The sequence below is a fragment of the Lissotriton helveticus genome, chromosome 4_1, assembly GCF_964261635.1.
Source record: "Lissotriton helveticus chromosome 4_1, aLisHel1.1, whole genome shotgun sequence".
Classification (NCBI taxonomy): domain Eukaryota; kingdom Metazoa; phylum Chordata; class Amphibia; order Caudata; family Salamandridae; genus Lissotriton; species Lissotriton helveticus.
Genome location: NC_136063.1, coordinates 1,628,639,169 through 1,628,711,257, shown reverse-complemented (window position 1 = coordinate 1,628,711,257; position 72,089 = coordinate 1,628,639,169).

The window sequence follows — 72,089 nt, the reverse complement described above, 5'->3', positions numbered from 1 at the left end:
GCGGTGGTCCACAGTCAGCCGGGTCTGGTGGCTCAGTGGACTAAAGCAGCCACTTCAGTGACCTGTGTTCGACCTCATGGTCACAGGTTCAAATCCCGGCGGGTCCACTCAACCTTTCATCAATCTGAGGTCGATAAAATGAGTAACATTGAGTTGGGTAACAATAGACATCTGTTATTCAGCGCCAGGACACCTACGGGTAATCGTGCACTTTACAAATACACATGTTATGTTGCTAAAAATTAACAATCTACATTCAATTTTAAGTCAGATCTTCTGCTGGGCAAGATCCAAATATGGAGGTGTAAAGGGAGTGCTGCAGGGAAGTGATAATAAGACCCTCAGAAACTTGTGTTCCACCATATCAAGACTATTTGCATTAGAGGAGCCCCATATTTCAGCACCGTGCAAAGCCGACCAATTAGACTTGATATTGTAAATCTCAAGGGCCGGGGCAACCCTTAACCACTTGGATGCTAAGCAGCACCTGGACATTTAATGCAATTTCAATGGAAATGAATGGCAACTCCATGACGAGCTGAGCTCGTCATGAGCGTCGAAGGAGTTAAGGAGGCGGTCTTACAATGGACCTTTGTTATGTTTGCAGTCAGCACCAAATGAACAATTCCATCTGGGGAGCCCAGCTCAGGTTGTTGGTCATTATGATACCTAGATAGTAAAATGCAGACTCCCGATCAATGCATGTTTTGCCCATCAGCATCTAACTATTACAACGGATTGCCCTGTTTTTGGAGACAACAAAGATTTGGCCTTACCACTATTAAGCTCTAGGTTCTGCTCAACACAAAAGGAAGAATAAAGATCTAACAGCAGTTGCAGCCCCTGGGGAGACTTTGAAATCATTAGGGCATCATTGGTGAAGAGGAGGACTAGGACCCTCCTTTCCCCAATTTGGCTGCATCACACCCGTCGTTGCTGAGGTGATCAATCACCCCATTTATAGACAGGGAGAACAGGGTGAGGGCTAAAACACAACCCTCTCTGACTCCATGAACTGCCCTCAGTGGTTCAGTCAGCTGCTGATGTGCTCCACATCTGACTTGATCCAAATTTCTCACATGGATCCTCACCGAGATATTCAAAAGAGAAGGGGGATACCCATGTTGTCCAGTACTTTGCACAATTTCCCTTGCAGAACCAGATCAGCGCTGGGCGTAAGTCCACGGAAGCAGCACACAGCTTTTCCCCATTAAATAGTACCTCACACCAGTATATACAAGCAAACGGAAGACCTGGTCTAGTGTACTAACGTTTGCTCTAAAACCTGCCTATAAATCAGATAGGAGACTCTCCTCAGTAATCCAGTCCTCCAGGTTGATCGACACTTGTTTGCAAACATTTTTTTTTTAATGGAGTCGATTAGAGTAATGGGGTGATAGTTATATGGGTTGGCCCAATCCCCCTTCATGTAAATAGGCAGGATCTCCGCTAACTTCCACCAGGAGGGGTTCTCAATTACAGACAAAATAGAATTAGATAAGGCGCTGATATATGGCCACCATGCCTCTGGATTCACTTTATTATTCACACTTATTTTTGTAGTCCCTGACTTATTTTTCAGCTCAGACTTTGAGTCAGAGTGAGTAAGGCTGAAAAGGGAGAAAGAAGGAGGAAGAGATAGATAGGAAAGGAGTAACTAACGGAGAAAGCAGGGATGAAAAATAAATTGTGATAGTAAGAAAGACAGGAGTTTTAGGGTGATGGAAAAAAGAAGCATGAGATGGAATCAGTGGATGAAGTGCAGAAAAAAAAGTATGGGAACTGATGCTGTGCGCAATGGGGGCAAGTTGAGTGAGCATGGGGCGGGGTCAAAGGCACGGCTAAAAAAATAAAATAGTCTGTAGCTTTTTTCAGCCTTTCACCTTCAGATAACTACATATGACTCACAGCTGAAAATTTAAATAAATACAAGTTAGGTTAATCCGTGGGAAATGCACTAGGGTACATTATGAAACCTCTATTAGTTAATGCACTGCAGAGAACTGTGTGTAACCAGAGAGTCACAGCATTGAATTCTGTTTGGTGCAGTGGAGAATAGTGACGAGTATTTTTAATTCTACGAGGTGCCAATCTGTTACATAAATCACTGTGACTATGTAAGTGATTAGTTTAAACTTGCTTTACACACAGAATGATATAGATTGCTAAAAATGTTCTAAAAGATTAAGAATGAAAACGTGCTTCCAAGTCCTGTTTAGATGTCCGCAACTTCCTCAGTTTCACAGGAGTCTCCCTGCCTTATATTTCAGCTCAATATTTTCAGTTGTAGGAATCAACTGTCTCTGGACTAGTCTTTTTTCACCCAAAGTGCGGGACCTGTTTTTCTTAAATAAAAAAAAAAGCATGGGCACGTCGAGCCCCTCAGATAATGCCCACTTTGACCACTTGATGAAATCAAAATTAGACAAAACTTTTCTTCCCATGCTCGTTATTCAACTGCACCAGTGGAGGACTCTGACGAAAAACAGCTCCTATTTTTTTTTAAATTACAAATCAATGCCTGATCAATCAATGGAGTGTTTTAGATTTTCACAGTATCCTGTAATGTAGATGAGCCCTCACACATGTGTATGTGCTCAAATTATCTTATTTTAAGCATTTCCAACTCGGAGTTGATTGTTAGTTTCACAGCATATCAAGATAAAACATATGGGATGGGGAAGGGGGGGGGGGGAGGTGATTCTTTAACCTCGGCTCACCTGGCTTCAAACCTTCGGCCTGATTAGGATGGCAATCCTGGTTGGAAACGAGACTTCCCCGACAAGCTCTCAGTGGTACCGCAGCCTGAATCACAATGCGAGTGTGTTCATGATGGCTGCAGAGTGTATATTTTGTATTGCGGTGGGTGCTGCGGGCTATAGCACACGCTGCAGTATAAAATATGCACTCCATGCATATCCCTGCACCATGTGTCAGGTACCATGCGGTGCCTGACACATGGTGCAGGGATATGTTGGGGCAGAATAGCTGCCCCCCAGAGGCCATGTAGAAGGGCCAGGGAGAAAAGGGGGCCCACTACAGGCCCCAAATGTACCTTTCCACCTGCCTTTTCATGGTGGGTAAACCGCCATGAAATTACCAGCCACTGTTGTAGGTATGCAGGACCCTCTGATGGACTAATGGCGGTCGGTCTGTCTTTGCGCCAACCATCCGCCCGTCATCCTAATGTGGCAGGCAGTACTCAGTATTACGAAGGCTGTGGGACCGCCACCGACGGGCTGTCGGTAGCGGTCCCACTGTCATCGTAATCAGGCCCCTAGTGCCTAACCCTCAAGAAAAGATCTTCCTGTTTCTGTTTAAAAAGGACAGGGTTCACTACTAGACTCATCCAGAAGCTGGGGACCTCAACATGAGTATGGGAAACATGTCCACAGATTAAAATTGAATGCACTTATGCACTTATTGAGACTTATAGCAAACTGTTGGCTTATTCCTCCCTAACATTAAAAAGAAATCAGTAGCAAAACGTACACAGGGAAGAAAACAAAAATGCATATTAATGTAAGAGTGTGAGGGAGAAAACATTAAAAGAGTGCAAGATGGAAAGATGGCCAAAAAGAGAGAGGCAACTATGAGAAGACAGAAAAAGAAAGCAGGGAGGCAAAGAAGAAGAGAGCATCCCAAAAATTAAAAGAGTAGCAGATAGTAGGTGAAACCAGAAAACATGTTAAGTAAAAACAGATAAAGAAAATAAATCAAAAGAGACGTGGTTAGAAAGTGTGGAACTGGAGGAGAGAAATGGAGACAAAGTAAGAGCTTAGTAGAGACAGATTAAAAATAACGAATGCGAAACAGTAGTTAGAGGGAACTGAAATAGAGGAAATAGCTGAAGTGCGAATGAAAGCAGACATCTGGTGATCTTTGAGAGAGGTAGGGTGTAAATGACCACCTTGAACTGCAATGAAAAGGAAGGGCAAGCCCCCCTAATATTTCCCAAAGGTATGCTTGTAAGAACAGTATTTTTAAAAATGGAACAAATAGTGCGTTTTGGAGGACAATTTTCACACAAGGTTACTAAAAAACTTTCTTTTATTGAGGGAAACTCATTAAATATTTTCTTTGTTTTATGGTATATAAGGTACTAGCAGCCGGTCCCGACATTGTCCGGGTATGAAATAGAATGTGTGTAATGTGAGTATTTGGCAAGGGCAATTTATTTTAAAATCTCGGCGGTAGACAACATTTTTTGTTTCATTAGAATAGGGACTGAGAAGGGCCAGCTGCAGCCCTGATTGATGTTAGCAGGCGCGTGTAATTGGTGTAGTGATCCGCCACCTGAGCCCGGCTACAGCCCTGGTTGATGTTAGCAGGCGCGTGTAATGTCGTTGAATGAGAGAGTTATCAGCCGCGGGTAAATCGTTTAATGAGAGAGTTCAGTGACAGCGAGTGGGAGAGGCTGCAGTAATTGTCCCCGCAGACACGCTCATTTGCGTGTTCCCCCACTTGAGGCCCAGATGCAGGCCTGTTTGATGTTAGCAGGCGCGTGTTCCCCCGCTTGAGGCCCAGCTGCAGTCCTGGTTGATGTTATCAGGCGCGTGTAATTAGTGTACTGATCCGTCGCCTGAGCCCGGCTAGAGCCCTGGTTAATGGCAGCAGGCGCGTCTAATTTCGTTGAATGAGAGAGTTCAGTAACAGCGCGCAGGAGAGGCTGCAGTAATGTTACTTACCAGGCCTCCAGCTGAACGCGTTTGTCATGCCCCCAGCACACGGCCACAGCAGACGATCTTCTGATTAATATACAACCCACATGGCATGAAGGGCGGAACGTAGCACACGCCCCCAGGATTTCTCCCGCCCCCAGCGTGCCCCTTGATGCGGCGCAATTGCGTTCACATGGCATGAAGGCCGGACACACGCCCCCATCGTGTCACGCCCCCAGCGTGCCCCTTGATGCTGCGCAGCAATGTAGTTGGCGATTGTATGTACGACTCACATGGCATGAAGGGCGGACACACGCCCCAAGGGTTTGTCACGCCCCCAGCGTTTGTCACACCCCCAGCACACGCCCACAGCCCAGGATGTGATGGCCGTACAACACGCCCCTAGCGTGAGTCAGGCCCCCAGTCCACGCCCACAGCACAACGCATATACGCCCACAAGGGACTACTTTGCTGGCACCTTTCTTTTACCTTTTAAATGTATATGGTGTCCTACGGTACAATTGTATGTCTTGCACTGTATGATTGTGATGAACACCACTCTTTCTTGAAAAGTTAATAAAAACAATTAAAAAAAAAAAGAATGTATATGGTGGTCGTCTGCATAGCCTATGTCCATCTGCTTCAACTGTCCTTTCCAACGCTGTATTGGGTGTTGTGATTGGTGCTGCGGTTACTGAGATTACCCACCTCAAAGGTTTGGGCTCTCTCTTTATAATATTAGTATGAATGTCTGATCCTTCCCAAGAAAATCTCTCAAAGGTGTGCATTTTCCCACACATATTCCCTTAAAAAGCGGTGGGGACGTATCCCAAGCCCTGCAGCTCTGTTGTGCAGGTGGGCCCCAATCCTTCAGGGACACCCGTTCAGCCCAATGGCCAATGACTATCTCTGGGAAACTTAGTGGCCTCTCATACTATTTTGTAGAGGAGGGGGTGGCATCAGTTTGCTTGATGCCACTGGCCAGAGGTGGTACAGACAGTTCAGAAAATGCAACCTTAGCAATCTATAGTTTTTCAGAGCATAACACTCTTATCTCAAAGCTTTCAGATCATGGGACAGTGACGGCTCCTCCGCAAAGGCAGAACATGGTCAACCCACTGCTCAAAACAAAAAATTCAATGATAATAACAGATGGTTATTATCATTTTACTTTTCCTATTGAAATCAGTGGCTATCGGCGGGGCTGGCCAGAGCAGGTGGAGGAGTGGTGTGCACTCCCTAAGTGAGCATTAACAGTTTGTCTGGACCTTTTTTGTTTGGCTTGTATGGGGGTGCACAGAAAAAGAAGTCCAAAAAAACTGTCAATTTGGACCATCCACGCCGTGACTCTGATGCGGATGAGAAAATTTTGTTAGGTTCACTACTTTTTGAACCAAAACTCGACCATGTGAGAAGGAACTGATACAGCTTCCCTCACCATGACTCTAAGCACCGGAGCGTGATACGTCACTACTAGAAGATCTAATACAAGTCTACTGTTCTACTGAGGTCCACGAATAATTTAAGGTGGAATCAAGGCACTCGCACACAGTACCACCGAACCGACAGGACAACTAGAAACCCAAATTGTTGAGACAAACTCTCTTCATGACTCTTGAGGATCTGGGCTCGCGCTACCGGTCTAAATATTATTCGCCCTGAAGAAACTCCGTGGTATGGAGTGAAACGCGTTGGCTGATTTTGTTGCAAATCGAACTGTGACTGTTTTTTAAAATGAACAATACAGAATAAAGGAACTTTTTCATATATTCAAAATTGACAGTTTTTTTGGACTTCTTTTTCTGTGCGCCCCCATACAAGCCAAACAAATTACCTGTGATCTGGTTAGCACAGCGACGCCAATTAGCAGCTGACGTCGAGGGTGGCTGCACATAAAATTCTTAAACTTTCGGGAACTGGGTTTTAGGTGCGGCATTGGAAGGTCCGCTTGGGCCAGACAATTGGTTAATGTATGCTTTGCATGTTCTCTCACCAGGCTGTATTACATAGCCTAGTGAGGAACATGCACAGAATCCCAGTTCCCGTCTGAGTGCCGAATCACGGCGCTCAGACCAATTACAGCTCACTGGAGCCTGTGTGCCCAGGTGCTTCCTGATGCCGGCCCAGAAAGGAAGAAGGAAGAGGACGAGGATGAAGGACAGGAGGTGGCAGGCTGATTCAAGTATGGTAAATCTCTTTTTTTCTTTTTCTTTCATTCCTCTTCCCCCACCACCTACCTCCCCCGTCCGGAAGCAGCCGCTACTCCCATTAGAACAGTTTTTAGCATGGTCTACCTGATCAGGCAGGTGCTAGAGTAGTCCTCTGTCTCGAAAGGACTGATCAATTCACTCTGCCTTTAGTTCAACTTCACTTGCGTCAAGAAGCAGGGGTAGCAGGCCCAGCTCTGGCACTCCTCAGGTCATTTTTGCTTGATCGTGAAAAATTTGATGAAGTAGGAGGTTTTAAATGAAAATGTTTCAGGCTCCCATATGGGGTGCCTCATGGCTCATCCTTGAGCCCCACCCTTTTCAACATTTATGTCGCTCCTCTGGCACGTATGATTAAAACTCATGGTTTTGAATTGGTATCATACGCAGACGACACTGATATTATCATATTGATCTCGAGCAAAAATCATGATACAGCCCATAATTTTAAGGAGTGAATGAGATGTGTCAGTGAATGGATGGCAGAGAACTGCCTTAAGTTGAACTCAAATAAAACAAAGGTTCTACTTTTTTGGTAGAGATACATCATTCTGGTCCACAGAATGGTGTCCATCAGAATTGGGGACGGCTCCCACCCCAGTTACCAAGGCCACAAATCTTGGAGTCGTAATAGATACCACCCTATCTTTTACCCATCATGTAAACATGCTTACTGCATCTCTACTACACTCTGAAAATCCTGGGGAAAATTCTTCCATTTATACCGGCAAATCTGCAGAAAACAGTGGTGGCAGCTTTAGTGTTAAGGAAACTCGATTATTGCAATGGGCTACTGGTTGGAGCAAACAAAACAGTAGTGGCAAAACTGCAGGTCTCCTGAATTCTGCAGCTAGATTGCTTTCTGGACTAGCTAAATATTCATCAGCTAAACATGCTCTCAACACCCTGCATTGGCTACCTATGGAGAAGCGCATCAGGTTCAAGGCACTATGAATTGCCTTTAAGGCATTTTTAGAATTCAGGCCCTATCTACCTGATAAAGCACTTTCAATGGGGGAGAGGAGTTGGCCTAACGGCTAGGGCGCTCGACCTCCGACCTGGGGATCTGGGTTCGAGTCTCGGTAACGACGCCAAAACCTCATGTGATTCTGGGCAAATCACTTAATCTCCCCGTTCCTAAAACGAATGTATATCCGTTCACATGTAACGTAACTGGTGCTATGTAAAGCGCTCTGATACCTGATTCGGTTCGGGTCTAGTTCGCGCTATATAAAACTCTGCCAAAAAAAAATGGCATACCCAAGCACATACACCTCGGTCTGCCTCACTGAAGTTGGTAACAGAGCCAACCTCCAGTCTCCAGAGATGGGGGGTAAAAGCTTCATTAGTATTACAAATAGATAGTGGAACAAGCTACATTTTCATTTAAAGAATTCTTCTGATCTACCGTCCTTTAGGAAAGGACTCAAGACATGGCTTTATACTCTGTAATCTTATTCAAGGACTGGAAATCTAACATGCCATTGGTGTTCTGTGTGTCAATTCTGCAAGCGCCTAGACGTCCTTGGGTAGTAGTACGCTATACAAATATATAAATAAATTAATACAAAAATATGCAAATCAAAATCTCAAAAATTGTTCATAAAGTCTTTTTTGGAGAAGGCACTTTTTCATTAGATAGGCATTTTATAGAAATGCCCCTACCAGAGCCTTGGGCTCATCACCCCATGCTCTCTATAAAATCTGTGCTTTGCACCAGTCTCAATAGAAAGGTACAATGTTTAGCTATCAAGCTCCTCCTTGTGGAATTAACTGCTTTTTGACAATTTTCAATTTCATGCTGAAGAGCATGCTAAAATGAACCAAAGCAAATATGTGAAAAAATGTCAATACATTTTGGAAGATGTGTCTTTAAATAGATTAAATGACCCCAATGGCTTTACTTACTTTAATTTAAACACAGCTGGCAAAGAGAACAGTGACCATTATACTTCATGTCCTGTCTGGTTACTCCCTGCCTTCCTGTTACATGGGGAGAAAAGGCCTTGTTCTATGACATATACCTTTGTTATGGCTTTATTGTAGGGTAAATGATACATCACTACTTTTAATGTTTTTGATTTCCCCAAGTAAAAATTCTTAAATGTATTTGATATGCTGGGGGTGTCTGTCTCTTACTGGAGTTTGGCAATAACCTACGTTTTGTCAGACATCCATTGTTTGCATTTTATCGGCAAAGTATGCAAGCCGCACTGGTGGGAACTGTAAAAAAGTGGATTATTAATTGAGGTGGACAGTCGTCCCCACTGCAAGCAATAATCTTGTTAGGTCTAGCAAAGGTTTCAGTAGTTTAAGCCTGAGCTCCGTCCCTTATAGCTGTGGCACAAAGCAGACAGAATAAACTTCCGAAAATGTATAAACCATTTAGAAGTAAAAACTTGAAAACACAACACAATAAAAATTCCACTCTGAGTGGAGGCTCGAGGCTCCGAAGGGGCCGCGATGCTGCAGGTAGTGCTCAAGGAGCTTTGGGAAGACAATGGGCAAGTGAGCGAGCTGGACGGATGTATGTGGGATCACATCAGATATGACTACAGGCAACCTGGTAGCCTGAGGCAAAGCAACTATGTCAAAATAGTGTTTACACCATTTGCAAGGACAAGTTTGGAAAATCATGCAGTTGTCTGTCCACAGGTTCCAAGATGCTGAGCACCATCTTCTACTTCCAGAAAATGACAATTATGATATATCACCATTGGAAGCGGATATGACAGGAGGGTTTGGTTTATTCGAGATTATGTGGTGTGGTCTGTGCCGTAATGACTTGGTTGCTGGTTTAATATGCAGACTTTGTTGTAACTGTTGTCATGTTACTGTCATCCAAAGACTTTTGGTACTCAATAATCAATGGGGTTATTTTAAACTGTTCAGGTTCAGTTGGAACTAGTCAGCTGGGCTCTTGAGGAAAAAGGGCTTTTTAGAGCTTTTCACAGCCCAGTAACTTAACAGGAGGTCAGCTAATTGATCACTGGAGTCCAGTTCTTTGTCCTGGGTACAAATGGGAGGAGGTCCAGCTCTAAAGTTCTCTTCACAGGTCTCAACAGCCGGTGCAGTCCTTCTTGTAGTCTTCCTGTATTCTACAGATCGCGTATTGTTCTAAATATGGCACAGGAGTGCCATATTTATGCCACGCACTGGCAGGGGATGGCAGTGGCTGCTGGCCCTTCCCTAACCAATAGGAAATATTTCCCAGGGGTAACGCAGCCCACTTTTGAAGCAGTTCCATGTGCCCTAGTGCAAAAAAAACACAGTGCCTCTCTATGCCCAAATTCAAGATGGTGACACCCTTCTCACCCTTCTCCCCTTATGCTGAGCCTGTGTGCCCACCCCAGAGACGTGGCTAGGGAAATGAGCAGTCCATCCTATGTGATCACTTTACACCAGTTCTGGACACAGAACTTCTCCTACTGGGATTGGGTGTCTGCTATAATGTGCCTGTGTCAGGGTAGGCTGCTTTGAAGTCCCAGTCCAGTTGCTCATTGGGCAAAGGAAGAGAAAAACATCCCCACAACTAAGGCATTTGGCCTACTCTGGGAGCACTTTTCTCACCTCATCAACAGAGTTATTCAGCTTCCATGTGACAGATGGAGCTCATGCATTTCGGCCTTCAGCGGCTGTCGGCTGGAAAAAGGTAACTGTAAAAGTACCTTTTCCATAATAGTTACTACAAATTTGATTTTGCCTATTAAATTGTATTTGAAATAACTACTAAAAGAGACTTTGAATTATATTTTTCGCTGTGTCCAACCCAAATTTAGCATTATTAAATATAATATTGTAATCCAGTGCTTTCCTATGGAACAGTCAGCCATGCTACAGTGAAAATAGCTTTTGGGCCTTTTTTACTGTAAGAAGATGTGTAACACTAAATGCCTACATGTTCTACTTTTAAATACCATGCAACGTGCCTTAGGGCTAATACAGCATACATAGGGGTGACCTAAAAATATTAGTAAGGTTTTGACTTGTCAATAAGTTTATTTTGACAATTCGAATTGCAGTTTTTAAACTGACAGAACCAGGCTATAATGCCAGGCCTGCAGTTATGTTTGTACTAGAATTGTATTGGGTGAAACAATGGATGCTTCTGTCCATTAGTGGCATTTCACTTACAGACCCTGGTACACTTTGCACCATATACTAGGAACTTATAGTATGTTAAAGATACCAATTGGAAGTATACCTAATTTTGACGGATGTATGATGTTACAAAGCATACTTTTACCACGCATACCTTTACAACGCGGTTTTTACCATGCATACCATTAAAACGCATATCGCTTAGAGGTGCTGGATAGTGGTAAGTATAATTTTCGATTCCAACTCCAGTCCCCGTGGACACTAGGGAAGGTGTTGGATAGAAAATTAAACGTATTCCCTATCCTAGAGCGCCCCCCAGCGCAATGCGTTGTAATGGTATGCGTGGTAATACCTGCGTTGTAATGGTAGTGCGTTGTAAAAATTTCGTTGTAAACTTTGCATACCAATTTTGACATATGCTTAGGTGTCAGAGCACAAGCAATGGAGCCTGGTTAGCAGAGTCCCAGTGTGCAGAGTGAAAAAAACAGCAGAATCAGTCCATTAAAAATGGCGGTGATCATGCAAAAAGAGGCCTTTTCTGATGGGTGTGCTAAACAGGGCAATCCTAGTGATGGTTGGAGAGAACTGCACCCCACACAATATGCACGCAAGACAGACTACCTATTTGTTAGTGCAGAGCATCATAGATTTTCAGTGGTCTATCTGGGTAGAGTCCTTTCCGACTACTGTAGGCACTTTAAAAAAGAGACAGACTATGATTATGTGTCACTATTGGAATATGATGTTTGAGACATTCAAAGACTTGATGTTTAGAGCTGAAATCAGATTGGAATCAGACCATATTATGTTGCTCCTAGTAGGGTTACTAGCAGCTTTTGAAGCACTGGATAAGAGATCATGAACAGAGTAGTGAGGGGGGCTTGCATGGGCAAGACATATAGCACCAGAATGGCCTTAGAAGAGATGATTCCCTACCAATATGACAATAAATGCCAATTGAAGCTTGACTTCACACCAGGTGAGGAACAAATAAACAACAGAAACAGAACAATATTTATGAAGTGCTCTTTAGATCTCTCACACACATAGTACATGCAAAGATACCAGAACGGGGGAGACAAAATAGGATGATTACATGCATTGATCATTAACCCCTTGCATGCGGGGGTAATTCCCCCCGCTGTGCTGGGGGTAGGGGGGCGAGCACAGCGCCCCCATGCTCATGATGAGCTCAGCTCGTCATGAGGCACAGTGCTCAGGTGCTCATGACGAGCTGAGCTCGTAAAGGCCACACCCGATCCCATGGAACGTGCAGCACAGCAGGGGAATTATTCCCGCGTGTGAGCGTTCCACGGGCCATGACGAGCTCAGCTCATCATGAGCACCTGAGCATTGTGCCTCATGACGAGCTCAGCACAGAACGGGTTAAGCAAGAACATTGAGGAATGTAGATATTCATGTTAGTGGATGAAAATGTGGATACTTCGACATGTAAGCAGATTCCCCAAACACTTTTGAAAGATAGTGAATGACACTATATGTACAATATGTACAATATCCCTGTCTAGATATAGAAGAGAGAGGATTGGTTATAACTGCGGAAGGCATGTATAAACTGACACATGTCCAAAAGGGAGATCCTTGAGTCACAACTATTGTGAAAAGAAATAACTACAGTGATGCCTGATCTACAAAGAGGGAGAATACTTTTGAAGTGATGGCGCAAAAAAAGAATAGGGAGCTATGCTGAGACTACGGATGATAAGCAGATACTGTTGACACCTAGACAAGCACTTGTTCTTATGGTACCCAGACAATTATCTAGATGTTTGTAAAGTATACAGTCCTACATCAATAATGACACTGAACTCTTTGGCATTGCACTATCATCTAGGACAATGAAGTTAATGGCTAAATAGGACACTCTGATCAGAATGGGTTTATCATATGATAAAACACAATCTCAAAACTCAGACAGCACTACATGTTAGGAATCAATTGTCCAGGGATGAAGATAAATCAGCAGTAGTGCTGTTAGATAATGACAAAACCGTTGATGCAATAACCTGACAATTTGTGCAAAAAGGTCCTCCATCTTATGAATTTTGGGCCTAACATTCTGTCCTGGATAGGTTCCTTGTACTCAACTGCATGTATTAGAGTTAAGATAAAAGGTGTACTCTCTGTGAGGTGGGAGCGGTAAAGGATGATGCACCAAGGCGGACTTTATTACCATTACTCTTTGCCCTGATTTATTGTAACTGCTGATTGGCAAGCTCAGGAACAACCAAGAAAACTAGGGAATATGAATTAGTGATAAGACACATTAATACTTGAGAATGTGTCCCTTTGCTTTGAGGAGATATAGGAGTTCAGCTTGGAGATAGGGCTAAAAATCAAATGTGACAAATAGATTATCTTCAAACTCAGAACTATGATGTAACAGGCACTAGAACAGCTGCCGATATTAGGATTGTGCTGGAGAGCAGACAGGGTCAGATATCTAGGAATAAAATAGCACAGAGAATGAAGAACACAATTAATTTAATATCTGGAGAATCATGGAGGGCCACAGGAATTCTATATGGTTAAGTTACCATTATATGTTATAAGCCAGCAAGACCCTAGCAAAAAGGTGTAGCCAAGGTTTTAAGTTTCTCCTTCCGAAGTTGATATTTAGAACACTAGATCATCTTTTACAAGATCTGGTCAGGGCAGGGAAGCACAGTAAAGTTAACCTGAAACTCATAAATTGTGAAGCTGTAGTATGAACAAGGGATTCTCAAACTCCAAACTGTACTAGCTTGTTGCACTACTGCAACATGCAGCCGGGTGGTTGCAGAAGAGTCTTTACCAGAGAAAATACTTTCTGGAGAAAAAGCAGGAAGCATCATGACTAAGACCTTACTCCTGACAAGAGCAAACTTTCACATGATCAGCTGTCCCTGATTTGCTTAAAGAAACTGCTATAAGTTTCCAGGAACTGAACTGAGAATTACTCTTTGGAAATGTCACAGGATCCATCAGTAGGAATATAGCAGTAATCTTATTTATTTATTATGGCTATGTGAAAACAGTTGATGAATACAATAATGGTTAAACCTTGAGTATGAAAAATTGGGTTGTTGGTTGAAGGGGGTGAAACCCGACTCAAGCAACAGCCACAATCCCTTTTAGGGTGACCACAAAAAGTCACTAAATTAGCCTGTGCTTAACTCACTGGTAGTGTGGCACCAAAGCAGTCAGGCTTAAAGTAGAGGATATGTGTAAAGTATTTATGCAGCACTTAAACAGTAATATAGTTTAAACACAACACATGAAAAATCCCACACCAATTTAGGAATAAAGTGTAACTTAGACTATATTATTTGATACTAAAGCTACAAAAATCCAATCTATAGAACCTGAGTTATTAATTTTTAAAGTTTAAAGTGAGAAATAGTGCCTAAAAGTCCAAAATGCCAAACACTTCCATCTAGTCGCACAAGATTGGAGCAAACTCGAACGTTAGGGCCAACTGCGATGGATTGCAGATGCGATAGGCAAAGTGGATTTGACCCGGTCTCTTCTTATCTTTGGACATAGAAGAAATGTTAAAGAAAAGGTTCAGAGAAGGTAGCGTTCGGAGGGGTAAGGCAGCTGGTGGTGCCTGAGAATGGAGGTGTTGTTGTTGGGGAGACGCTGGATGAAGTTGTGGTGAGGATTTCTATGTTTGGACTTAGAGCCTGATTTAGCTCTTAGCAGATCTTGTCCTGCCGTCACTTTTCCAACGGTTTCACTGCCTGCCTACTAGACGATCAACCTGCTCAACTTAGATGCTGGCGGGTCGGTAGTCTGGCAGAGTCCTCCGTCTCCGACAGAATATTCCACCTGTGTCAGTGGCGTCATATGCAAAAGCCGCTATCAGAGGAAGTCGAGACAATATTTCCGCTGGGCCAATTGAGATATGCCTTGTCGCGAGTAAACCTCCTAAACTGAGTTGGCAGTATCAAAGGGATATGAGATAGAAACTTACCTTTTTTTCTGTTTTCAACATCTGTTTTAATCATGAACTCGATTGTCTAAGTCCCTCCTTGGCTGCTGCTACTTGACCAAGAACAAAATCAGCTCTGTTGTTGCCGAAATCGAAGATAAGATTTTATTTGTACTTGTTTCCTTATGAATTGTCTGTTTATAATTGCTGTGGAGTTTCTAAATTACTCTTACATGTAAATCCTTTCTTATGTGTAATGCATATGTGCTTTTTTCACTTCTTATGATAAAACAAACACACCTGTGTTAAATAAAAAAAAAATAAGGAAAAAGAAATAAGGGTAGGAGGGCTGGTGAACGAATGGCTTTTGGGGATAGCTGGAGTGGGTGATTTGCTTGTGTCTGTATGTTTGGCAGTTGCATGTGGGTCTGGTGTTTAATATGTAGATGTGGATTCATGGTTTTCTGCTGGTGTTCAATTTTCTGGTGACTGTGTGTGTGTTTGCTTTTGGTTGGTGTTGTTTTGTGTGTAGGTGGGCTTTTGTGTAAGTGTGTTGGCTTTGCTGAGTGTGCTGTTGTGGGTGTGGTGTGGGGGGTGTTGGTTGTGGGTGTTGTGCTTGTGGTGGTTCTGGGTATAGTTCAAGTTAAATTTATTTATGATTTTGGAACTCAGATGAGATCCACATAAAAAGAAACACAAAGGATAAAACACACATTTTGAACAATAGAATAAGATATACAAATATACATAATCATATAAAACGTCAAGTAAAATCACTGATGATAGTCATAACATCTTTTAGAAATTTTAATATATAACTAAAAAACATTAAAAAAAGTTAAAAATCCTGTGGCAAAACATTTCATTAGGAGAATTATAAATGGCATCCATAAATGCGGTGGCGGACAAAATGGATAGTTGCAGGCAGATTGGTCTCATCCACTTACGTCGATACAATAAAAGAGCCGGACAAACAAAGAGCACATGTGTAACATCCTGGGTGGAATTATTGCACAAATTACACATAGGGGAGGAACCGTACCATTTGGACAATACATTGTTAAGTGGAAGAGAACCCTGCCTCAATAAAAGCCAAAAACGACGCACTCCATGATGGAGGTTCCAAGTAATATAAAACTGTACATTGTTTATCAGGCAAGAATCGATAACTGGATGAATGCCTCTCTTTGAAATACGCGCTTCCCTGTCCATAGTAAAACTTAATTTCCAGGTGGCCTGCTTCAAAGTTGCCGTAAGCTGATATGAAGATAAAGTAAAAAGTACCGATTCATCCAATGGAAGCAACTCCACCGCAGTTCCAATTTTTTTTACAACTAATGATTGCTCATTTAGGGTTCCTAATAATTCTTTCTGAATAAAGGATCTTAATGTACCAGGATCACCCTTTACAAGGCTTGGGACCCAGCGCACTATCCCTGCGAGACCCTGTACCCAACTACTGCGCAGCCCAAATTCCAACCTAAGAGCCGCAACAGAACAGGCAGAGTTAACTGAGGCTAGATTCCGAAAAATGTTACCTTCTGTTGTATTTAAAAAGCCCCATTTTCTTATGTCGAGTAGTTCGATACCATACAACATGGACGCTGGGATTTTAGTACGGAAAACCTCTAGTAGAAGTGCGAAGTGTCTTCTGCCTGTGGTGGATCTGTAAAGGGAGATTAAGCTTTTACCTTGTGCCATTGCTTTCCTAATATTATTTCCTATATGAGCATTTTCACTTAAGTTTCCACACACTATTTTTCTTAGGAAGACATATGAATTTACCACTTCTAATTTTTGTCCACCAACAGACCAAACATAGTTCCCAAACTTCAACTTTTTCCTTCCCCGCATGCACATTATTTTACTTTTAGACACATTTATCTTTAAGTGATGGGCCTCTGTATATTCATGTAATACCTGCAGACGACTATTTAATCCCCTCGGTGTTAAATCCAGTATTAATATGTCGTAGAAATATAGCAAACATACTATCGATTTTCCCCCCAATAATGGGGCGATACCTTCACTTAAGGACAGGGCATAGGGTAGATCAGATATATATATAAAGAAAATAAAAGGGGGGCCAACAAGCAACCTTGTTTTGGGCTGTTTGTTGTAGAAATAACTTGGGATAGACCTCTTATCCCCCCATCAAGACTCTACACCAAGTGTCAGTATGGAGAGCTCGAACCAACTCCAGAAGGGTGGCCGGCATGCCGAGGTCCGATAGTTTTCTCCACAGCAAAAGACGATCTACTTTGTCGAATGCTGTGGAGAAATCTATGAAAGCTGCGTACACTTTCCCTCCTCGGACTTTAACATATTTCTTCAGTTATTACTTGCAATGCTGTTAGATTATCCATGGTTCTTCGCCTAAATCCGGTCTGTTCAAATGGAAGAATTTCACCCGAGTCCACCCAGACATTGATTTGCATCAGGAGGCATTTGGCAAAGACTTTACCCACTGCATCCAAAAGTGCAATTTGTCGGTAATTGTGTGGGGCGTCACGGTCTCCCTTCTTGAAGAGGGGGACTAAAATACTCCCTTTCCAAGATGGGAGAACGGTTTTATTTGCAAAGCAGAATCTAAAGACCGGGAAAAGGATTTTACTCCACATTGCACTGTTTTGTTTCAAGACCGAGATTGGGAGTTCATCCGGGCCCATCGCCCCAGAGGAGCGCATACCCTTGATGGCCAGTTCAATATCTTTTTCAGAAGGTGGTTCATATGGAGAGGGGTCTTCATTTACTCTGCTACAATCAATCACATTCCCGTTACTTGCATAAAGGCTCTGGATATAGCCAACCCATATAAGCTCCTCAATAGGAACTGGAAGTGGACTTGATCTAACTCCACAACCCTCCCCGATAAGAGACCAGAATGTTCTTGTTTGACCTTTCAATGCAGCTTCCCTCAATTTAATCCATGTACTATCCTCCCTTTCTTTTCTTTTCTCATCTTAACCTTCACCCTAGTCCTCCTTCTCTTGAGTAGTAAAATTCTACGATATCTTTCGGAGGAGTTGGTCAGATATTGTTCTCTAATTAATTTATTTATTTCAATATTAGGTAGGCGTAGAGATCTGGGAGTTACTCTAATGTTACTTCTTTGGATCGACTTTTTTGCAACTCTAATCACTGTTTCCATAAAATCAGCAAAACATGCTATTTCAAAGCTGTTCCAGTTAACCAAATTGACCACGGCGGCCTCTAAGATACTTTCCAAACCCCTAATAGTCCTGATATCCCACTGACATCTTCCTGATTTCTTACCGAAGCCGACCAAATCACTATTTAACGACCATGGATCGGTCTGAGTTGGATGTAAATTTACAGTGAGAGTTAACACTTTATGGTCGCTATGGTGAGTATTAGAGACCTTAAGATCTTTCACGAGGAAGAAGGAGGTACTTCCCACTATCACATAGTCTAGGATGGATTCACTGTTATTTGATTTACAGGTGAAGTTCGCCGGTGTATCTGACGGGAGCCTTCCATTTGCTATAATGCCATCAACTTTTATCAATTCATCAAGAAGCATTTTCCCTTTTGTATTTGTCCTGATGTTTTGTGGAAAAATCGCTTGAGGAATCTGCAAGGATTCTTCTTTATCCTTATTTCTGAAAATCTCTAGATTAAGATTGGAGATCTTACAATTAAGATCCCCTACCAAAATTATATGAGGGGAAGGTTCTGCTTCAGTGACTTTCTTTATGTATGAAAATACATTTTTTTAAAGTACATTGTGGCAGGCATCCGGAGGAATGTAAGCATTTATCAAAATCAATGGTTTACCCTTCCAGCGTTGCCCATTTTGAACAAAGTTATTGCCTGAAAAGGTTACTAGGGTCTATGTAATGAGCATAACTCCATTTTATTTTATTAGACAACAGGCAAGCCACCCCGCCCCTTGCATGTCCTCTCCTGGATGGAATTGCTCTGCCGTCCAACGTAAAGTAATCTTTGTCCAGTAATAAATTCTCTGTGCACCAAGTCTCTTGGAGACAGATCACGTTTGCATCTAGTGTGTGTAGAAATTGCAGCTTTTCCCTACTATTCTTTATTCCTGCAGCATTCCACTATATTATTTTTAGTTCATTGCTAAAAGAATGGATGCAGGGGGAGATTATTGCAGGATCTGCTCCACAGGACACCAGGTAACCAATTCCATTGTAGGCTCTCTTCTATGGAGTTCCGTTGGAAGGGGAGGGAGATAGGATCTATGAGTCTCACTTGTCTTCCCTTTTTAGAAATACAGATTTTTAAGTCCTCAAATTCTAGAAGGCGATCTCTAGTGACAGAGACTGCCTGAGTTATCGGGGGCTTATTATCAAAAACTCTATTTCGTGGTTTCTCCACAAAAGGGATAACATCAATCCCCCTACTTTGCAGAGCTTCTGACCATTGGAGTATAAGATTTACAATGATTTTAGAATTAAACTTTACCCTCGCTATATGCCCAACTTTAATTTCAAAACTTAAGTCACTACTTTAAATGAGTTTCAAACTTTCGATCTCCCAAAAACATTTGAGGAGAGAAGACCTATTCAATATGAGATACCTATCAAACAGGGGCAAGAAGTCTAAATGAAATGTATCTATCAATTCCCTTACGCGAACATCATTAGGTAACTTTGATTCTCCTTTACTTTCTTCCATTTCCGGGAACGGCAAAGCCAAGGGATAAGTGCTGAATAAACTAGGCTAGCAGGCATCTGCTGTGCCGCCATTTTAACACTTGGAGGTCCCTCTGTTACAATAGTATATGGAGCTAACTGGGGATGTATAGTATTTGGGGGGGAAGCATTATAAATCAACAAAGGCCCTAACGGCAGATCTTTGGGCTCTGTAATCACTTGATCTACTTCGACAAGCTGGTTCATATCTTGTGATACATTGTGCAATAACCCCTGGGAAGGGTCCTTTCCCATGAGGGGTTCTGCGTCTTCCTTAAAACAAATTTTCCTTTGCCTCTTTTTTGCAAATCTTCGTTTTGGTTTCAACTGTTTCCCTCTGTTCTTTTTGAGTTTCCCATTTTTTTAATTTTTTCCCAAACATGATGAATCCAGGACACACTCTCTCTCCTCATTTATTTGGGTCTTAAAAATAGGAAATATCTCCTTTTCCTTTTTTCCCAAACATGATGAATTCAGGATACACTCTCTCTCCTCATTTGTTTGGGTCTTAAAAATAGGAACTATCTCCTTATCTATCCTTTTTTCTGGGTCCACCGTGATTTTATCTTCTTGAACACACTCATGAGCGCAATCAACTAATAGTGGGTTTAATGAGGAATCAAGAATCTTCTCTACCGTAGCCACTATATTCTTTTTCTCAAAGATTTGAGGTATACCATCGTGGTTAACTGGGATTGAATCACAATTAGCGTTCTCAAACTTGTTCCCCACCACCTTATAAATCTTTGCTTCCAATCCTACTTTAATAGAGTCCGTTTCTAAACTAAGTACCCTCCTCTGTTTGCTGTTTAATAATACCTTTAGTATTTGTGTTACGGTTTCCAGCACACAATCTGACCCTCCAACGAATTTTTCAAGTAACTTTAAAATGGAGGATAGCAGATGTTCTAACGATGACAAAGAGTCCGAAACAAGTATATCCTTCCTGGTGGTTTGACTGGGTTGGATATCAGTAATATTTAAATCAGGGCTCGTGGAGGTGTGAGACTGTGATAGAGAATAATTAGATTTATTAGATGGAGTACTACAGAATATTTGAAGTCCTATAGGGGCTAGTACTACTGGGGTATTTGCCAATTCTGTAATCTTGCTGGTTTCACAGGCGATATTTCTCCTATAAAGCTCTAGATCTAGATCCGGAAGGGTGAAATCATTACTTCGTACCTACGCAACCGGAGAAGGACCAAGAAGGTCTTCTATGATTCCACCGGGGGCAGGTAAGGGTCTATGCACACTCACCTCCACTATTTTAGAAGTAGGTCCAGAGGATACATGGTGGGTTTGAGAACCATTTTGAACCCCAGGGATTTGCATCAAGTGGCTCAGGGGTTCCGAGGGACCCTGAGACCTACCCACCCCAACAGTAAGTGCTTCTTTATCATCTGCCATATCTAATGATTCAACTATTTCAACATAATTGCTGTTCACACTCACAATTACTCCTCCATGTCCATCACCCTCCCCCTTACTATTTACAATATTTGGTCCCACTTGGGGGACTCTGTCCTTTCCTCTTTCCCATAAACTATAAAGTTGGCATTGTCCTTTTAACAACATACCAGGAACATCCTTGTTACGTAAGTGATTAGATTTAATCTTTGAACAAGTCCTTCCTATCAGTAACCGCCCAGACCTTAGCTTTTTCGCTGTCATTATGTTTAGTGGTTACTTAAGATAAAAACACTGGATACTAGAATAAGAGTCACAAACGAGATTACAATAAAAAAGAACAGATAAATAATCAATTGGACATAAAGAATGCCCAAAGCTACGATAATGTTCGACCACAAAACAAAGGCACCGTGGGGGGACGCCGCTTGAAAGTGGGAGCGCTAGAAAGCAGGAACTGGTGCCAGTGCCAATACTGCCACTTCTTCTCTCTCCTCGTATTGTTTGTTGGCGTTTCACTGTGTCTCAGTGCTCTCCGCTACTTTCCGCTGCACGCTTTCTCGCTGCCTTGTCCCAATGTCTTGTGCCTCGTGCCTCGTCCCACCTCACCACATCGTGCCTTGTGCGCTGTGTACACAACAGGGCACCACACACCGTGCACTACACCGTTTCAGCCTCTTGCTGTGCTCACTGAGCTCACTGCTCCTCACTGCTCCTCCGCTGCTCTGCTGCTACTACTCCCGGAGATCTCATGATGCACACCTCCAGATGAGGCAGGTAAGACAGGGAGCGTAATGCAGTCTCACGAAACCCTGCCGCCTGCCTTCTGCCTCCAGCCACCTGCCTCGTGTACAACTCAGGCACAACTTCGTGCACAAAAATGCGGGCAGACGCTAGCCCCCACGCTAGCCCCCTCGCACCTTGGACTCTCCAATTCGCCAACTCGCTAGCCGCTCCTCACCTCTCACTCAGCGATAGCGGCAACTCCGAACAAGATCGCCCATCCAACCGCGGCGCGGGCGGGCCGAAGTAAGAAGGAGAGGGTGCGAGGGCCAAATCACGCCAGTACTTTCGCTTCGCTCTCGGCTTCTCTGCTTCACGGCCTGGCTTCCCATACAGTTGAGGATCGGGTGAGGCGAATGCTGAATGACGGCTGGCTAGGTGAGGGTGAGGGTGAGGAGAGAGGCTTACACACTGGATGCTGCTTCACTTCGCTTCACTCCGCTTCGACTCGGGAGCAGCACACGAACGCCACCTCAACTTTTTTGCCCAATGCATCTGAAAGGGTCTTACCCACATTATCCCTAAATCCTTTCAGTAGCAGACAGGTAGTAAACATGTGGATGTCATACAGCTCCTGGAATCCACACCTTGTACATCTGGCTTCTCCACCACCTCTTAGTTTGGATAACTCAAGCGGGGATCAATAAATCCTTGTTCGTCCTCGCTAACACAAGACAAACAGCATACACCTCTTGCCGATTAAGTCCTTGAAGTTTAAAGCATGTTAGTGCGTGGGGGGAGGTTTCAATAGTGTGTGTATGCTGTGTGTTTCCTTGTGTGTTTGTGTGTATGTGTATGTGTGTGTGATTGTGCTGCTTGTGTCTTTTGGGGTGGGTACCTGCAAAGAAGTGAGTGTGGTTGGGATTGGGGTGGGAGTTTGGAATTGGGCTGAGTTAGGGCAGAAGGTTGGGCTGGTTGGGAGGTTCAGGTGAGTGAAGAGGCTGCTATGGTATATGGTAACAAAATACAAAACACATGAGCAACAGTTAATTCTAAATCAAAAACTCCATTTATGTTTAGTGACAAATTCAAAAGTATTACTTATCAGTCTCCACTTCACCAGGGATTCCTGTCAGTGCTTCACTATGCAGGATCAGCAAAGCCTTCTCCTCTCAGGTATTTAGTGGTAAGAGGGACTGGGAGAAGCATCAGCACAAACACATCAGGTGTGTGATGCTAGCCTCCATCCAAAAGCCACAGTAATAGTACAATGTGGAACGCGTCCCGTGATGGACTCACTCCATCACTTATCCTCCTTTAGGACAATGCCAGCACAACTGAGAAATCTAAATAGGTTCAACACAATCCTAGCACCCTGATGGCGATGGAGTAATGTTAGCCATCTTCAAAGGTGGTGAGTCGCTTACATGACAGAAAACAGTCTGTTGATGTGGATGGCGGATCAGCCAGCCCACATCTAAATATGGCAGGTGGGAATCCGTCAGCTCGACGGAGTACTTATAACCTCTGACATGGAGGGGCGGGAGTGCCGCCAAGACCGAAATCAGGCCCGTAGTTTCTTTTATATAAGTAAAAATTCTCCAGCGGGATGAAGCTGCAGGCGATTGCTGGCAAGGGCCTCTCAAGTCTGGATACCCCTTCTGCGGGGAGCCACCAAACAGAATTTGCTGCTGTGGTAAAAAACATCACAGGAGCTGCCGTCATGCGCCGGTGATACACCTTGCATGGATCAGCGAGCAGGTTGGCCCAGTTCCCTATCAGTTCTCAGAGCACTTTTGGAAAGAAAATTACAAAGCTCAAGTTTTGGATTTGGGATATCTGGAAACCGTTAGCACTGCTCCCAAGGGTCCAGGACTGAAGAAGCACCCCATGGAGGCCCAGGACTTACTCATGTGGAGTCAGGATGATTGAAACCTTTTTGTCTGTGAGGTTTTGATCAGGAAGCCAGCCAACTACCCCTTGGAGTCACTTTGGAAGTCTTGGGGTCAAGCATAAACGCAGGTCTCAAGCAGCAGGGAATTCCTCTGAGGCTACAAGGCAGGCTGCAGGCAGCAGGGCAGTCCTCTTGGCATCATCTGCAGGTCCAGAAGTGAGCTGAGGAGTGGGTATGAAAGTACTATTTTTATACCTGGTGCCCCTTTGAAGTGGAAGAAACTTCTGGACTTTTCCTCCCACAGAACTATCTGGCAATTCCTACATCCTTGCCATGGTCCCAGTCTTTCTGCAGGCACAATAGGGTAGTGTTAAGTTATTTGTGTTTAAGCTGAGGCAGAGTCTTTGACATGTAAATAGGGCTGTGCACAGCTCAGCCCCATCCTGCCTTTGTTGGCTTATCCTGCCAACACCCAGTGTCTCTATTGTGTGTCTGGCTGGGAGGAACACACAAAGGCCAAACTCCAACCACACCTAGTCATGTGGCCAGGAAACAAGCTGCAGGCACCAAACGGTTAGGACAAGAAAATGCCAACTTTTTTAAAGTGGCATTTTCCGAATTGTGACTTACAATTCGACTTTACAGTTAAAGAGGGTTTTACATTAAAATTCCCTAGAAGACAAACATGACATTTCTATCTGTTCAAAACCAAAAGTCATCACTTATTAAATGTAATAGGGTAAACCAATGTTATCCTGTGGGAAAGGTAGGCCTAACAGTGGTGAAAAACACATTTGTGAGTTTTCCACTATCAGGACATGTAAAACTTAAGAGCACATCTCCAACTTTTCAAACACAATGCACCACGCCCAATGGGCTATTTACGGCCTGCCTTAAAAGTGACTTATATGCATACAGGTTGCAATGGCAGCCTTAAGACATGATTATAGGGGCTACTAAAGTGGGTGGCTCAAATAAGTTTAATTTACAAGCCCTGGGCTTATGGTACTCCCCTTTACTAGGGACATATAGAAAATTCAATATGCCAATCAGTTATGAGAAAATGTTGCCATGTTGAAAGGAAAGAGCACAAGTACATTAACACTGGTTAAGGACAAAAAAAACAAATTCAGCAAAGCAGGAGGGGTGAAGACAAAAGGTTTGGGGGTGGCCCTGCAGAGGCTGCCAAGTCCAACACTGATATTCCAGAAGCACAGACTCTGTTTAGTGTCACAGCGAGACAATACTTGCAGTAAGACAATATAGTTAGGGCAACCTAGGGGTGGGGGATACAATTTCCAGACATGCTAGAGGAAATACATACTTCAAAAGAGGTGTTATCTCTGACTGCAGATGGGAGGAATATGGCATTAATAGAGCACTTCAAAGTGAAAAAAGCATCACCTAGAGTAGAAGTGAGAGAAAATGGTAGGAAGAGTGCTCAAGACAATGCACCGGTCCAGAATGTAGAGGATCTGGCAGGCATACTTGAATGATCCCTAGTACAATTGTATTTAAATCAGTCCAATTTATTATTCTCCACAGCCCTTACCTAATGTTTGAAAACTTCAGAAAATATAGCCAGGCTGACCAAAAAGTGCCAAATGTAGAAAAGATAGAACAGCTTTCATAATCATGAGTTAGAAAATGTGGAAATTATTAGAGTCTAGACGAATATCGTGCATAGACTAGGTGTTCATGTCGTCCAAATGCTGATCATGAAAGCTCAGAAATGTTTGTTAGTTTTGGGCCCAGTTCCGAACAAGCATTAGAAAACCTACCTGGTGTGGCATTGGGTGCCGAATTATTGACAATATTTTTTTCTTTGCAATAGTTCAATATCACTTTAACATTCAAAGGTAGTCGATGCATTTGGAAGCAGTACTTCAGTCATCTTGGCAAAATATTTCTAAGATGACTGCTTGTGTGACGGCCTGCATGTAGATGCATAGGCTGCCATCTTCGAAATCTTTTTGACAAAATTAATGTGGCAGGTCTACTCATCCGTCCATCCTTCTTAGGCTATTAAAATTAATAGTATTGAGATGAATAGCAATAAATAGCAGTTGTGGATGTCTGTGATTGCCCACTTTAGCACATTAAAACCACACCTACTGGCTTTGCTAGTGATACTTAACAAACCAGAAAAACACAGCGGTGAAGCTGTTACACACCGTGTTAGTAGGCGAGTAATGAAACTTCTAGGTCAACAGTAACATTAATAAGCCACGTAAAAAAAATGAAACATAAAAACCATATTTCAGCTCATGAATATGCTCTGCCTGGCTACCCCATGCAATGCTGAACTAGGAATGGAAGCAAGGAAAGGACAAAAAAACACATGCACTGAAAAGGTAATATAGATACATTCTGATGACTTATTTAGCTTACAGTGATACAGAAATAGCAGTATTTCACTCAAGTTGCATTCTTTTTGAAACAGCCATATTGCTACCACTGGCAGTCTCACAATCAAAAACACATTGAACGTGATATAAATAATTATTTAAAAAACATGATTTACTTTTAGATATATACAAGAGTGTAAGAAACCTTTATTTTATTGAACAGAGATATCATGTTTTGAGAATTTAATGACAAACTGCAAAGAAAGGAAACCTCTCTCACCAGTCAGAGTAGCGATTTGCAAACAGCAGCCTCCTTTTACTTTATCTAAAGAGAAATATTAGGATTGTGAAAGGGAGGAGAGTACAGACATATTTTTATGTTAAAAGTCTCATTCATTGTAATAAACATACAATGCCAACAAAGTAAAAGTACTGAAGCCTTCACAGTGCATATTTTCCAAACAGCACATTAATTACTGTCGGCTTTGAAGTACTTGGTCGTACATTTAAACAATGGCAGGCAGTCATCAGAAAGTGAATCTAAACAAAGGGTGTGTGTTTTTACTTTAGGTGTAAGTAACACAAGTGCTGCATGTATTGTGTGGTTGTAAGCTTTATGAGATAAGTAGAATTATCTTATACAAAAACTTGATTAACGTTTGCTTTTACCTCTATATTAAAAGATAACAAAACAAACAAATCATAATAAGCGTTCACTTGTAAATTGATGCATTAATTGGGGATGTGCATGTAAGCATTTGAATGCACAAACAGGCGAACCATAGCTTGAGGAAAGTCATTATTTGTACTCCTTTACACAGTTCACAAGCTGGATTAAAGCAACATTACATGATGTTAACCCATAAAGGACAGCCATATAAAAAGACAAACGATTGGCTCATCAGTCCTGGCACCAAAGTGGGTTATTTTTTCCGCACATGAGTGACTGCACATGAAAAGTGCAGCCACTCAAAGTGCAGAAATCCATTGGATCAAGTGGGCGGATTTACTGCCCCATGCGAATATATGACATTACAATCCAAACAATTACAACACATTCCATTACAACACATTTTTTTTAACTACCATTACAACGCATTCCATTACAATGAATACCATTACAACGCATACCATTACAATGCATAATACTTTTAGGGCAACAGTAGAGTAAGTGTTGGATAGTGTAGATGTAAAAATTACTATTCCCACTACAGTAGTGCAACAGTAGGAAAAGTGTTGAATAGTGTAATTACTATTCCCATGTACCCCAAAACCCATACCCACCCTAAAACAAAAAAATCTCCATTACTAACCCTATAATGCGTTGTATTGGCATCCATTGTAGGTGCGCGTTGTAATGGCATGTGTTGTAGTGACATGCATTGTAATGGCATGCGTTGTAATGGCATGCGATGTAAAGGCAGTTGTGTTGTACCAGTGGCATTGTAAAGGTAGTGTGTTGTAATGACTGCATTGTAATGGATATCCCCCCCCCCCATGCTCTATGCTAAGAAAAATGTGAAAGACACTCCAGCAGAACAATGGCTGAGTAGGGCTGACAGAACACTCCTCTACATATGAATACATAAATGCCTATTTTAACATTTATTTTGAAAAACAAAAGGTCTTGGCTAACGCCAGATCTACTGAGAAAAAGATGAAGAGCAAACGGATTTAACCTATGCTTTCTCCTGGATAAGCTGTGTATTCCCAACCATACATTGGCTCCAGTCAAGAAAAACTGAAAATAGACATGTGGCTTAATGATCTCCAGGAGCAGGCAATTGCAAAAATATCCATCTGTTGGAAACCAGTTATAATGACAGAACATCAGAGGATCTGACAGACTGGAGAGCAGGTGCATGAGTGTTGTTGACCCCCAGAAGCTCGACAAATGCAGTAGAAACATTGCCAGATTCATAACTAACTTTAATTTATAGGTCCTTACAGGTTTATAGGTGTGTAGCATGACAATATTGGATCCAACACTATAATCTCTCACTACGTGGCTACTGAGAGCTCTGTGAAGGTCTTATGCCTTTCATTTGGCTATTTCGTGGGCTCAAACTATCATACCTGGAAGGAGGTATCTGTCAAATGTATGTTGTTATACATTTCTGGGAGGTATGAGTGCTTGTATACAGTGCAGCTTGTGTACCAATAGCCAACTTTGTTGCTGTTTGTGTACTGCATAAATAATTTACACATTGAGTCCGCCTTAAACTTGATTGCTTTTGTGCCAAGCTACCAGAGGGTTAATCACAGGTTAATTAACTGACTTTTATGACTCCCCCTGACAGGGATTACGGCTGTTGCTTGATTAGTGATAACACCCCACCAACAACCCAATTTCTCACACTGTTATCATGTGTTTTTTCATTTTGAGTTTGTACTCTAAATCGACTGCATGGAGCACCACGCACTGATGCTAATTCTGCTGCTGTGTCTTTGCGCCCAAGTTTACGAATCAGGTCTGAATTACTCACCTAATTTCGTTTTGTCTTTTAACCCCCTCTCTCTTTCACTCACTCACTCACTCACTTTCTTGCACAGAAATATAATATTGCTCTCATACTAATCACTCTCTCATCCTTTCTTCAGAAAACAAGCTCATTTTTTCTGTCTTGCTACCTCTCCCTCATGCACACACACATTGCTCTGAATGGATTTTCATATGACTAGAGACTGCAGAATGTTGCTATGCCCCTGTTTATGAAGAAATTGTTTATCCTACAGTGCTTACACCAATATGCTTTCTGTGTCAGTTCGTGACTGAGCTGCAGGCAGCATAACTTCAAAGCAGAGAGCAGCAAACAGGCCTCCATGTTTCTGAGCTGTGCTTTTCTGCAGCTCAAGGACTAACTCTAAAGTTACAGAGTCAGTGTGTACACTGTAGGCTGCACAATTTATTAACACTGAGAACATAGCACCATTCTCCAGGAAGAACATCCAAAGCAACTGGGGATATTTCATGACCACCTGCGCAGGTCTAGAATGGAGCCCTGCCGTCCTTTAGAAATTGTGCTGTCTACAATGTGTAAGAGTATCAAGGGACAAGGGAACCTTGTGTGTCAAGAGGGACCAAGGGGTATTGTATTACTAGAGACAAAGGTCCCCACCACAAAAATATACAAGGCATAAACACAAAGCCACAATCAGTGCTGTGTTGATTTATCGAAATGGGAAAGACTGTGTTTATTCAACATACATAAGGAAAGCAGTACATTAACAATCTAGTGGGTAGGGCATCAGGGTATGGAAATCAACAGATTTCCAGACCTCAGGCATTCACGTATAAAAGTGACATTAGCAATACATTTTCTAGGCAGTCACAATGAGAAAGGACAGCTTATTCTCCATATCATTTGTGCTTCTCCGGGCACACGCCGCCGGTGTCCCTGATTGTGGCCTTGTGTTTATGCCTTGTATATTTTTGTGGTAGGGACTTTGTCTACAATGTGTATACATTAACTTGGCAACTGTGTGAGATACTGCACGAGCTGCAGAGAAAATAGCTCGGAAAAATAGAGTGGCAGAACAGCTTAGAAAAAGAGTGGCAACAGCTGTGCTGTCTGCAACTTCTGCACTAATTCATAGTTCAGGCGAGTAGCTACCATTGGTGCAGCAGGTGCAGTGATACCTAGGCCCAGAGACTTCAGTGTCCCATTAAACCCTGAAAAATATTCTGATTTACTGACCCAGCAGCAGTCAAGGTGGCCATTTTTCTTGCTTGCACCATGACCCATGGCATCTTTGCTAAACAACTGTCGCAGTTAACCTCAGACTGGTCTATAGGACAATCAGAGAGTGCCTGAGTGGCTAGTCTGGTAAGACAATCTTTTGTAGGTTTATGGACCTGTCATTGCTGTTGATTTCCTTGACTTTACTACAACATTGCCTGTAGCAAGCACAAAGGTATTCTATATCCCATAGCTTGTGAAACACCTATTCAAAAGTACAAATTCAAAACTGCCCTATTTGCAAATATGTCTGTCTATTTTCTATCCTGCTGGTGTGTTGTAAACTAAGCAATTTGTTGACAACGATGATATGGCTCTGTTATGTGTCTGTACTATATGAACTAGAGAAGACAGGAGGCGATGTGGCGTTAATTCCAAATCTGTTGACTTTGGAGCTTGAAAACCAGGTTCGAGTCTCAAGGTCGACTTGATATTCTGGGCAAATAAATTAATCTCCCATGCCTAAAAAAATGATGCAACCTTGTGTAATGTAACTGATGCTCATGTAAAGAGCTCCAATACCTTAAGGTCAAGTCTGCGCTATATAAAAAATGCACACAAAAAAAAAAACAGACATCGCTCACATCCAAAATGGCTTCACTATTAAAGAACATTTCTTTCTGTCTAAGGCTCCTTATCGCTCACAGCCTGGTAGTAAAGTTCTGTCTTCCTTTATTTTCTTTTAAATTGCGAACTATGACTTTGGTTGAGACACTCGGCGAAGCAATGAAAACCACCATAAGGCACAACGTTCTATTCCTAAAGGATGAGATTTTGACTGTAAAATTATTTTTTATACACCTCATGTTATGCGAATACTACACGACCGTTTTACTCGGTTCCCCAATTAGATTTTTTTTTGGAGAAATTAACAATTTGATTATTCAGTAAACTACAGCACTGGGCACAGTTTTCGCCTCTCGTTTGTGAGAAACAGTATTATAAACATACATCAGTCGAGTAAACCTGTTCACGCAGTAGCAGTTTGGCAGAGCGGAGCACCTCCAGTCACCTCTTTCTTCGATTTAACAAAAGGAATCTCGAAACATATGGCCACGTTCAGCCAAGACGGAAAACAGCAGCTTGGCCCAGAGGCAGTCACGAGAACGTCAATGCGTGCAGTTTACAAGTACGTGCGTTTTACATATAAAACGAACCAAATGTTTTATTAACAGTCTGGGTCTAATGTTGCACTTTGCATTTCAATGTAGAAAATATTATAAGCAAAGCCTAGTGCTTGTTTTTTTTTGTTGTTTTTTAAATGAAATCCCCAGTGCTAAGAAGAGAATATATCAGCCGCCTTATTTATTGAAAAATGAAAAGCCGACGGAAGTCTGAAGCGAGCAGTTTTGTTGGCAATTATGTTATTTTCTCTGCTTATTTTTATTTAGCATGATCTCATCTTTAATGGTGTTTATTTATCACAAATAAGCTAATGCACAATCAGACCTTAAACTTGGAGGACACGCTTTACGTGGGGTGGATAGGATGTTGGCTCACCTCCTCGAGAAATATTCTTTCATAAACTGTGGTATAATGTATTTTAAGAAGGAGTCACTTTAAGTGACATGCTTCAGCCAAGACATGAAGCTGAAGCTTGCTGTGCCATAAAGGCCAGATGTATGAAGCATTTTTTGCATTTGCAGAATCAGGCATTTTCACCGGGGGAAAATGCTTTGAAACACAAATTATGATTCAATAACATATTACAGAATCGCAATTTGTGTTTCCGACCAAATATCTAATCAGTATTTGCAAGGAGCTGTTCATGGTATGTCTAGGGCGTCCTTTCCAAATGTCAATTTGGTATGCAATGTAATAATGTTTTGAAACCAAAATCTAGTTGCAAAACATTAATATTTTAACATCTCCTCGAAGGAGGTGCTAATCCATTCGCACACAGGAATGGGTTCCCAAGGGACCCTTTACAATTTGTGAATGTTGACAAAACATTTTTAAGAGTAAGCAATAGTCCCATGGACCACTGCCTACTCCTAAAAATTGGTGGCTAAACTTTTCTTTTCTTTTTTTTAAAAACATACCGTTTTCCTTTTAGGAAAACATAATGCATAACAAAGCTGTATTAAAAACCTATCACAGATATGGTGAACTGCTAACCCCAGGAGGCCACCATCTCTATGATGTTGTGAATCATAGTGAGTCATAATTTGTGACCTACCTCATTATTATTCATGAAGTAGGTCGAATTGTGAACCATTACGATTTGGGTTTTTGTGAAGTGACCTATTAGTACATAGGTCAGCTTGCAAAAACAGAATGTATTTGGTAAAAGTCAGTGTGCAATTTGTGACCACTTTTACCAAATCCATTCTTTATATATATGGCCTTTATTCTGCTAATCTCCAGCGAGGCAAAACAAGATTTGATTTTTGGGTAATTGAAAAGGGTGGACTGGTGCCGTATCAATGAGCTGTAGAGTGTTTTTTATAGAATTTAGGTTGATAGGTGTCCCCTTTGCTGCAGACTCTGTAGGTAGTTAGATCCCATACCTCCCAACATCCACCTGTATCGAATGTCTCTATGCCCATGTGTGCTGTGCCAGTGTCTCTTAGTCCTAATTGGCATCACAGTCTTCCTTTCAAATCTTTCAAATTGAGTATATCTGTGTCTACAGGTTCCAGAGTGCATGCCTATGATTAGTTGACAGTGTCACTTCATAGAATGTCTCAATGCTGCGGTTATAGTGTCAGTGTATTTGAGAGAGCACAAGTCTGAAAAATGTATAAGTGCACCATATTTACAAGCACGTAGTTAGTTTAAACATGCGCTGCACACGAGTGTTTTATATTTAGAAGTGAAATACACAGAGTGTCTTATATTCAGTAGTGAAGTGTATAGAATGTTTAAGTAGAGTAACAATAATCATAATTGTGTGAGATTAATGTAGAAGTGTTGGAATGAATATGAAAACCTCACGTTCTCATGTTAAAGGAATCATGTAAGAGTTGAATGGAACTCTGAAAACCAGTATATTGTGTAGGCCTCATGGCAATTCACAGCAAATCTAAACGTGCTGCTAAATTAATGTGAGATGGGGTTAACATGGATCTTCCAAAATGTATTATCGAATTTAGTTTGAAATATATGCTTTATAGATGTGTTGCTTTAAGAAACGTATGTTAGTTAAGAATGCTGTTTAAATCAAGTTAAATATTTTCAGAGTGCAGGGACCCGCTTCATGTAAATCAAGTAGGCCTGAACTGATAATGTCATCTCCTTTGATGTGCCATGTGCTCGTTAGAAGAGAAGTCGAGAGGCGTCCAGTACAGAGCTTCGTGTGTGCTTTACGACCTATAGATATGGTGGAGTCTGGAATTTGAGGCCCACTGCAGGACGGACTGTATGCAGGTGCGAGGGTCCTAATCAGCTAGAATGAAAGGGGCTTTGTTCAGTGGCGCTTGGCGCAGGCCTGTAGGAGTTTTCAGGAATTTCAGGGGGTATCGGCGCACTGGAGAAGAAGCCTGGGAGCCAAGGTCAACTTTAACGAGGGTCTTGAAGAGTACCATCATGGAGTTTACCGCGCAAAGATGTACCACGTGAGGGGCGTCCCAAGGGGCGTTCCTATCGGAAATGTGATTTGGTATTAGGGAAAGCGACCCGGGAGGAGAGCAGAGCAGATGATTTTGGGAGCATAAGGAAGCGGATGGGTAGGCAGATAGACTGATCAGGAGAAACCCATTATCAGAGAAGAGACAAAGAGAAGTGCGTGATCTTCTTAGGAAGTCACCACGGCTGACACCTAGAGGGGTAAAGATCTTGTTAAGTAGGGATGTCACTTAGTATAGTGTAGGGACAGACTAACCTTAATTTTCTTTTCTGTAATGACTTTGAGGTTGCAACTTGTATCCATTTTGGCAACGCTCATGATATTCGAGCTTGTACTCATTATTCTGTTTTGTAGACTCAGATTGTTCAAAGAATTTATGTTCATAGTGATACCAGTTTATCTTTTGAACCTCATCTTGAGAAGTTTGTATCTTCAGTTATCTTTGACTTTATATTAAATCTTTGAAACTTAATCCTGGTCAGTGGTCATTTAGAGTGGTGTAAGTTCTTAATTGATTGACCTATTGTTAGATTACCTTTTACTCAATGACAGGTACCAACGATCCAGTCGACTTGGTTTGGGATCTGGTAAGGTAACTAGTAACCAGTAATCCAGCGTTAACAGTTGGTAGCAGAGTAGGATGGTTATCTTCTTGAGGAAGGTAATCTAGAGAGGTTAGTTTACCCCAAGGCCCCTAGACGTCGAGAGACGAGCAGCGGAAGAATCGTGTGCCGAAAGGTGCAGACGGTGCGAGAAAAGCAGCAGTATCGGAGGAGAGTGAGTATAACAACGGTCATGCGTGAACAGATTGCGGTGTTTTGTGTTGTATTTGTATTGTAATGTCTTGCGGAGTTGAATGCCTGTAGTGTGAATGAGAGAAGGTTGTGAGCGCGCGCAACCTGGTAAACTGGTTACCTGGTAAACGGGTGAACTGGTGAAATCTTAAGTTCAGGCCAGAGCTTAAGTGGTTTTGGGTGTATCGAACATCCAGAGTAGTTGTCGACCATAGTACGGAGGTCACGAGGTACCATTGACCGCCGTGGAACCGAGATAGGGGGAGTGTAAGAGTGAGCGTATGAGTAACGGACGCTGGTCGGAAGTTACTGTGTGTGAGTAACCTATCAGTGAGGGCGATTGTCTGGAAGTAAACGGAAAGACATTTCGTCAAGTTAAGGTGACAACTACAGAAAGACTGTGGGCGTACAGTCAAGAAAGGTGATCGCTTGGACGGAAGTAATCATTTTTCAGAGTATGAATGGGACGCGTGCATGACCGAGGAGACGAGCTGAGAAAGGAGGGGAACTGCTGCGAAGGGGGACGGGTGACGTCGGCTAGAGCCGCGCTGTGATTGAGCGGTTGGTGTGACGTTAGCTGGAGCCGCGCTCTGGTTGGGCGGCTAGAGTGACGTCTGAGGAAAGTCGCGTACGGATAGGCCAGTTAGTGAGAACTGGGCTGAGATTGGTGGAATATCATCAGGAAGTAAACAAACGCGGAGAAAGAGAGAAATCATGAAGTGTTTTAAGTGTTTAAAAGGGATTTTTAAACGAAAACGAAGTGAACATTATTATGGGGAAGAGGCTCCGCCGGAGGGTACACCAGCTCATTATATGGCAACGAATGTTGGGCTGCATACCATATTATGGATTGGGGCTTGGAATAAGCTTACGGAAGGGAATGAGGAAATGCAGTTCCCGAGGTACGGGACGTTTAAGTTAGAGGTGTTACATCGGCTAAAAGCAACTATGTCCTCATTGAAACCCTCACCTAGACCTACACAGTTTGAGGCCCTTAATGCATGGATTAGGGCGGCACACGACAGAAATTTGAACAGGCGTCAACAAAGACTGACGCGATCGGTAAGAGCAGTGCGAGATTCTAAATGGGATGAGGAAGCAAAGCGGTGGAGGGTACAGGCTATTGAGGTGGAAAAAATGTATCCGATGAGGGAGGTGGCAGGAGGAGGAAACCTTATGGAGGAAGACGAGGAAAGCGAGTCGGAAGACAACCTGATAAACAGATTGTTAATGGACAGACCACCTCCGAGAGTGGGGGTGATAGAAGATAGGGGGCTCGCAAGGGAAGATGGGAATGCCATAGAGGGGTATACACCTCTCCCTATATCGGAATGGACACCTATCAAAGGTGGGGAGACACCTCAACCTAGTACAGTACAGAGTGTAGTGGGAAGGTTTGTGGTGCAGAAAACGCCAGCCACCGAAAGGGTTGAGTCCTTTGGATTGCCAGACGCTCTTCAAGTGCCTGTTACCATAGGACCTATAGTATCGATCTATAACCCAGAGAGGGATAGAGAGGAAGAACAGAGGCAATTGGATAGAGAAAGGATCGAGATGGAAAAGAGGAATAACGTGACAAATGCATGGAAGCAATTGCCAGGTTCGGTAACGTGGAACACCCCATTAGATACATCTGTAGGTCCCAACACAGGACAGGGAGGTCAGAGAGGACCGATGGACCTAAGGGGACCGCGGCCAAAGTCCTATACGGAATTAAGAGCTGATTTGAGGGAATGGGATGGGTCCGCAGTAACCCCGAGTAATAGGTCAAGACCAGAACCAGAATGGGAAAGCAGAGGTAACGGGACTGTATCTCATTGTGGGGCCAGCGAAAGCAGTCAGGGGCGGGAAGGCCAAAGTCAGGAGAATAGAGGAGTTACACGTCCTACGGATGAGAGGGAGCAGCAGGAGCAAAATAGTAGGAGTGTAGAGTGTGAGGAGATGTCCCGTCTCTGGGAGAAAGGTGGAGACCAAATGGTACATGCTTTCCAGAATAGGTTTAGGTGCCTTCATCATGTACTCGGAGAAGACGTTCAACATTGGAGAAAGGAGAACAGTGATAGGTCCCGCCACGCCTCGAATAATCAGGAATCACAGGGAAGTAGTGAAGAAAGAGGGAGTAATGGAATATCTTACCATGCATCCCGTGAAACTAGCCAGGATGGGGAGAGAGGGGCTATGAGGCGTGAAGGAGTGTTTCACCATCCACCCCGAGAAGATGGAAAGGCATGGGACCTAGAGAGATGGGAACAGGGGAGGACTCCCTATAACTCACCAGTACCTAAACGTAGATCTCGGAGCTGGGATGGGAGAGATGCGGATGGAGGAACTAAATTTAGTGTCTTGAAAGCTGAAATTAAGGCAAAGAGACTCGATGTCACTAGTTTAAAATCAGATGTTGATGAGATAATAGATGGAACATTGCCCTTGGAGAGGATAGAATTGTATGAACAGGATGAGTTGTTGTTCATGGCAAAGGATATTACTAGGAAAGCTAGAGCGTTTCATGAGAAACTGACTGATTTGGCAGACAGGTATGCCGTGGATTTGTCTAGGACAAGGGCATTGCAGAGTAACCACAGATTGCAGTACGCAGACCAGGACCTAGATGAGAAGAGAACTACTGGATTAAAAACACACATAAGAGAGCTGGTATCAGGGATAAGGGTGTGGAGAGAATTGGACAAATGGGAAGAGAGGTGGTCAAAAAAGGGCACAGTTAGACGAAGTACAAATGTGATGACCCCCGAGGGAAGGGTAATGCATATGGAGGCATTCCCTTTGCGAGAAATATCAAACGGAAATTATGTACATGTGCCCTGGAGTAGAGGAGACTTAGCTGCATTTACCAACTCATTTCCGAAGTTAAGGGACAATCCAGTTGAGTGGTATAAGCAGGTAGAAAGGTTTGTAAAAATCTCGAAAGTATTGTGGATTGATTTGAACACGTTGTTTGACATCGTGGTCCCATCTGATTTGTGGACCCCGTGCAAAACTAGTGTTGAATGGCCAAATACTGAACCAGTGAGGGATGCTCGGACTAATGGACCGTCTGAGATTGTCATGCGAAAGTATGAAAGGGTAATAGCATGGCTGAAAGATAAGGTACCACCACAGGATATAGATTGGGTGAAAATAGACCGAACGAGGCAGGAACCCAAGGAGACAGTTCACGAGTTTTATGAGAGATTATTGAAAACATTCAAACAATACAGTGGACTCGATGTAATGGATCCCAAAGATATAGGGCAGTTTGTGTCAAAGTTTGTCTTGGGGTTGAGACCTGATATTTGTTTGATGATACAGCAACATTTAATCTGTTGGCAGAACAAACCACTAGATGAGATCTTACGTTATGCAAGATACTGTAGTGACGAGATAGATTCTAAAGCCAAGAACCTAAAGGAGAAATTGATGGTGGTGCAAATGCAGTCCGCTGGGAAGGGTGGCCAGCAGAAACAGGGGATGGGACGAAAACCAAACGGTCAGAACAAAGATAATGAAGAAGGGCAGAGACCTAGGGTAGACTTTGCCACTTTAAAGAAAACGACAAAGTGCCATTTGTGTCACCAGGTGGGACATTGGCGACGCGAGTGTCCCTTTAACCCTGAAAATGGAGAGCTAGAAGTAGAAGAGCAGGTTCAAGAAGTCCCAACTCCAAAGGTGACAGTTCCAGGAAGCAAGGTGGCCAAAGGGGGGACTTCGGCTCCACGGGCCCAGTTCCCACAGCCACCGAAGGTATCGACAGGGGGAAAGGTCTTTAAACAAATGCCTCTCTTCATCGAGGAAGAAAAGTGTTATTACATTGATCCATTGACAGGACAACGTGTGAGCAGTGAAGAGGACTGTACCCTCGGGGCAGTCCTAGAGGTGGATCAAAGAGGGCCATTTGTAGAGGCAGAAGTGGCAGGGTGTCCACAACGTTCTTAGTGGATACTGGGGCTACCCGATCAACTCTGAGGTCAGCGGTGGTTCCTGACTTGCCGATGTCAGGGGAAACAATTCAGGTGGTAGGAGTCGCAAATAAAAGGCTGACTAGTCCATTGACAGAACCAGTGTCTGTGAAGATAGGAAACCATATGAACGAACATCAGTTTGTGGTTTGTGATTCGAGTCCTGTATGTCTGTTAGGAAGGGATTTGTTGTGCAAATTGAACTGCACAATATACTGCACCCCGCAAGGAGTGGAGGTACAGACTACAGACGATGATGCTACTTTCAAGGTAGCAAACTCAAAATCCTGTATAGAATTATATCCTACTCTGACAGTAGAAGATCTTCCCCAAGACTTAAGAGATGCAGTGGCGTCAGAGGTATGGGATTTCACAGGAGAAGAAATAGGATTGATTAAAGGGGTAGAACCGGTAAAAATACTAGTAAAACCAAATGCCGAGTTTCCAAGAACGCCTCAATACAAATTGTCCCAGGAAACGATTGCAGGGATAAAACCTGTCATCGAGTCAATGATACAGCAGGGAATACTGGAAGAAATTGTGGGTAGTCCTTGTAACTCCCCGATTATGGGTTTGCAGAAACCTAGTGGGAAATTCAGGATAGTGCAGGATTTACGAAAAATTAACAACATAGTCGTTTCATGTTGTCCCGTGGTACCGAATCCATCAGTGATACTGTTTCAAATACCATGTCAAGCAGAATGGTTCACAGTGATAGATCTTTGCCAGGCCTTCTTTTCAATCCCATTGGATGAAGAGAGCAGATATCTTTTCGCTTTTAGAATGGAAGATCGCGTTTTAACATGGTGTCGAATCCCACAAGGATTCACAGACAGCCCATCCATCTTCAATCAGTTGTTGAAGAAGAATCTCGAAAATCTAGTACTGCCGCAGAATTCGGTTCTGGTACAGTACATAGATGACCTACTTGTTGCGTCAGAGACAGAGGAAGCCTGTAAAGCAGATTCAATTGCCTTACTGAATCATTTAGCCGAAAATGGACATAAGGTATCTCCGAGCAAGTTGCAGTATTGTCTGACTGAAGTACAATATTTGGGGCACCGGTTAGAAAAAGGAAAACGCAAGGTGTCCCCAGAGAGGATTGAGGCGATAATGAAGATGAATGCGCCTACGACACAGAGAGAAGTTAGAATGTTTCTAGGGATGGTAGGTTACTGCCGACAGTGGATAGTCAATTTTTCACTGAAAGCAAAGCCCTTACAGAAACTGACACACAAGGAGGTGAGTGATCCGGTACCATGGGACGAAGAATGTCTGGTGGCGTTCTTGCAGCTGAGAGACGATTTATGTCGTGCTCCGGCTCTGGGAATGCCCGATTACGAGAAATCATTTTCACTCTATTGCTGTGAGAGAGAGGGATGTGCTTTGTCAGTCTTGGCACAGACCCACGGAAATGCCCGTAGACCAGTTGTATATTTTTCGGCGACATTAGATCCAGTAGCCGCAGCGTTGCCCGGATGTCTCAAATCCGTTGCTGCAACGGGTGTCAGCATTGAAAGGAGCGAGAGTATTGTGATGGGACATCCAGTAGTGGTGTATGTACCGCATTCAGTTGAATTGTTAATGACCAGGACGAAGACGCAGCATCTGACCAATAGTAGGCTCACGCGCTACGAGCAAGTTATTCTTGCCGCGGAGAACGTGATACTCAGGAGATGCTCTGTCTTGAATCCTGCTACTTTGATGCCATTACCTACTGTAATAGAAGGCGAAGGATGTGAAGACCACGATTGCCTTGATGTGACTGAACTATGCACGAAACCCAGACCAGATATTGTGGATGAGCCGTTGTCTGACCCCGATGAAATTTATTTTGTTGATGGCTCATGTTTAAGAGACGATACTGGTCGGTTGAGAGCAGCTTATGCTGTTTGTACCATTACTGGAGTTGTGGAAGCCGCTTGCCTGGAAGGAGTACATTCCGCACAGGTAGCAGAAATCATTGCCCTAACCCGTGCCTGCATAGCAGGAAACGGAAAGAGAGTCACCATATACACTGACAGCCAATATGGTTTCGGTGTGGTTCATGATTTCGGGCAGTTGTGGTCTCAGAGAGGTTACATGACCTCCTCTGGTTCGCCCATTCGAAATGGAGAATTTGTGCGATTGTTGTTAGAAGCACTACAAGGTCCAGTTGACATTGCAATAGTAAAGTGTGTAGCTCATACTAAGAATACAGATTTTGTGTCACAAGGTAACAGGTACGCTGATGAGGTCGCACGTTATTGTGCGGAACAAGATTATTCTTTTTCAAAAGTGGAAATAGATGGTGCTGAAGAAAAGACAGAATTAAGTATGATGTTAGAAACTGTAGACACTTGGGAGGATTTAAGAATGATGCAGGAGAACGCACCTGAAACAGAGAAAAAGGCATGGGAAATAGCAGGTTGCGGGCGAAGTGAAATGGATTTTTGGGTTTCAGCAGATGGGAGGGCTGTGTTACCTGAAGAATTAGCTAATCCCATGGCGAGAGAAATACATGGTCCAGTACATCTAGGAAGGGATGCTATGATGAGAGTGTTTAGGCAAACTTGGTATTGCCCTAAATTTAGAATAGCAGCAGAATCAGTATGTAAGCGATGTGTTACCTGCCAACAACTGAACGTAGGCAAACGAACACCAGTCACACTGAGTCACATTGGGAGGTCGGGGGGGCCTTTCAATAGGATGCAACTAGATTTCATCGAAATGCCAAGAGTTAATCGCCTTCGGTATGTGTTGGTGATTGTATGCGTATTTTCCAGATGGGTTGAAGCGTACCCTACACGTAGGTGCGATACACTCACAGTGGCTAAATTGTTGCTCAGGGAGTTGATACCGCGCTTCGGGGTGCCTGCCTCTCTGGAATCGGACAGAGGAAAACATTTTAACAGCGAAATAGTGAAGATGTTGTGCTCCACATTAAAGATCGATCAAAAACTGCATTGTAGCTATCGACCAGAAGCTTCAGGAATTGTGGAACAAGTAAACGGCACTTTGAAGAATAGATTGGCTAAAGTAGTGGCATCCACATCTTTGAGTTGGCCAGATGCCCTTCCTTTAGTGCTCATGAGCATGCGCAGCACCCCTGACAGGAGGACAGGTCTCTCTCCACACGAGATTCTGATGGGGAGGGCCATGAGACTTCCCACGGTTCCAACTGCTGCCCTATTGAATATTACAGATGATCTGATCTTGGATTATTGTAAAGGACTGTCTGACGCCATCCATTCTGTGTCCCTTCAGGTGCATGCGGCTGAAGTTCCAGCATCGAGGAACCTGTGTCATGACCTGAACCCAGGGGACTGGGTGTTGGTCAAAAAGCACGTCCGGAAGAACTGCCTAGATGTTCGCTGGCGTGGGCCCTTTCAGGTAATCCTGATCACGAACACCGCGGTGAAGTGCGGGGGGCTGCCAAATTGGATCCATGCATCCCATACTCGAAGAGTTCCAGCACCTCTAGAGGAAACAGCTCCTATCCCAGACGAAAGCCCAGAAGTGGAAGAAGAGTCGCAAGAAGGGATCGAAGCAGCTGAGGGGGTGTCGGAAGAAGTTGGGAACGCATCGGATCCAGACGAAGAGCGAAGGCAGGACGGCAGTGAGACTGAAGACGCAACTGAAGGAGAGAGCAGCAGTGAATACGATTCAGACACAGATCAGTACCAGAGTGATCAAGAACCGAGTGGGAGGACGAGACATAGGAGAACAAGGTGTGAGGCTGCCACTTGGCCGGGAAGAAACAGGAGGCTAAGTTTGAGGTCGGCCCAGGAAGAAACGCTTGCTCCTATATCCGAAGATTCGGATCAGGAAGAAGATACCCAGGATCAGGCCGAGGAGGGTCTTAGAAGGTCAAGGAGGGTGCGGGTGCCTAGTAGAAGATACTCTACTCCTGATTGGACCTACCTCGTTGCAGATGTCGGTGGGGCACAGAACCGGGAGGGTCAGGGAAGTGAACCTGATCAGAACTGATCCGATAATCACAGTACAAATACTGTTCCTGCTACCGGGGGCGGAGACCGAAAGGTTGCTGACACTCAACATCGTCTATCCTCCTCTCCTAAGCGGAATAAGAAAATTGATTTTAGAAACAGTTGAATTTCCAGTTTGCTGTTCACGATATCCAGTGTTGGAGGGAACCCTCCTTCGGTTAGAAATGCTTGAGCGGGTAGTGGAAGTTCTTGGAATGCTCATTGTTTTGGACTAACACTTTGTTGCAAAAAGACTTTTTGAAAGGACTTTGAAAAATTACTGCAAGATAACCTAGCGCCGAGTGGAAGAAGAGAAATGGTAGGGGTTTCCTTTTAGCGGATGGAGAAGGGCTAGGGTTGTCTGTTTTCTACAGGACTTTAAACTGTTTGCGGAGAAAATTGTCAGCTTCTCAGAGTCCAAAGAGAGAGAGAGAGAGACATTGTTAAAAGAAAGACTTTGTTCAAAGAAGAAGCGAATGCCGGAAGAACGACAAGAGCTGCACTGTTTGAGAACATGGAGGCTGGCAACCCGAACCGCAGGGCAAAATGTACTGAATGACATAAAAATTAGGAGATTGGCTACAGTCGTAGATAGGTTATCTGCCAGTACTGCTAGATCATAAGCATGGGCGTAAAATCCGCTCCGCTCGCGGATTTTTTGGATTTTCGGCAAATTCGCAATCCGCGAACGCTCGCGAATTTGTCGAAAATCCGTGAATCCGCTCGCGGCGGATTTTTTGCTTGGTTGCGGCGCGCGGCGTGGTGCACGGCGTTCACTTTCCGTCATTTTAGCGTTTGCCGAGTTGTTTTTCTTTGCGAGTGACGCGCCATTTTAGATCTTGCTGCGTGTTCCCGCGGGAGTTTGTCGCCCGCGAATACGTACTCGCGGCTTGCCACCTTGCACAGCACACCTCGCGAGAGTTCGCAATTGCGAACACGTAGTTGCGGCGGAAAGGAACAATCTCGCACTTGCGAAATAGAGATTTTGCAATTTCGCACAAGAAAATCACCAGCAAACAGGATAAACCTTCAGAAAATTATGATTTTTATCAGAATCACTCCTCAGGTTGACATTTGCATGGCCTTTTTTTTTGCAAGGAGTCCATTTTGGGGGGGGGAGGAAGGAAGTGCCCCACAGTCTCCAACTTCCTGTTCCTGTCCAGCAGGCTCCTCCCAGTGCTTTGTCCATCTCCTGGTCACTTTCATTTGGATCTGGAGCTGGAAGGATTACTTTTTGTGGGTGCTGCTGGATATTTGGATTTGAGGCCTTTTTGACTGTCTTTGGATCACTTTTGGATTAGAAATCAACTTTCACAAGTAAGTTTGTTTGGGGCATTACCGTTGCTGCAAGTACAATTTTGGAACTTTTTCAGAAAATTAAATAAATTATATTGTGGGTAGCCACAGTATCCAGTAGGACCAGGGTTGGTTATGGGTGCATGATACAACTGTTTTGTTGAATTTAAACACCATTGAGGCCATGGATGGGCTGGGATTGTGCAGATTTTATTGTTTTTTGTCGTTTTTTTGGGCCTGCTGGTGTGGCCCTTTGCCCAGGGGTGGTGAGTGTTGCATGGGCCTAGTCTTTCTGTGGGGTGTCTTCTTGAATTTAAACACCATTGAGGCCATGGATGGGCTGGGATTGTGCATATTTTATTGTTTTTTGTCGTTTTTGGGGGGCTGCTGGTGTGGCCTTTTCCTTGCCCAGGGGTGGTGCTGGTGCATGGACTGAGTGTGCCTGTGGTGTGGTCTCACTCTCTTTGATGTAAACATCATGGATGGCATTGGATTGTGGTGATTTCTGGCTGTTTTTCTGTTTTTTGGGGGTGTACTGTTGATGTGGACTGGCCATGTGGGTGGTGGTGGTGGCCATCTTGAGTGCTGGCTGGTACAGGCAACATGTGCTTGGGGTGTAAGGGGGCCATTTTGAGGAGAGGCAGTGTCTGAGGCCTGCACTTATTTTGCCTACTTTTCATCCCTTATGCCCAGGGGTAGTGAGTGTTGCATGGGCCTAGTGTTTCTGAGGGGTGTCTTCTTGAATTTAAACACCATTGAGGCCATGGATGGGCTGGGATTGTGCAGATTTTATTGTTTTTTGTTGTTTTTTTGGGCCTGCTGGTGTGGCCCTTTGCCCAGGGGTGGTGAGTGTTGCATGGGCCTAGTCTTTCTGTGGGGTGTCTTCTTGAATTTAAACACCATTGAGGCCATGGATGGGCTGGGATTGTGCAGATTTTATTGTTTTTTGTCGTTTTTGGGGGGCTGCTGGTGTGGCCTTTTCCTTGCCCAGGGGTGGTGCTGGTGCATGGACTGAGTGTGCCTGTGGTGTGGTCTCACTCTCTTTGATGTAAACATCATGGATGGCATTGGATTGTGGTGATTTCTGGCTGTTTTTCTGTTTTTTGGGGGTGTACTGTTGATGTGGACTGGCCATGTGGGTGGTGGTGGTGGCCATCTTGAGTGCTGGCTGGTACAGGCAACATGTGCTTGGGGTGTAAGGGGGCCATTTTGAGGAGAGGCAGTGTCTGAGGCCTGCACTTATTTTGCCTACTTTTCATCCCTTATGCCCAGGGGTAGTGAGTGTTGCATGGGCCTAGTGTTTCTGAGGGGTGTCTTCTTGAATTTAAACACCATTGAGGCCATGGATGGGCTGGGATTGTGCAGATTTTATTGTTTTTTGTCGTTTTTTTGGGCCTGCTGGTGTGGCCCTTTGCCCAGGGGTGGTGAGTGTTGCATGGGCCTAGTCTTTCTGTGGGGTGTCTTCTTGAATTTAAACACCATTGAGGCCATGGATGGGCTGGGATTGTGCAGATTTTATTGTTTTTTGTCGTTTTATTGGGCCTGCTGGTGTGGCCCTTTGCCCAGGGGTGGTGAGTGTTGCATGGGCCTAGTCTTTCTGTGGGGTGTCTTCTTGAATTTAAACACCATTGAGGCCATGGATGGGCTGGGATTGTGCAGATTTTATTGTTTTTTGTCGTTTTTGGGGGGCTGCTGGTGTGGCCTTTTCCTTGCCCAGGGGTGGTGCTGGTGCATGGACTGAGTGTGCCTGTGGTGTGGTCTCACTCTCTTTGATGTAAACATCATGGATGGCATTGGATTGTGGTGATTTCTGGCTGTTTTTCTGTTTTTTGGGGGTGTACTGTTGATGTGGACTGGCCATGTGGGTGGTGGTGGTGGCCATCTTGAGTGCTGGCTGGTACAGGCAACATGTGCTTGGGGTGTAAGGGGGCCATTTTGAGGAGAGGCAGTGTCTGAGGCCTGCACTTATTTTGCCTACTTTTCATCCCTTATGCCCAGGGGTAGTGAGTGTTGCATGGGCCTAGTGTTTCTGAGGGGTGTCTTCTTGAATTTAAACACCATTGAGGCCATGGATGGGCTGGGATTGTGCAGATTTTATTGTTTTTTGTCGTTTTTTTGGGCCTGCTGGTGTGGCCCTTTGCCCAGGGGTGGTGAGTGTTGCATGGGCCTAGTCTTTCTGTGGGGTGTCTTCTTGAATTTAAACACCATTGAGGCCATGGATGGGCTGGGATTGTGCAGGTTTTATTGTTTTTTGTCGTTTTTGGGGGGCTGCTGCTGTGGCCTTTTCCTTGCCCAGGGGTGGTGCTGGTGCATGGACTGAGTGTGCCTGTGGTGTGGTCTCACTCTCTTTGATGTAAACATCATGGATGGCATTGGATTGTGGTGATTTCTGGCTGTTTTTCTGTTTTTTGGGGGTGTACTGTTGATGTGGACTGGCCATGTGGGTGGTGGTGGTGGCCATCTTGAGTGCTGGCTGGTACAGGCAACATGTGCTTGGGGTGTAAGGGGGCCATTTTGAGGAGAGGCAGTGTCTGAGGCCTGCACTTATTTTGCCTACTTTTCATCCCTTATGCCCAGGGGTAGTGAGTGTTGCATACTTGCATGTCCCTAGTCTTTCTGTGGGGTGTCTTCAATGTAAACATCATGGATGGCATGGGATTGTGCTCATTTTTCTGTGTTTTGTCGATTTTTTGGGGTGTATAACTGAACTGATGTTCCTCTGTCTTCCATTGCTTTTAGGTGCACAAGAAGACTCAACAGAACCACCAGTGCCAGGAAGAAGTCCTGCAGCGGTGTGTGCAGCATAACGTCACGCGACGTCACGTCTGGACACAGAACCCTCTGCAACTCGTGCAACTGCTGCCTGCTGACCTGCTCTGAAGAAGATGGCCCCAAAAAAAGTAACCCGTAGCTCCTCTAGCAAGAAAGGTGCCAGTAAGGAGCAGAAGAAGCAAGTTACCAAGGACACTGGTGTGCCGCCCGCCCCTTTTTTTGGGAGTAAAAAAAAAAGTATGCCTGCAGCAGCTGCAGCGGGATCTGCTGGGGACCAAGCTGGCAGCAGCACCCCCGCTCCATTGGGCTCAGTGCCACCACCACCACCACGCCAACTTAAGTCCAAGCCCTTGAGTGGTGCAGAGGCAGCCAGTATACTTCTTCAATCACCATCGACCAGTGATGTTGGCTCATCGCAAGAAAGCAGCAGCAATGTCCCTCAATCAACACAGGTTGTTGTAGCTCATCTGACGAGTGTTGAACAACCACAGCCGCAACAACAATCACATGTGCAAGTACAAGCCCAAGTACATGTGGAAGGAGAGGCAGCGCAAGGAGATGCGCAAGCAGAGGTGCATGGAGGGTCACAACAAGTGCCCACAATAGTTGTTCCTCCCGAAGTAGGGGCACATCAGGAAATCGACAATCAAGGCGAGGTATCATTTGAGGAAGCCACTCCTCCTGATGATCCTTCATTGTCTTCCACACCCCTAGCAAGGAAGAGATCAAGGGTGGTGTCTACATCCTCTTCAAGCACACCTCCTTCTGATGATACGGATCAAACTTGGGAACAAACAAAGGTAGTTAAGCGTAAAAGGAAGCTCGTCCAAAGTCTCAGAGTTATGGAGTGTGATGAGTCTCAACAAGAAGTGGCGGATACTGCTGCTGATGAAGACTCTGCCAACGACGACCCAGTCATCATAAAGGTCACTGCAGCCCCAGCGGGCATGCAGCAAACAGACATTTTGACCCTAGCCCGAAGAGCTGCTGAGCGTGATGATGATGTTGTCGATGAGGAGGCAGTGGAAACACCACAATCATTGGAGTTAAGTAGTACACTAACTCGTCCCGCTTCCATATTTCTTTCTGGCAAGAAGAGACCTCCGTCAACCTCGACCTTAATTAGTGGCGGTGAAAGTGCAAAACGTACAAAAGTTGGGCAATCCACATCCTCCACTTCATCTGGCATTAGCTTCATGACCACCACCACCAGTATCGCCGCCTCCTCCATGTCCCACAGACACTTCAAGTCCCCAGTTTGGGACTTCTTTACTGTTTGTCCAAAAAATCCAAAGTTTGCCATTTGTACCATTTGTAAGCAAGCAGTTAGTCGTGGTAAGCCAGGTACCAACTATGGTACCGGAGGCCAGAGAGGTCATCTTAGGAGACAGCACACTGTCAAATGGTTTGCGCACCTAGATGCGATCAAGAAAGGCCAAATTCAAGGAAACGTTGATGTTTCATCTGATGATGACGAGCAGGAAGAAGACGTGTCAAACACTTCCCTTACACCCAGTACCCCTGTCAGCAGCACACCCAATGTGAGGCACACTAAGAGTGTTGGAGCGAGTGAGACACCAACGCACAAAAGTTCACCAGCGAGCAAAATTGGGTCAACGAAGTCATTATCAGCCCGTAAATGCTTGGTCCAGGGCAACATTAGAACAATGCTTACTTCAGACATGCCATATGAACGCAACCACCCACTGACGCGTCTGTATAACACTAAGCTGGCTAAAATGCTAGCTGTGGACCTTCTACCTTTTTCTTTTGTAGAAGCGGTAGGTTTTCTTGAATTAGTGGCAACGCTCTGCCCTAAATGGAAAGTTCCGAGCCGGTTCTATTTTGCCAGAGTTGCGGTTCCAGCACTACATGAAGATGTGCTGCAGGCGATTGGGGCAGCTTTGCAGAAGAGTGCTGTTCACACAATACATCTGACAACAGACATGTGGACCAGTGGCCCAGGCCATGATTACATGTGCATCACTGCACACTGGGTCTCTTTTTCAGGTGTTAAAGCAAAGCTAAACGCAGGTGTTGACCCGGACAAAGTTTTCAAAGCTGCTCGGAAACATGCAACACTAGCCATGTTTGGCTTGGAGAAAAGTCACACAGCAGAAAACCTTTTGCAAGAGTTTAACAAAAAGGTCTTGACAATGCTATCCCCCCTAAAACGCAAGATTGGTTATGTTTCCACAGATAATGGCTCCAATGTAGTTAAGGCCATGTCGGAGGGTGGCTATTTCAGAGTGCCATGTTTGGCGCACTGTATCAACCTGGTAGTTCAAAAATTCTTGAGTGATAGAGACAGTGCAGCGTTCGCGGTAATGGCCACCTGCCGCAAAATGTCCAACCATTTCAGCCATTCTTTTAAGGCCCGGAAGCATCTGCGGAGACTGCTACTTCAACGTAGAATGCCAGTGAAAGCACTCATCCAGGAGGTGGCAACACGTTGGAACTCAACCTTCTACATGCTTGAGCGTCTGTATGAGCAGTATACGGTACTCGATCACTATTTCTTCACAGAGGGTAAATCTCAGAAGGAGGACCTGCGGATGACTGCGGCGCAATGGGACATAGTTAAAAGCCTGACAGACATGCTTCGTCCTTTTGAGTTCTTCACGCGTGCAGTCAGCCAGGAGGACTGTAATTTGGGAAAAGCTATCCCATTGTTGTGCATGCTGGAGCACCAACTGATGGCGGTGTCTTCTGAGTTTGAAAAAGAAGATGAAGAAAAAAAAAACCATTTCATTTTGTCAGAGAAATTATTAGAGCGCCTACGTGGTGATGAACGTCTTCAAAAGATCAAGTCCGATCAGCATTACATTTGTGCTACTATTCTGGATCCACGCTACAAAAAGGCGCTGGCAGACGAAGCATTCTTTCCTTTTGATGATGCAGATGTTCAAAAGTACAAACATTGGTTAGCCTGGTCAGCCAATAGGTTTGAAAAAGAACGGCAGGTTATTGAAGGAGAAGCCAGTACATCAGCATCAGCATCAGCAGGCCATCCCCAGTCACAAGAATCCACTTCTGCACCTGTGGCTGGGGCACAAGTGACCTCTCAGCCGTTAAAGACACCGGCAACTGGATCATCTGCACCACACACAATGACAACACTAACAGTGGCTGCGGAGGAGGATTGGCTAAGTTTGATGGGGTATGGTTCTCGAAAAAATGTCACAGCCACAGCAAAAAGTAAGCAAAGTGGAGGAACCGTTGATGACCTTGAGTCGATGGTGCAGGACTATATGAATGACTCAACAGTGGTCTTTCTTAATGAGGAGCCATTGCAGTATTGGCATGGCAAAAAACAATTGTGGCCACAGCTCTACAACCTGGCTATAAACTATTTGTCTTGCCCACTCGCAAGTGTGTCTTCTGAACGTGTTTTCAGTGCTGCTGGTGGCATTGTAACTCCCAAACGGAGCCGCCTCTCGCCCAAAAATGTGGAGCGGCTGACAATGATCAAGATGAATCCGCACCTCATACCACCTGATTACAAAGTACGAGAAAGCACGCCGCATGAAGACGAGGAGGACGGCAACGTAGATGAGGGGATTTTTTCTCTGTTCGGTGGCACTGACCTCATCCAGCCTGAATTCGCAGAGTATGATGACGAAATCTTGTTCTTATTCCCTGACACCGAGCACTGAAAATGAGACAATCAATCAAGAACTTTCTTTTTCGTCCTTATTCCCTTTTATTCCTGTGTGCTTTGTGTCTCTCTTTCTTTGTTTTGCACAGTTAATTTATTTCAAACTTTAATCACCTAATCCCAAAAACAAGACCATCATCAGAACTGTCTTCACTTGTTTGCTTATTGCTTTGAAGGTGCCGCAGTCTACATTCCTCAGGTTCACAAGTTCCGAAGAACATGCTCCTCTATCCTCCTCCTCCAGACTGCGATTTCCCTCCAAGCAGAGTGCTGGATTACGCCCAATGAAGAAAGACTCAGCACTTGTGGGGGTGTTGTACTTCTTTGCGGGTGAGTTGACGGATTTGGGCCCATTGCTGTGAAGCTCTAATAATGGACAAAAGTGTTTTGGACCAAATATGAGGTGGAAATTTCTTGCCGTTTTTGCTGACTTGCTTGCCTTTGAGGTGCTCTTTGGCGGGGTTCCGGGGGTTTGTGGGTAATTTTTGGTGTCTGTCGAAGCACTGCTGCGACAGTCTAATCTTGATTGCATTTTCTTTTCAGGAAATCCGTGGTGGAAAACAGGAGTTATGATGATTGATGATGATGACCTAGCTGAACAGCGCCGCATTTGGACCGAAGGCCGAGAGATATTGTAAGTATGAGATTTAGCTTTTTCGCTGTTTGGGGGTGTTGTCGGTTGTTTTTTTGCGGGTGGGTTGGCGGGTCTTGCCTGGGGCATTCCTGGGAAGGTCTAATACCGGATAGAAGTGTTTTGGACAAAATCCATAAGGAACAGCCTTTTTTTTGCTATTTCTTCTGACATCTTGCTCAATGTAGCGTTTTGGGGGGCTTCCTGCTGTTCGTGGGTGGGTTGCGGCCGGGGTCTCTGTCGAAGCACTGCTGCGACAGTCTAATCTTGATTGCATTTGCTTTTCAGGAAATCCGTGGTGGAAAACAGGAGTTATGATGATTGATGATGATGATGACCTAGCTGAACAGCGCCGCATTTGGACCGAAGGCCGAGAGATATTGTAAGTATGAGATTTAGCTTTTTCGCTGTTTGGGGGTGTTGTCGGGTGGTTTTTTGCGGGTGGGTTGGCGCCGGCGGGTCTTGCCTGGGGCATTCCTGGGAAGGTCTAATACCGGATAGAAGTGTTTTGGACAAAATCCATAAGGAACAGCCTTTTTTTTGCTATTTCTTCTGACATCTTGCTCAATGTAGCGTTTTGGGGGGCTTCCTGCTGTTCGTGGGTGGGTTGCGGCCGGGGTCTCTGTCGAAGCACTGCTGCGACAGTCTAATCTTGATTGCATTTGCTTTTCAGGAAATCCGTGGTGGAAAACAGGAGTTATGATGATTGATGATGATGATGACCTAGCTGAACAGCGCCGCATTTGGACCGAAGGCCGAGAGATATTGTAAGTATGAGATTTAGCTTTTTCGCTGTTTGGGGGTGTTGTCGGGTGGTTTTTTGCGGGTGGGTTGGCGGGTCTTGCCTGGGGCATTCCTGGGAAGGTCTAATACCGGATAGAAGTGTTTTGGACAAAATCCATAAGGAACAGCCTTTTTTTCAAGGTCAAATTTTGTTCTAAAACACAGTAGTACACCTACCTTGAGGGGAAAGATCCGCTATAATATTTTGGCCATACTTATTGATCCTTAAAAAGGTGACTCAGACAGAGCACGCAATTTCTAAAATATTGTACTGTCTATTAGGGAAATCAAAGTGTGACTTTTTGCACCACACAGCGTACATACCTTTTATTTATTTATCAGTGGTATTGTAATAGCACTTCCTGTTTTCCGTTCAATAATTACAGGCCGGGTTTCAGTCAACATCCGCCAGGCAGGCAGTGGACAGGGTGTCTTCTGTCAGTGGTCACCACATTGATGGACGAAGCGTCAGCTGGAATGGAGGAGTGCCGCCAATAAGAGGAATTGTTTGCTGCATGCTTATTACTTACCAAATTCAACAGGACAACTCCAACAACATACGCAATACAGATACAGTATCCATTGTTGTCTTTTATTCTATGAGTGTGACTGCATGTGCTTACCTTTAGTTTGTAACCAAAGATTGTCTGTATCTTCAATTATTGTTTGTCCATGCTCTGCTTTTTTTTTCTTCTCTCAACAAAACCTACCCAAAAAGAAACCCCCATTCCCATCCATTTTACAAACCCTAACCCTCTTCCCCCGGGCTGTGTTGTTTTGCTTGATGTCTGACTAAAATGACATCAATAATTCCACACACTTGCTGGGGAGGATAAGGTCATAGCAGCAACAGGCTGGTGAAGGAATACGAGGATATCTTCTAGACTTACTCAGCTTCAGTACTATATCTTCTAGTAGTAGTAGCCAATGTCAAATAAATTCAACGCAAGTACTAGTTATACTTGCAAGCAAATACTTTACCATTTGTTAGGCTACATTATGGCACTGTTCTAGTGTACTGTCACCTGCTATTTTCTCGATCGTACCGTAACCGTTGTAATGCTACAGTAAGGAGGACAAACAAGGTTTCGTTTTCTTTTTTTCCATAGGCATGCAACTGCCACTGTGTCACACCACTAGTACCACCGCAATGAGGAAATGTCACCCGCCCAGGATTGACAACATTAATCCCCATTTCACCTGGAGCCAGCCCTGGGCCTAGCCCTAATTTCTAACACAAATTACAGGTAAGATAAGCGTTTGGTGGGAGGTAGTATAATGGAGTATTATTTCGGAGTAGACAAGAGATTGACGGTTGTACTACTAAAGTCCTACGACTGTTCAGGAAAACAAAGTTACTGTTACACCCCCGCCCCCCACCCACCAGACTGAAAAGCAGTAAAAAACAGGTATGGTCAGATAAAGTTGAAAAATATATTTATTTAGCCCTAACAAAATAATCTCCCTCACCCACCCTAACCCCAACGATTGTCTCTGAAACGTCCCAAAACGATCCCAACTCCCAAATCCCACCCCCCAAAAGTCTATAAAAAAAGGGCAAGGGACACTCCACTACTGGAGGGCGCTGGTGCTGGTGCATGATGCGGCATGGGCATCATACTCCTTGCGGAGGGTGGCAAGCTCGGAGCGGAGCCCCTTAACCAAGTTCTTATACCTCAGGACCTCCTGCTCCAGGTTGGACATGCGGACTCGTAGGCGGCGTTGGCGTTCCTTGCAGCTCCTGTGGGGGGCAGCTGGTATTTCGGTTGCTTGGCGGTGGCGGTCGTCTTTCTTAGCCCGGCTCGGTCCCGCTGGCTTAGTCACGGAGGAGGATGCAGTGGTCACAGTCGAGGATGTTGCCCCGCTCGACTGCGTGTCCTCCTCCTCCTCCAGGGCCACCAGCCGCCGATATTCGGCGACTGTGGCCTCCAGCCTCCGTTGCCGGGCCAATCTAGCCTGCTCCCTCCTTGTTGTTGATTTGGAAGGAGCAACTATATGAAGAAAGAAAGACATAGTCTGTAACCAATGCTCCTTATTAATAACACAAAGTGATTGAGCCGAAAGTTGGGTCACAGAGTACAAGTAGCAAATTGAAAGCACAGTACATAACTATTGAGGACAGTATCTATGTAACCTCCCACTTCTGCATCCTTGCTCTAACAGTAGTGGTAGTTTAATGAACTAATTCTACGACCACTATGGACTTCCATTACAGTCGACTATGACAGTACACCAGTCTTATTCTTCTTCTTCTCTCTTGTTTAGGGAAATGGGTACGTTATCTTATGCAAGCCGGCAGAATGACATGGACACAGCACAGTGAACTTGCACCCGAGAAAAAAAGTTGCACACCATGATGAGTGAGACAGACTTGCGTTACTGTACCGGTCCAGTACATGCAGGTGGTGAAGCTATTACTTTTCTATTACGGGTGGCACTGAGAATACTCTGTTACAAGGGCTACTGCTTAATTAATTTACCTTTCACCCTACAGTGCAAATGAGTACTAGAAAAGGAAAATGAAGAAGCTAACTAATTTGATTATCTATCACTTCACATGGGACGTATTTAATGACAGATGAGATGACTTTAGGTGCTTTGCTTAATATTGAGTGAACAGTGATACACCCACACATGAATGACATACTACAAGTAAACTAAAGCTATTAAGAGAGGTACGGAGTGTCCACCGTAATAACCAGATATATGCTGTGAATGCAAACGCAATACAAAGTACTGCTACTATTCATGATAGTATTGGACACATTTACAATTTCTTTTCCTTGCCTTCCCTGCACTGGAACGGACGTGCGGGTGCGGTGGTACATGCTCTTCAAGGTAACACTTACTTCACCTGGCGACCATCTACTCTCTCTAGATACACATGTGCTATCTAAGAGTCAGAGAATACCATGCTCCAGGCATCCATTCAGTCAAAGTATACGCACACATACAGTTTCTGTTTCACCCACCCAGGCTGCTGTCCTTCCACCCATCCTTGCTTCATCATTGACCCAGCCATGCACCATACCATATTCTTTCCTTCCCAGCCACCTCGGGGGCCAAGCAAACACATATCGTTCTTCTTTGCCAGCCATCATACAAGTTCGCGTCCCACTTACTTACACCCTTCTTTCGCTTTTCGTTCATCCCATCCATCACGTTCGTCTAAGAACTTATTGGGATTCTTCTCACCAAAAACTTCACAGCTAAGTCGAAGTACATTTCGAGGAGGCTACTACCTGGTTGATTTGTAATTGTAATACACCCGTGCAGAAAGCACACTATGCAGTCTTCAATCTCAATAAGTAAGGAATATATAGCTTACCTGTTTCCGCCACCACCGTTTGATCCCCCACAGGAACGTCCGCCAGCTCTTCTACCGCCGCCTCCTCCCCAGAGGCCTCCGAGTCCTGGTCCAACACAGCCACCTCCGCGCTGGCCCCGTCACCAGATGTTACACCTACAAAGTACATTTAAGAATGTTAGAATACACCACTCACTACTATATAATATTTGGTCTAGGAGAAATGTTAAAAAAACAGAATACAATGTAATAATTTGTGACTGTCTACTCCATAGTAAAAATGTCCCATTTTCCAGGGAAGGCTGTTGTCTTGCTGCACTTTTATGCACAACTGATGAATGCTTGCTTTTGATTTTTAACACGCACCACTTTTTCTCCTAACAGACAGAAGCTTGACTCCTGAGTCCTAAGAACACGACCAGGATCAAGTTCAAACCAGGTGAGAGTTCGGCTCGACTACAAGAAATGTGTCCAATTAATCGTCAGCACTAACCACTTTTCCGTTTACAGTTAAATAGTTTTATGACAAAGTAGATTTTAATAAATGTGTTTACTTTTAATAAAGCTTTTAAACTTAAATAGACTCTGTGGTTTTTGTTCCTCTAGACTAGAGTGGATGAGCTAAAGGTTTTGGAATTTTTGCAAGCATGAGTGCCTCTGACACTTCTTGACTGTGCTGTGACTCCGTACTACTCTCTTGTCCTGCGTACGATAATCTAGAGATCATTGGGGATCTATAATCGGTGACTTCGGGAGCTGAATGACTCTGCCACACTATCTAGTCAGTAAGGAGACAGTGCATAGAGGTATTGCTGAATATAATGGGAGTCCAATGGAATTGCCAAATGTCCAATCTTAGTTAGCTACACAGACAGACTAATAAGAATAGTCTAGTAATACCACAGGGAGTCATATTCGAGGCAGGATAAGAATTTATATCCAGTCTACAAGAAGATCAAAGACGATTTAGAAAAAATCGAATGAGGAACGCTAGGAAAAAATAGGTACTGTTTATTAAAATGTAAACTTACTGGGGCCAGCAAAGGAGCCCTCGCCTGCCCGATCCTGGCCTGCATCCTCAGCACCCTCCTCCTGTGTCCTCTTGCCCTTGGGGGGAGCTGATGTACAACATGAAAGAAAGAAAAACCAGAAAACATGGATGAGATTTTTCAACCAAATCAAACATTTCAAAAGAACAATAACAACATATTTTGGAAAAATAGCAAATAGATAGACAACTATTCCACGGGATCTATCTCATGTGGTATACTACGTTATTCGTATTGCCTGATTTGCGGAACGTTGACTTAGAAAGTTCCTATGTAACTCAATAAACAGACTACTAAAGAGGTTTGCCTAGGCCTGGCACTGCAGCAGGCAGCAGTGCGCAACACGTGACAGATAAAGTCCATCCTGCTTGCAGATCAGTGAATACTCAAACTATCAATCCACCCGCCACCACCGCCACTATTTCTTCTTATAGCCATGTGTCTAAAGGAAGGACTGGACTTCAGTCTGTTGGGGCTGATTTAGAAGTCCCTTGCGGAAGTTGCGGCTCATTTTCCTCCATTGTTGCGTGCCTTTTCTGACGCAGCGGCAGAACAAAAGACTCGCCATGGTGTTGGTGCGGCGTATATATTAAAAAAAAAACACATATGGGCATATGGGCGATGCATCACGTTGTAAAGCCCTGCGCCATCAGGGGGCGTTCCGGCGCAAGGGAGGGCGTACCTGCGCAGGAACGAATCCTAAAAGTGGCTGAGGGAAATCTACAAGATGTCAATCAGTCACTTCTAGGACAATGATGCATGACTCAAACCCTGCGCGCTTGAAGCCGACGTACGGCTTGATGCAGCATTGGGGAGATAGGGTACCCCAGAGCATTGCTGGAGCTGCGCCATCGTTGGCACGCAACTCCAGCAATGCGCTGCCTTTACGGCACAGATGCGTAAGGCTTCTGTGACGTTTTGGGCCAATGGGTGGTGGTGGCATGGCACACAATTACTGTCGCATCCCTGCTACTTTGCAGGGATGCGCCGGTAATTGAAAATATGACCCTTACTGTCTAGCATTACGCAGTTCTTTTCTTTACAGTACACTCATACATAATTTCTCAGGCCAATGAAATGCTTCTGAACACAACATACAAAACAAAGAAGCATAGTAGCAAGCAAGGCTACTGAGAAGGAGAGCAGTGCACCTGAAATGCATAGAAGATTTTGAAATATAATTTACCTCAATGTATCGGCAGCATTATTGCTCTTGGTAAAGAACAAAGATTTGCAAATAACAGAGCAGGATAAAACAGAGTAGTAAATGTACTACTACTACTACTCACCAAGCCCGGGGACCTCTACGCCGAGCGCGTCCAGCAAGTCCCGCTCCCGGTCCATGACATCGGTCCAGCGGTGGGTGGCCTGGTTATATGTGCGCCGGACCCCAGAGATCTTGTACATGGCCCGGCACACCTTCTCCCACCGCTTGCGACGCTCCCGGATGCCATAGCCGGTCGCGATCTTGCCGCCTCCCAGGATCGTCTTGGGGAGGCGGCGCTGGACGTGGAAGATCAGTGCCGCCACTTCCTCCGCGCTGAAGATCTCCCTCGGGACCACTTGCTCCCCCCTTAAACGCCCGCACGGGAGCCGGGCACGGGGTGCGGGACCCTTCCCCTTCTCAGGGTGCTTCCCGGCTCCCTTTACCATGGTCTGGGCAGAAATAAACTTAAATGATAAAGAAGAAATAGAATAGTGAAGAAGAAAAGAAAAGAGTTTAAAAAAGTAGTTTAAAAGTAACTAAAAGCTGCAGAAAACACAAAAATATAGAGGTAGAAAAATAGAGGGATAGATAATAAGTAAAATTAGATCAAAAAAACTTCAAACAAGCAAAGGATGGCAGAGATTGAGAGAGGATAGAGAAAGCATGCCCAGAACCATAGCAATGAATGAGAAACAAGATGGCCGCGCCCGTTCACGACCGCGTGGGTAAGTTCGCGCGAGATTTTCCTTGCGAGTACGCGCGAAATTGTACTAGCGAGCAGCACACTTTGCGAGATTACACATAGCGGGCGGAAACGGAATTACGTCACGCCAACAAGATGGCCGCGCCCGTGTACGACCGATAGGGTAACTTGGCAAACGTATAGCTAGAAGCGCCTCGCGAACACGCGCAAGATCACGCGAACATACACGTCGCAAAAAAAACAATTTTGTATTCGCACGTATTCGCGGCTTCCGAAATCGATCTCGCACGGATTCGCGCCCCAAAAAACACGCGAAATTGCAGAAAAAACGATTTTAGCTAAACTGAAAGCAATGAGCAGGTGCAAAAGTTCATTAGTAACATTCAAGGTAGTGCTTCCTGATGGGCCCCTCCAGAGTTTGCAACTATTCTATGACCCTGCTATGACCCAAACAGCAGGCTCATAGAATAGCTACAAGTAGACCATAAAGGTCCTGTGAAAAAAAAATTTCACTGCAACAAAAAGCAAATTACAGATAAGGAAGGAAGCAGGTGCCAGCCAGACTGGAACTTTCAAAATTACTGACACATTAATGAAACACAAATTAATTGATGGCAGTTGAAGAAGGGCAGGTGTGCTTGCTTTTTTCAACCACCATAATCTACAGTGATAAATAAACCTAATAGGTGCCAGTGAGGATGTACCAGAGGGTGGCATGGGTGTCCCAGAGGGTGGCAGTGGTGAAACAGAGGGTGCTGTGAACCTGTGATGATAAACCAGACGTAGAAACAACATAGTCGCGGCCGTTGCGAGCCGAAAAGTAAGTTCGCAATTGCGAACTTGTCCCAAAATCGGCGCGAACACGCGCCAACACAAAAACCGGAAAAATCCGCTAGAGTTCGCGGATCTTCGCGGATTGCGAATCCGTAAATCCGCAAGTTCGCGTACGCGAGATCCGCTAGATCCGCCCATACTTACTAGATCATTAATGCTGGTGGAGGGGGAGATGCAATCGATAAGGGCAATGGTTCTTCAGAACCGACTTGCTTTAGATGTTCTGTTAGCCAAAGAGGGCGGAGTCTGTAAGGCTTTGAAGGTCCAGGAATGCTGCACTTACATTCCGGACAATTCAAAACCTCTAGAAAAATACATACGAAACATCACTGCAATACACCACGAAATTGAGGATCTGACAAAGATAAACGTGTGGGAAAAAGTAGGTCATGGAATGGGTAAAGTTGGAGGTTGGTTTGCCAACCTAGGAAAGGGTATCGTTTGGTACATATTGAAACCCATCATCATAATTGTGATTTGTGCAATCACTTTATGGGGACTGGTGCGTTTGTATCAGTGGTATAGAGCAAATAGGTTGCAGAGATCTATGAGGAAACAGGAGAAAAAGTTGACAGCGATGCAGGACACTCAATACAGGAGTCTGAAAGCATTGGAGACAATGAAAAGAGGTGGCACTGCCACGACTTCACTTTGAAGGGTTCTACATTTTTGTGATGATGTCTTGATGGTGATGACCCCTGAAGGTCATCAAAGGGGGGATTGAGAGAGCACAAGTCTGAAAAATGTATAAGTGCACCATATTTACAAGCACGTAGTTAGTTTAAACATGCGCTGCACACGAGTGTTTTATATTTAGAAGTGAAGTACACAGAGTGTCTTATATTCAGTAGTGAAGTGTATAGAATGTTTAAGTAGAGTAACAATAATCATAATTGTGTGAGATTAATGTAGAAGTGTTGGAATGAATATGAAAACCTCACGTTCTCATGTTAAAGGAATCATGTAAGAGTTGAATGGAACTCTGAAAACCAGTATATTGTGTAGGCCTCATGGCAATTCACAGCAAATCTAAACGTGCTGCTAAATTAATGTGAGATGGGGTTAACATGGATCTTCCAAAATGTATTATCGAATTTAGTTTGAAATATATGCTTTATAGATGTGTTGCTTTAAGAAACGTATGTTAGTTAAGAATGCTGTTTAAATCAAGTTAAATATTTTCAGAGTGCAGGGACCCGCTTCATGTAAATCAAGTAGGCCTGAACTGATAATGTCATCTCCTTTGATGTGCCATGTGCTCGTTAGAAGAGAAGTCGAGAGGCGTCCAGTACAGAGCTTCGCGTGTGCTTTACGACCTATAGATATGGTGGAGTCTGGAATTTGAGGCCCACTGCAGGACGGACTGTATGCAGGTGCGAGGGTCCTAATCAGCTAGAATGAAAGGGGCTTTGTTCAGTGGCGCTTGGCGCAGGCCTGTAGGAGTTTTCAGGAATTTCAGGGGGTATCGGCGCACTGGAGAAGAAGCCTGGGAGCCAAGGTCAACTTTAACGAGGGTCTTGAAGAGTACCATAATGGAGTTTACCGCGCAAAGATGTACCACGTGAGGGGCGTCCCAAGGGGCGTTCCTATCGGAAATGTGATTTGGTATTAGGGAAAGCGACCCGGGAGGAGAGCAGAGCAGATGATTTTGGGAGCCTAAGGAAGCGGATGGGTAGGCAGATAGACTGATCAGGAGAAACCCATTATCAGAGAAGAGACAAAGAGAAGTGCGTGATCTTCTTAGGAAGTCACCACGGCTGACACCTAGAGGGGTAAAGATCTTGTTAAGTAGGGATGTCACTTAGTATAGTGTAGGGACAGACTAACCTTAATTTTCTTTTCTGTAATGACTTTGAGGTTGCAACTTGTATCCATTTTGGCAACGCTCATGATATTCGAGCTTGTACTCATTATTCTGTTTTGTAGACTCAGATTGTTCAAAGAATTTATGTTCATAGTGATACCAGTTTATCTTTTGAACCTCATCTTGAGAAGTTTGTATCTTCAGTTATCTTTGACTTTATATTAAATCTTTGAAACTTAATCCTGGTCAGTGGTCATTTAGAGTGGTGTAAGTTCTTAATTGATTGACCTATTGTTAGATTACCTTTTACTCAATGACAGGTACCAACGATCCAGTCGACTTGGTTTGGGATCTGGTAAGGTAACTAGTAACCAGTAATCCCGCGTTAACATATTCGTTGTCACATTGTCAATGCACGAATACATACATGAACAAACTAACCCAGTTTTAGTGTATTTCACGATTATTTTGTAGTTATATTTTAGTCTTTGGTATAGCAAACTCCTAAAAAAGAGCATTTTACAATAAAGGGTTTAGTCTGGCAACAATATTATTTGGCCACACGCCATAAGGTAGCAGCGTGTAGCTGAATGAAGAGAGAAAAAACATAGTATATGTTAAAAAACAGGTGTGAAATATACAGAAGGGTAAATAAAAATTGTACTGCAGAATATTGGAGCTATGACTATTGTGACAAACGTATCATGGAAAGAATATAGAGGGATAAACTATCAAAAGGGAAAGACATATAGAAAAAGAATGGGGGATGGGGTACTCGTGCCATTAATTGTTCGGGGAGAGGGGGCGTGGAGTGCCCATCCCTTTTTTTAAAAGTAGCAGCCCTGAGGGATGGGCTCCCCAGAGCTTTTTAAAGTATCAGCCCCGTTGACGACTCTCCATGAAACTTTCCCAAAAAGTGCTACTTTTTGACTAGTTAGCGCATGTAAAAGTTTTGGGGTGATCTGTCAAGCGGAGGCCAAGCAAAAAGGGGGGTCTCTAAACATGTTTTCCTTATTCATTTTTCCATAGGAACTTTAGACACAACTACAGCCTAAACCTCTGAACGGATTTACACTAAGTTTTGCAGAAAGCTATATCTAGGTCCAGAAAAAGTGCTTTTTATGTTTTGGAGTAAATCAGTTACTACGTTTATGAGCAATTCATTATTAAAAACTTTGTATATCTAAGGATGCAGACGATCCCAACAGATCTCAAGCTGACATCTGATTGGCTGTCACCAATTCAACCAGGAAGTGGTAACAGCCATCTGAGGTCCTTAAGTACTAAAATAACACAAAAGGTACAAGGTAGCAGGGTATAAATACCCTTTTTTTTGCCCTCATTCTGCCAATTCACTTGTTGGCTATACTCCCTTCCCACTTCTGGTAAACCAGGTCAGGTTGGAGTCATTCCACAAAGAGTAAAAAGCTGTTTCCACTTCCACCCTTCACCGGTGTGCCCGTAACAGAGAAGGGAACAGGACTGACAGCTAATCATTAGCTTAAACATTGGACCCCAGATTTTTTAATCAAGTCCACCAACTTAACCCATACTTTAGCTCGACTGCTGGGATTACATGCTATGTCCTGTTTACTTATATTTACAACGTTCTTTTTGCACTCCAAAAAAGGAGGTGGAACACCTGATTTCCATGATTTACAAATCTCATGCCTTCCTGGTTAAAAATAAATCTTGCATCCATCTTACTAATACAGGTAGCATTATCATGACATATTCCCAAAAATACAAGTAGGGGGCTTACCCTCACACACACACCGCAGCATTGATGACTTGAAAAAAAGGTGGTACGACCCGAGGTTACGCGCCAAAGAGCGCATATCCGAAAGGCTGAAGGAAGCAAGTGCCTCAGGAGGGGGACCATCAACTGCACCCAACAACACAGCCCTGAAGGAACTTGTGGAGGCGACAATACAGCCTCAGGCAGTTGTTGGAGTCACTCAGCTGGACACATCCTGCGCAGAAAGTTCCCCACAAGGTAAGATGCATGGAATCATAATCCTTTGCGTAATGCATAATCGTGCACATACACCCAGGCAAATCACAGTGTACAGATCAAACTCCAGTCCACGTTCTCCCTCATACACCAGATGCATCATGAGAGTTGTTGTCATGTCAGCCAAGTGGGCATTCAAAAGCAACAATGACAAGCAAAACACACCAACATTGCATGGCTGCCAGTGTTTTCAGTCAGTGATCTATTGTGAGTAAGCCAAATGTAAAATAATTGTAGGATTCACAAAAATTAACATTGCACTGTTTCACATCACAGATGCAGATGATGCAGTCTCCGTCGATAGTGACTGCCTTCACTTCTCAGAAACACCTGCTGAGACCGATGTTGAGACACCAGTGGCCCCAGCATGCACACCACCCCCACCACCAAAACGCAGGGCACATATCCCCTCACTGCAGCCAATGGAAGCCGAGCAGACTCCTGCACCCACTACAGTGCCTCGTGTTGCAACACCACCTCCAAAACAAGCACAGGTCCAACCGGGACAACGGCGCAGGTCCAGGGCTCGTATTGCTGCACGTGAAGAGCCGACTCCGAATGTATATGGAGGCGTAGAGTCCCAAATGTTACGAGTGCAGCGCCTGCAGGTAAGACACATGGGATCATTTAAACTCCAGATCTCAAAGCTGGCAAAGAACATCAGCACAATGTCAGTGTGTGTGAGCTGACAACAGTGATTGCAGAGGGTAACAGGCAGACAAAATCGAGCCTACAGGAGCTCACCCGGGTGGTACTTGCAGGACAAAGCACTAAGCAGAAAAGGTATCGCCAGAGCATGATCCGCATGTCAGCCAACACAAGGGCGGGCCACCAACAAACTTAGTAGCACCCCTGCGCTGCTTGCAAGGCGCTCCGTGGCAATGCAAATTGATCTTGGACATTACTCATTAATTTTATTTACTGTGGGGATGTTGCCAGGGCCCTAGGACAAGTGGCCACTGCTGTGAAACATTTCCAGGCCGGAACTGTGGGTGGCCTCAACATGACAGGGGAGGAGGGGAGTGAGGAGGCATCGACCTCAGGAGCCTGTCAGTGCCAGTGACCACTGCCAGGAGGCGCTGTTCACACAGCACCACATCTTCAGTCACACAGAAGGGTGATGTAGCAGAGGCAGGCGAAAGGAGGCTAAAGGTGCATTGCAGGAGGCCCTAGCCAGGCATGTCCTCCTTTTTTGACTGTGGTGGAGTAACCATGGTCAATTACAAACTAGTGATTGCTATCCAGTGCATGGAACTTTTAATTTGACTTTGGACCTTAATGCAATCACAGTCATATTTTGCACTTATTTGATTTTGGATAGACATGGGCTCACGCCAATAAATACCTTTGCATTCACCATTTAGTTGTTATGGGTCATCATTGCGTACCTCAGACATATTGTTGTGTGATATGTGCACGTCTCCTCTGTCCTTCTGGTGAGTAAGCCACATGCGCCTGTCTGTGTTGTGCGGGTGGTTGGTCGTCCCCATCAGACTCACTGTCGGCCATCTCGTGGTGTATGCCTCTTCTGGTGGCAATGTTGTGCAACATGGCACATGCAGGCACGATCCGGCAGCAGGTCTCTGGGCTATATTGAAGCGCTCCACTAGTCTTGTGAAGAATGCAAAAACGACTTTGCAATATCCCGAAGGTGCATTCTATCACATTCCATGTGCTTATGTGTGCAGCATTGTAACTCTGCTCATGTGGTGTGGCGGGGTTGAGGTACAGTGTCAGGATGTAGTCCCGCACGGCGTATGCACTGTCACCTACAGGGTGGAAAACAAAGGGTTAGCCACAGTTATGCAATTACATTTGTTGGATTGATGTAGCAAATAGGTATATGTGTGTACCAAGTAGATGTCTTTCTCCAAATTCACCCCTGAGCAGACGCCTGTGGATGCCCCTGTGCTGGAATATATAGGAATCATGGGTGCTTCCTGGAAATTTCGCCACGATGTCCGTGATGAAATGCTTAGCGTTGCACACAACTTGCGCATTAATAGAGTGATAGGATTTCCTATTCCTGAAGATGTGTTAGTTGACTGCTGGGGGACAGATAGGGACATGCATACAGTCTATGCATCCGATCACATGAGGGAATTGTGCTACCCGGTAGAAATCAAGTTTTGTCTTATTCAACTCCTGTGGGGTTGTGGGGAAGGTGATGTGGGTGTGGATCCTTGTCCTCATGGCATCAAAGAAGTTTTTGAAGATGCGTGAGAGTGAGCTTTGTGATACCCCTCCGGCTACGGCTAATACCCCCTGGAAATTGTTTGACGCTAGTAGGCACAGGCAACATAGCACCTGTACATGTGCGGGGATAGCATGTGTCCTACGGGTCTGGTGCTGCAATAGGGGTTCCAATTCAGCAATTAGGTGCATGATCATTGCACGGTTCAGCCTGTACTTATCGTAGATCTCATCCTCAGTCTGTCCAAGCAATGTAATGCGCACTTGGAAAATCCTCTCCTGCATCCTCCTTCTGCGCTGAGCTGCTGCATTGATCCTCATCCTCCTTGCCAGCACGTAGAGCGATGCCATTGTGAAAGGCATCAGGGGTCTCCTGAGCCATTTTTAAAGGGTTTCAGATTAGTGGCACCTGTGCAATTTTTTTTTAAACTTTACCACCTGATTGTGATTAACCCTTATTCTGCACTTGCTAAATTGCGATTTGCCTGAAATTCGCTAATTGCGATTTCCGTGCATAGCATTGCGAGTCTTTGACTGATAATCACTATTTGCAGTTGCTGTTGTATGTTTCACAGTTAAGGATTCTCAATTTTGCTTCTCGCTAATTTTGCGGGATATTTTTTGTGAATTTATAGCTTTTTCTGTATTTTGATTGCTGTATTGGGAAGTGCTGTTTTGCAGGCACTAACGGTCTATTCTACAGATTCGCAATTTTTTCGAGCATATTTTTGCTTGATGCATGTGCCAGATAGTCTATTAAAAAATAATCAATACGTGAGTGGTGGCCATATTTCATACTAAAAAAAGTAAAATCCCCCTTATCTCCCATCTTATTTCTCCAGATATCGACTAGATTTAATTCATTAATCAAAGTTTTGAGAACCTCCATTTTTTTGGTGAGCTGACATATTTAACTTTGGAGGTTCTGTCCAACTCCTTGCTTAAGACTATGTTGAAATCCCCCCCCAAGTATCATGGGGGCGTTATTTGTCAATAAGCATGATTCCAATTTAATTAATGCATCTGGATTGTCCTCGTTTGGCCCATAATAACTAGCAAAAACTACGGATATTCCTTGTATCTTTATTTTAGCTAATACCCATCTCCCAGAGAATCTGTCTGATAGTTTTCCAGTATAATGCCATAATTACTTCTTATAAGAATTGCTACCCCCCTCATATTGCCACTTTGACCTGAACAAGCTATATCTTGAACACAAGCATACTTTTTAAATGCACTTTTACATTTACTTTTTAATAAATGGTTTTCTTGTAGTAAGATAACATAGACCTCAGTTTTCATAAGAAATTCCATTATTCAAGCTAGCTTTCTCTTAGACATCAAGCCGTTTACGTTCCAGGATATAAAGTGAACCTAATTCTTATTAATCTATCAATCATTAGGACTCGCTTCCTACCTACCCCTTCAAACCTAAAACTATTTTGCACCCCCCTATATAAGTATAAAAGCCCTAACAAATCCACACATCTTATCGGGATCCACCAAATATAAGGCAGAGTGAGGACAGTATTTTGTTTGTCTTTTCTCCCACATGCTCCCAACCACCCGTGTCCCCACCCCCCTGGGGAACCCACTCCCTATCTTTTAGGCGGAGGCCTTCGAGGTATCCCCATGCTAGTGAAAAGCGAATCTTTAGAGCAAACTCAATACCAAATCAATGACTAATCCCAAAAAGGAAAAAAGAAAAAAGAAACGTATTGGTGTGTGTTACGTGTATTTTAGTGGCAAAATAGTGAATACTTATCTCTAAATATCTCTAAATACCTAACTACACCTATTCATTCTGCTCTTCTTTGCGCATCTATACACATATTATGTCAGACTTCAAGTCTCTATTCTGGGCTTTCCATCAACTTTAGCAGGGAGTCAACCTCTGCAGGGTCTCTAATGGTATGCATTTTGTTTCGCCACATTATCTTTGACATGGCAGGAAATTTCATGTGCACCTGGGCCCCCCTAGAACCTAATTCACTCATTTTCGTGCCTAATACCCTCCGCCTCTGGACAGTCCTCTTGCCCAACTCAGAGCGGATTTGGTAAATGACATCTCCAAATTTCAACTGCCGTTTCTTCAGCACTCGCCCCAACACAAGCTCCTTAATCAAAAAAGTAAGAACATTTATTAATATCTTCCTTGGTGCCTTCCTCCCTGGATGAAGCCTATAGGGATATCTATGGACCCTTTGAAGCTCTCTATCCCGGTCCATATCCAGTCTGTCCTTAAACAAATCTCTCAGTAGCTTGCACACAAATCCATTAATGTCCGAACCTTCTGCGTTTTCTGAGACCTCCAAAATGCAGACATTATTTCGCCGGCCCTGCAACTCAAGTCTTTCCAAATCCTCTTGCAGGGTCTTATTCTCTTCTTTGAGTCCCACTATTTCTTTAGAGTTTGCTGCAGTAACCTCACCCAACATCTTCACCTCCTCCTCCAAAGCTACCATTCGCAGGGCAATTCCTCAATCTTCTGTTCGAGAATCCCACATTTTCCTTGAATATCCTTCTGATTGTGTTCGGAGGTCTCTTAACCAACATGTCTTACCTCAAACTAAATAATAAATCTGTCAACTGGGCCCCTAAAGAGTGGTCCCTCCTGTGGGATGTGATCTAACCTAGGGCTCTCATCATTACCGGAGGACCCTGCATTGCCTGTTTTATTCAGAAATACCCCTCCTTCTTGAATAGATTGTACCCTGAGCAGGGGGATGGGCAAGGGAGTGCTCGAGGTGCTAGGGGAGCTAGATGCACTGTCTTCTTGTTTCTCTGTTGAGATCTCTATGAGAGGGGAAAAGCAATTTTCTAACCTCAGTGGCTCATTCTGCCTCCCCTGTGCTCCTGTGACTTCAATCCCATCACCTGCACTCCCAGTACGCCCCTCAACCCCTACTGAACCTGCCACGGAACCTGCCACCTGTTCCATGATTTTAAAATGGGACCGAAGGGAGGGGGGAGGCTTAGAAAGAGAGCGTGTTTCTCTAGTGCCACACTTTTTAACCATGCCTCCTTTAGGGGGTTTCTTAACAGGGGTTACAGCTTGAGGAGCGGTTACTAATTTCCCCCTTCCCACTGCACTCTTCTTTTCAGGGGCAGGGCGTAGAAGGTATCTACCCCTCCTCTCTGGTATAAGTTGCGCACTCCTACCTCCTTCCACCGGATCTCCAAGGGTATTCAGCGCCTCAATTTTATCCTGATCTTTTGGGGAGGCCCCGATACCACTTAATATCCCGTACTATCTGAGCTCTGAACATTGAGAGGTAAGTCACGGGGTAGGGGATCTGTCTCCATCCACCCCCACTTTGCTCTGAGACTGGAGTTTTGCTCAAAGACTTCTGCTGTGCGTGGTGTAACTCCAAGAACTCTCAAAGCTCCCAAAGTACCTCCCTTTACCAGGGTTATATCTGGCTTTCTACCGCCCTGTACATGCCATATACGTAACCCGCAAAGTTTTGTTTGGGCGCCTCTCCATCTGTTATGCAGCCACGCTGTGATTTCCAAAGATAACAAGGACCCCCTGATTCCATATAATGTTCCTAGGACAGGGCAAATATAAGTAAAATAAAAATTTCCTAGGCAACAAGTTTCCAGAAGATGCTCAGGTTAAAGAATATAATGTGAATACATTTAAGCCCCAGGGCCGAAAAAGGGTTAGGGAGGGGGACTGCATGGCCAACCCCCTTTAAAATTAATAAGGCCCTGGGGAATGGGATCCCCAGGGCCTAATGAGGTTCGAGGAGGGGGCCATGTGTCCCCCCTCCGCCTTAATAAAAAAAGGTTCTTGGGTTGGGGTCCCAACACCTAATAAGGCTTCTGGATGGGGCAATGCTGGCACCTTCCACTTTAAAAGTAAAAAGGCCATGGGAGATGAGGTACCCAGGGCCTATTGAGGCTCGGGGAGGGGGGCCCTTAAAACATATATGGCCCTGGGGATGGAGTATACAGTGCCATAATAGGTTCAGAATGGGCCACACCGTCCCCTTTCCTTAAAAAAAAATGGCTCTGGAGGATGTGGTCCCCAGGGCCAGGCCCTGTGGCCACTGCACATGGCCGACGGCTGTGCACAGCACGGGATGCAGTCAACTCCTACCACAAAGCCAAAGTCAGTGCACAGCGGGGGGTTGGATTTACCTATGGTAATTAAATATTTGGAGGCCCTGAGCCAAATGTATTTTGGGGGCCCCTCTTCAGAATTGCTTTGAATTTATGATCCAATTTCAGCTCTTTCATGCCCTCTTTGGCAAGGTCACTGGTAGTCCACAGGCACAGTTGTCTAAATTCTAGACCTGTTTACATCTAACATTGAGGGATAGTGATGTGTGTTTTCAATACTGTAATATAGCAGCAGCTCACTAATATTACTGCAAATAATCTCTGTGACACCCTCCTATTTCTCATATGTGAGGTTCTGTTTTGATTTCAAAGAAACGTTTTATGCATGTTGCATGAGCATGAACACATTTGTTTGCAAAATGTCTGTAATAGACTCGCACCCATCACTCACATTCAAAAGGCATTAAGGGAAAAGGTATTTAAAACAATCTGTTGAGAATTATTCAAGGTCAACAGGGCAAGACTCTCTCAGAGCTGGCTGTATTAAGCGACCCCCGGTACAGGTAGGGCCGTGGGCCCATGCCTTAAAACGTCTCTGGCGCAGCGATCAGAGCGGCTGACTCCGGAGCGTGGGGCTCACGGTTCGATGCCTGGCACCGGTGGCAGCCTAGCTCAGCATCATGTGACTCTGGGCAATAGCTCACTTAATCTCTCCAAAGGCCCCAAGCGCCTCAAGACCCTTAGGGGTGATTAATTCACACTTTACAAATACCGCACCTAATTACAAGTTAGGTGAAATGCTCAGTAACAATGTAATGTAACATGTTAAACTCTAAAAACCACACAATTCACCAGTTATAGTTGGGAAACATCCATTACTACACAGCTGTTACAAAGCATGCACTTTTACCACAATTGTTTTTACAATGAATACGCCTTTCCCTCACACGCCTTTACAACAAATGAGCATTGTAAAGGTATGCATGGTAAGGACATATGCATGGTACTGGTGGTAAGGGTATATGCATGGTAAAGGTGCCGGTGTGTGTTAAGGCCATATGTGGGGTGAAGCTCCCAGCGTGGTTAAGGCTATCAGTGTCTATAGAGGAAATGGAGAGACCCTTCCACTTCCTCTTTACAACCTGCGCCACACCTGAAGAGATGCCTCATCGTCAGTGTGAGTGAGGTTAGGGCAATTCAACTGCAGGCAGGGGCCAGTGGGCGGATGGTTTTAGGACTTTAGGGGTGGGGTGTACAGTTTTAGGTCTTTATGGCATTTTTAAAATAGGCTAAGGGGGTCAAGCATGGGTCCTGTTTTAAGGTTCAGGGCAGGGCGCAGGTATTTCTAAAAAGGGCTAGGAGTCGGGTGGGTTGCAAGGGGGAACTGTTTTAGGGCTTGGGGCAGGGGGTGGGTATTGTTTAGAATGGCTGAGGGTCTGGGGATCACTCTTGGGTCCACTTTTAGGTCTCAGGACAGGGGTCGGGCTTTTGTAAGAAGGGCTGGAGGCCAGGGTGGGATCGCAACGGGGACCAGTTTTAGGCACAAGGCAGGGGTCAGGGAAAACCTTTACCATGCATATGCCTTTAACATTCATGCTTTTACAACAAAATATGTTGTAAAAGCATGCATGGTAAAGACATATTCATTGTTAGACAATGGCTGGTAAAGATTGTATGTAATAAAGGCATTTGTGTTGTAATGCATGCATGGTAAAGGTGTGCGTTGCAACAGAATGCATTGTTCTATCATACAACTGTTGTAGTTATCTTAAGTAACTATAACTCATGCTCTAAGTTAACCATAACTTTTGCCCCAGTGACATTCACATTGCGTCTTTCTCTGAATAGTGTGCCTCAACCCGGTTTCGCCTTGGGCTGACTGCCATTTTGTGTTTTTGTTGTTGTTTGTGCCTCCCTGCCCGACCCTCCACCCTGCTCACGCCCCCCAGCTGCTCCTCCCTCGCCCCTCCCTCTCCACTATCCACATATGACAGATGCATTTTCGCGCAGCGTTCACGCGCAGCGGTCGCGCCGAAGGTGCGCCAAAGGTAAGCCCGTCTGCGCCCGTCCGCGCCTGGACCGCGCCCAGCGCCAGACCCCCTGGCCTCCGAAAACAGCACTCCTCCCGCATTACTTATGACGCTGCCACCCTCCTAGCCCTTAACCCCGGACGCACACCACAATGCTACGAAGCTGCCCCAGGACGCACCCACGGTCCCTTCGCCTACCACTCCTGCAAGTTCGCCTGCATCAAAACCCACACCAAATCCACGACCTCGAAAAACAGCTCCGACTCTAACCACCTGAAATGCATCCTGCTAAACACCCGCTCGATCCACAAACACGCCACAGAACTCTGGGACCTACTCGACACTGCGTCACCGGACATCGCCTTCCTTAGCGAAACCTGGATGAACGCATCATCAGCACCCGACGTCGCCATCGCCATTCCGGACGCGTACAAGATCATCCAAAAAGACCGTACCAACCAAATAGGAGGCGGCATCGCCATCGTCCATAAGAACACCATCAGAATCACGACCAGCTGCGACGACTACCTCGCAACCGCCGAACACCTCCACTTCCAGATCCACACCGACCCCAGGACCACACTTAGAGGCACCCTCATCTACAGACCACCAGGAACCCGTAAACAATTCAGCGAAGACATCACTGACTTAATCAGCCCACAAGCCCTCCCCTCCGAAAACAACATTCTACTGGGGGACTTCAATTTCCACCTAGAAAAGAAAAACGACAGCAACACCACCACCCTTCTGGACAACCTGGCCAATCTCGGACTCAAACAACTTGTTGACACCCCCACCCACTTAGCCGGACACACGCTCGACCCTATCTTCACCTCCAGCAAACATATCTCCTTCAATCATACCACAGCTCTCCATTGGATGGACCACAGCTGTGTTCACTTCAGCTACAAAACTACCAAGACTCACAACCCCCCACAAGCTATTCCTCGAAGAAACTGGAACAAAATCACCACCGACCAACTCCTCACATCGCTCAACCAAAACACTCCCACCCTCTCATCGGATCCAAACCAAGCTGCCACCAAACTCAAACAATGGATCACTCTCAGCGCTGACGAATTAGCACCCCTAAAAAACCAGCAGATCAAACAAGGTAGCAAAAAGGCCCCCTGGTTCAACGATGACCTTAAAAATTCCAAGAAACTATGCCGCACTCGGGAAAAAACATGGAGAAAAAACCCAACCACTGACAACCTGACCACCCTCAAGGCAGCCACCCGCAAACACCACCAATTGATCCGATCCACCAAGAAATCAGCTTTCAAGGATCGACTCGACAACAACGCCCACAACAGCAAGGAACTATTCAACATCGTCAAGGAATTTACCAACCCCACCGCCAGCACCAACGACATCACTCCCTCCCAAGACCTCTGCGACTCGTTATCCTCTTTCTTCTACAACAAAATCGCTGACATACATAACAGCTTTAAGAACATTTCGAAAAAACAGCCCACCCCACACACCTCCAAACCTGAACCGCTCCCTAACAACCTTAACGCCTGGAACCCAATCACCACTGAAGACACCATCCGCCTAATGAAATCCATCCATTCAGGCTCACCAACCGATCCCTGTCCCCACCACAACTTCAACAAAGCAGACTCCACCATCGCACCCCATCTCCGTGATGTCATCAACTGCTCCTTCAACTCTGCTACCTTCCCAGAAAGCTGGAAACACGCCGAACTCACTGCCCTCCTGAAGAAACCCACAGCTGACCTATCTGAACTTAAGAA